The 71,372-nt window shown below is 48.1% G+C and overlaps 3 protein-coding genes and 1 pseudogene across 4 annotated transcripts in view; 1 reads left to right on the plus strand and 3 right to left on the minus strand.

Moving 5' to 3' along the window:
* The first annotated feature begins 17,399 nt into the window (after positions 1-17,399).
* LOC144102236 (sodium-coupled monocarboxylate transporter 2-like) lies at positions 17,400-43,107 on the plus strand. Its single transcript, XM_077635545.1, has 16 exons — positions 17,400-17,714; positions 21,289-21,543; positions 22,605-22,670; positions 23,305-23,356; positions 24,222-24,289; positions 27,061-27,218; positions 30,169-30,309; positions 31,599-31,728; positions 33,043-33,131; positions 34,585-34,694; positions 36,920-36,987; positions 37,080-37,166; positions 40,094-40,281; positions 40,785-40,888; positions 41,460-41,554; positions 42,991-43,107. Exons 1-16 carry the CDS (start codon positions 17,613-17,615, stop codon positions 43,105-43,107), a joined length of 1,830 nt encoding a protein of 609 aa, XP_077491671.1. The 5' UTR covers positions 17,400-17,612.
* Positions 43,108-50,614: 7,507 nt separating this feature from the next.
* LOC144102891 (U2 spliceosomal RNA) lies at positions 50,615-50,753 on the minus strand (annotated as a pseudogene).
* Positions 50,754-58,259: 7,506 nt separating this feature from the next.
* LOC144101164 (U-scoloptoxin(16)-Sm3a-like) lies at positions 58,260-64,348 on the minus strand. 2 transcript variants are annotated; one of them, XM_077634208.1, is made up of 4 exons: positions 64,187-64,348; positions 61,671-61,786; positions 59,190-59,301; positions 58,260-58,440 (listed from the first exon to the last, which is right to left on the minus strand). In XM_077634208.1, the coding sequence occupies exons 2-4, from the start codon at positions 61,765-61,767 to the stop codon at positions 58,293-58,295; spliced, it is 357 nt and encodes a 118-aa protein (XP_077490334.1). In that variant the 5' UTR covers positions 61,768-61,786; positions 64,187-64,348; the 3' UTR covers positions 58,260-58,292. The 2 variants fall into 2 exon arrangements, with proteins under 2 accessions (XP_077490334.1, XP_077490335.1); XM_077634209.1 differs by lacking the exon at positions 64,187-64,348 and adding an exon at positions 64,064-64,143.
* A 4,080-nt stretch (positions 64,349-68,428) lies between these two features.
* LOC144100157 (lactosylceramide 4-alpha-galactosyltransferase-like) overlaps positions 68,429-71,372 on the minus strand; it is a 7,031-nt gene continuing 4,087 nt past the window's right edge. The window contains exon 2 of the mRNA XM_077633182.1: positions 68,429-71,372. This exon is cut by the window's right edge and continues 738 nt beyond it. Within this exon, the coding sequence (XP_077489308.1) occupies positions 71,218-71,372 (155 nt within the window). The 3' untranslated portion in view covers positions 68,429-71,217.

Raw genomic sequence — 71,372 nt, forward strand, 5'->3', positions numbered from 1 at the left:
CCAGCCTTTCTTGTAACCCCACAAAGTACTGAAGTTGGTCGTGGCGGCAAGGTGTGTAAATTTTTAGCACGTGCATGCCGTTGTTCAATTCCACGGAAATGATGCGGCCTTAAGTGTTCCGGTCATGACGCGGCACCTTCAGTCTGATGTCGCGAAGGAAAAGTTCGGCGACACCTCCTGCAACCCGTCTTGCCAAAACTCCAGTATGAATTCGGACCGAACGACGTGTCAAAGTCAGCAGTTTGCTCCAGCCTATGAAGACATATGTCTCTTGCACGTCGATGCGCTTGCTTCGCAGCGCATACACGACTTCCGCTTGTTTAGCCGCCGTTGTGAGGCCGCGGCAATTGAGTGTGCCTAATACAAGGGAGAAAGCCATGCTGGTGGGGGGCGAGCGGAAGAAATATGGGAGGGCGAAGCTGTGTTTCCCCTTTTAGACTGCGCCTATTTGAAATCCCCTTCTGGTAGCGATGAGAGGAAACACTATGTTGATGACGAAATCGGGGTTTCTTGATAACCCGGCGGTTCTAACTCGCAAACATTCACGTTACTCGATATAAGGAGAAGGTTAACTATTTATTTACAACATAAATAGAACAAGTAAAAACAAGCAAGGAAAAACTACTTACATGACTAAACCGTTGATCAGACGAATTCAGCCCCGGTTCAACCTAGGAAAGAGTACTGATTAAACATTTGGGAAAAGAGAGGTTGCAATCAAACGGACAATCAGCACAACCAAGATGACCATTTCCCATGGCACCACGATTATTGCATTCCCAAGATTGTCATCTGTTTTCCCTTCCCACACGTGTATGCGAGACAAACTTATGCCCACGAGACGATCGCTCAAGTTGTTTACAGAAACAAAAAAAAAAGAAAAAGAGAAGACAGTCGTTAAGGGAAGAATGCGCTTCACGGTCACTAGGCTACTAACAGGCCGTACCTGTTGCATTCTGGAAGCCTGGGCAACCCCTTGACGACCCACACATGTCGACAGCTGAACATGGTTAGGCTTCTTGAAGACGGGTTATACCCATGACAGCCCAGAGGAAACAAGGACACCTGCTGCAAGAAGGAGAGGCAGGGACGGCACGGGTGCCTTTGGTGGCGACGCGCTGGTCACATTACAACCACTTCCAAGCCCACTGGTGCGGCATTCCTCGAACATGAGACTTGTTCGCGGAAAGGTCAGCGACTTGCCGGGGGGGGGGGGGAGCGGTCTGTGAGTCAGACGACTGAGGGGCAGCTCCGTCCGCGTCCTCACCGTCAGGTGAGTTGAGAGGGAATTCGAGTGTTGACTCATAACTACTGTCAGAGATAAGCTCACAGTCGCATGTCCTCCTCCCTAAGTATTGATAGGGCATTGACTTCGGCCTGACCTCACTTTCAGTTTGACATGGTTTACGTAAAAAGCGTACAGGCGCTAAAAGACGAAGACAAGCACACTTAAGACAGGACAGGCGTCTTTTAGCGCCTGTACGCTCTTTGCGTAAACCATGTCAGGCTTCAACCAACTAGCTCAAATGAAAGTCTTGCTCACTTTCAGATTCGCTTTCCCCAGAACTGGATGGCAGTGGTGGGTTGTTAAGAAACGCGCGCTTGTTTAGGGGCTCCCTTTCTCACGTGCTTTTGCGGCGAGTCAAGTACAGCCACGCGTTTTTCCAAGAAAAGTGGAAGAACCAGTACTGGCAGTTGGGTCGGGTTCGTCGGTGGCTCCAATTGTCCGACTGACGTGTATAGACGTCGGAACTTGACAAAGAAACATCTGCAGACTGCGTCCCCTCCCCCCCCCCCCCCCCCTCCCAGCGGTAACTGAAGTGACAGCAGTTCAATTTTTTTCAAGGAAAGTGAAGGAGGTGACAACCTCCAGACCAGGAAGAAAGCTTTTCTGACGAAGTGGTGTAGCAGGTTCATTTTGCCCATGAGGAATGTTGACAGACTCCATTGTACAAGAAAACAAAAGGGCCTCCGCCCACTCCTCACCCGCCTCCCCCTTCAAGAGCAACCACTATATAATCCGCCCCAGCTCGCCTGGAAGATTCACGGCAGTTTTCTCTTCAACGTGGCGCAGACCTCACCGCCAGCCTACACAGCACATGGTCCTACGTCGCTCAGGAGTGCTTCCTTGGACATCTTGACCTCGGTTACAACCAGGCTTGGGAAAAACTACACGACCGCATCTCGAAAGGAGCCCTGGAATACTTTTTACGCGTCGTACGTGAGCGACGATCTTTGCTTTTCCTTTGTTTGCTCGCTTGTTCCGTGTTGCATCGTACGTCGCCGCTTTCACGTTCTGCACACCTAAATCTGAGTCCACTCAGCACCCAGTAGAGCAACTATAATCTCGCTTCCATTTGTTTTTGTTTACGTTGCGAGTGCCTTTTAGAAGCGAGGGCCTTTTTTTCCAACCTCGTTGCGACTGGTCAGAGCGTTTGAGTAGAGCACGCCAAGCAATGAAAACTAAAAGTAGACAGTAGGTAATAGCCTTCGTCTTCAGTCCTTGCGTCCTCCAAGGTTCTACGCAAACGTGGCCTGCTTTGCTGAAGCATGCTGAGAAAACCCTGTTGTCCCGATCACGGGCTTAATCCGCCAGTAATCGCTGTACGCGCCAGACAGCTGAGAACAGAAGGGAGATACTCATTTAATCGCTTCCGCGTTGTTTATCACGGCTTTAACGGTATCTGTTCTTTGTGTGTATCGACCTGTCTGCCTGTCGCCCGCGCATACTCATCAGTTGAATAAATTGATACGAATCCAGAACGAGGTCAAGTCAAGCGCATGCAGCGTTAACTGACTAAGGGTCAGTGTGAGTTTCCTGTGTCCTCCATTGGACGTAGTTAAGATGATGATACGAACTGAACAAGACTTCTCATCGTGTGCGCAGAGTTGCCTTCCTAGGGCCTCTAAGGGTTGCAGTTCCTCTCTGCGGACCGTCGACCAGCCATTTTGGACTTTGAGGGCAGAGATTTCACAAAGATCAAGGCCAGTAACCAAGTGAGTGATGCTCAAATGTCGGGCGCGGCCGAGAGCCTCGCCTGTTCTGGTTCCGACCCCTACCGCGTGCACGAGCTTCTCGCAGTGCCTGAAGGTTGCATCATTCGTCTTCCGTCCTTCTGCAGTCGCCGACACGTGGCTACGAATATAAATAGGGATCTCTGGTTTCGGGTAACGCCCGAATCTTCCCCCCCCCCCATTCTTTCCCCTCCAAAATTGATTTCTTACATATCGGGTTCAACCCGATCTCTAGGCGAGAATAGCCCTTTTAGAGAACGCACGTTTTCCTGGAGCAAGCTGTAAACACTGTACGCATAACATATTATATATTTTTCTTCGTCCAGAAGAATTTTTTCAGCCAGCTGCTGATCTTAAAAAACAGTGCGGTTCAAACCGGGTGCGCAAAGTAAGAACATTATTTGAGATGTGAAATTCGTATTATATGAAGATAACTTCGTAAAATACGTTCTAAAAGCGAGATGCCAAAACACGGGAATTGACCAGACGTATCGTTATGCGTCATTGTATGAAGCGGTGTAGTAATTCAACGCCTATACTAAATGCTGATAGTAAAACCGAACCTGAAATGTGGAACTGTTTTCTTAATAACTGGATTTAAACCGGAATTTAACCTGAAAAACTACCGCTCAGTTTCCCCTTCCCGCCTTCCCGCGTTTATGTTCAATAACTAATAAATAAAATGGTAGTGATCGGGTTCAAATAATTGCGTGCTTATTCCACATTAGGAGGGTGTTTATGGGCGGCATAGACGGGAACAAAAAAAAGGGGGAGGGGCCGAGGTGAACCTTTTTCATCAAGCGTTCCTTTGATGACTTTTCGCCGAAATAATGGCGGCCAAATCTGTTTTCCGTAGGAATTTTTCTACTTGTCGCGTGTGACCCTTTGAGCGGATCTATGGCCTGTAAGTTGTATGGCAGCTGAGTGTATACTGCACCAGCCCGACAAAAAAATTCGGAGACATCCAGATCTCTCATGTGTTATCATGTGACGACATTATCAGCTATTGACGCCTTTTACCGGAAGTGGCGTCACTGCCATCCAGCCAATGGGCTAGTTAAAAAAAAAAGAAAATGGGTTGTTCGGGAAAGCGAACGGCGCAGTGTCTGTATCACATCTTGGTGGACACCTGAGCCGCGCCGTAAGGGAAGGGATAAAGGAGGGACTGAGAGAAGAAAGGGAGAAAGAGGTGCCATAGCGGAGAATTTTTACCTCCTGGGGATCTTTAATGGCCGATTCACACGACGGTCCGTTCGCCCGCGGCCCGCGCATCACGTGTTCATGCGCCACTAAAAACTGGGCTGCGATCCGATGACGTCAAGCGGATGCGATGGACCAAAAGAGAATTTTATGACACTTACCCAACTGCGATGCTATGCTGTCGAATGCGTCGAGAGCTTTCGAATAGACTCCGAAAGCTGACTTCCCTCCCTGATTGTGTGATATATATATATATATATATATATATATATATATATATATATATATATATATATATATATATATATATATATATATATATATATATATTATTGATCAATGTTTTTACTCTAAATCAACTGTGTTCCAATTATGCGCCAGCGCTGTCTTCTGCCCATTTCGAAAATACAAGTTAAGTATCCATAGCTTCTTGCTGTCCTTATGGCAGCATGCAGCCACATTAGTTTGTCAGGCGCTCCGTTTGCTAAACATAAACACAAAGCATCCTAGAAATCCGCTGTTTAAAGATCGACAGAACTTGTATGCTGTCACCCCTTAATGAGCTGAGCTCAAGTTGATAATTTCTTGTTGCGGCAGAAGCACCACCTTTCAGGCACCTTTTTTGGACCTTATATGTGGGGCTTTTTAATAATTGTCTCGCTTAATAAGCGCACACCTGATGCTTGAACTGGTCAAGAAAAGTTTCCCCTGCAATATAACACCAAAACAGCAACGATAGTGCGAGTGCGTGCTGAACGCAGGGGCAATTAAAATGAATGACGAAAGAAATTTCAGTACCAACGAACCGATTTTGTCACTTTGATAAAACAAAAATCGTTGCGAGGCAACTGCACTGTATAAATACACTGGGCAATGTTTCGTGGCGCCCTAGAAGCAGTAAATCGCTGACATGATTTTCAGAAGAGACACCTCACCGCGGCATGTCAGTCGGCAGAAAATTATCGCACTCCAGACCGTCTCTGGAAATTACAACGCAGCACTCAATTTGATCGCCGCCACATGTCGCCTACCCCCACCCCGCCTCTCCGTCCCACCTCTTTCCACAAATCATTTTCATTGTGAAAAGGATGAAAATCGTAATGCTTTTCCGTGTAAGCAAGTGCAAGAAATGCACTGCGGTAATAGGGCCAACCCGTTTTCAGAATCACCCATAAATCCTGTCCTGCTGTGCGATGTCAGTGCACGTTAAAGATCCCCAGGTGGTCGAAATTATTCCGGAGCCCTCCACTACGGCACCTATTCTTCCTTTCTTCTTTCACTCCCTCCTTTATCCCTGCCCTTACGGCGCGGTTCAGGTGTCCAAAGATATATGAGACAGATACTGTGCCATTTCCTTTCCCCAAAAACCAATTATTATTATTATTAAGGCACTGAGACAATAGCCCTGGTTAGCGGACGCATTTCTTACGGGCGCCGCACGGGCACAACGCGACGTCAGACAGGTATGCAGAGAAATAATGCACAGTTGTAATTTTCCTGTACATACCCTAGAAAAAAAAAGGGTAGCAATGACATCTTTGGCACCATCAGAATTTAATACGGTCGTAAAAAACAAGTGTTTCTTAGTACTCGCTTCGCACGTGCAACCGAACAAAAGAATAATTTCTCCTGAAATAACTACCTGAATAAAAATGGGACGTAAAAATTTCTGCCCCCTTTTACCACATTTCGGGTGTATATTTGGCAATGAGTAAATTTGGGTTTTCTTTAGGTTTGATTTATTTTTAGGTTTCGCAGCTTTAAACGCATGGTTGAATTATATATTTGTATATACTACGTAATCATGTAATATATATTGCGTAACGCAGTGCGCAAATAGGGCCACCCGCTCCAAAATCACCCATAAATCCTCTCCTGCACTAAGCACTGAGCCATTAGAACTGCTAAGGGAATTCATCTAGTACAGATACCAGACGGGCACATTTAGTTTTACTTCCAGCCAGTGCACTTCGCGACATGAGATATCACTTTCGAGGAACTAAGCTCAATGGGGAAGTAGAGAGCTTTTCAGAACGCAGATAAGCATGCAAAACTCCATCTCAGTAGTTCCTTGCAGTACTACCGAAGCTGCGATGAGTGCAGAGGCGACATTCAGACGCTGCAGAATACGCCAGTATTTAATAGGGTAATAGTATAATAGCATAGAATAATAGTATGCAATAGAGTATATGGGAATGCGTGCTTTAAAGCGAGCATGCGCTAAAAGCTATTACATATCGAGCCGTAACACAGACACGCGTTACGATCGCAATTTCCCGAGTTTTATCATGTGCGACTATTGCGCTCCCCATAATATCGATTCCAAAATGGCGGCTCCCTTTGGAGCGGGACCTCTCTCCTCGGACAGAATGCGTCGTTGTTACTGCAGTTTTCAAAAGCATGTTCACTGGGCGTAAATGTGCCACTGGACCTTCGCTTCGTCTCATACCGCCTGCAACTAAACATATGAGCGATAAATTCCCTTTATTTTTATTCAGAGTGACGATTCCTCCGCTTCTAGTCCCAAGTGCAGGACCGGTTTGTCGGTAAAAATGGCTTGCTTTTCTAGAAGCAGATGGCGCCAACGGGAATGCATAAACTTTGCGTCTGCGTATGCTTACACCCGAGCTACCTATACGAAAGCTACAAATGGCACAGCATCCCGCAAGATCCTTGCATTTAGCACACGTAAGCTTGCATACGCTTATTGTACGTAGACAGTGTGGATTTAGGCTCTTTTGTAAACATATCTGTGGATGCCGCGAGCAGAAGACCAGTCGAGGAGAAACACGTTTAACGACCTCTTGTGATTGGCTGAGCTAAAGAAAGTAAAACAGCGAGCTGTAAAAAGAAAAATGATAGCTTTATGCTCAAAGACAGGAAAAGGTGAATGTAGTTTAGTTTACAATGACCAAGGTGACATCAAGAAGAGGAAATTGTCATTGCCAGTGCTTGTGATGCGCAGACGACATAACTGAATATGCCTTAGGGTAGTGAAGTGGATGCCGTCAGAAGGTAACAGCAGCAGGGAATGGCACAGTGTCGGGGGCTTGTTGACGTTAAGATGTTTGCGGGTGTGTTGTGATCGCAGCTGGCACAGATCAGGGTTGATTGCAGCGCAGTAGGAGAGCGTTTTATCCTGCGGGAGGTTAGTTGAGCCGCTGACCACAATGCGTGTATAGCTCAGGGGCATGAAATTGTGATTTGGGGGCTTAGAATGCGTCCTGCATTAAGACGATATCGGAAAACAAACTACACACTTTCACCAAGTTAGAATTTAGAGGAGGGCGTAAAACTATGGAAAAACAATCAACTCTTTCTGATTCTCATTCTGATGCTTCCACCTGCCCCTAAGAATAAAAAAAAACTGTATGTGCATTGAGGACACATTGAGAGAAAGTCTGATTCGAACCCGCCATCTTTTCTTGCAGGCGACGATGGCTCCGAAAGACAGGAGTTTGCACCTATATGCGGCCTACATGAGTGGTCTGTACCCGCTGCTCTTCTCTTCCGCCAACAAAGCGTACGCCAGGCTGCAGGAGCTGAAGACCATTCTGTCCGAGCGCGGAGCCAACCTGAAAGCGCGGTGCGTTGAAGACAGCCCGCACAGCTGCGAATTGCCGCGGCAGCTGGAACAATGGAACGGAGTCTTGGGAATCATAGGCGCCCAGCTAAGAGAACGGAACAACTGTGGCGAGCTCGCTTTGGTCTTTTTCCAAAGTATCTGCCCTAGGCATACTGATTGCCGCATCCCACGCTCAGTGCTTCTGTTCCATTGGCTTCTGGTGTATCACCGGTGCGTCACCGTGCTCCGGATGGAAGCGTGGGGAGTCTTTGATTACGCAATTTACACAAATTTTTTCTACGACGCTGTGGCTAATTGCACTAGCCTTAGAAGCCTGCAGTTTTGCATGCAATTCCTGTGCGCGTCGGATTGCGAGCAGCTGTTGGATGCGGTGCAATGCATGCCCAACCTCGAGGAGATTGTCTGTAATGATTTCGACGCCGGCAACGAATACAACAACATGGCCACCCTAGCTCACGTGATCAGGACAAAAGGCAAGCTGAATCGGCTCGTGATAGAGAGGTTTAATCCTGATCGAAGTATCCCCTTTCATCCACCAAGCATGGGGTGCATTGTGGAAGCGCTGCGGAGCATCACGGCCATCACTGACCTTTCCCTCGACGTGAGCTGGATGACAGGAGACGATTGTCGTCTTTTCTCGCAGGTTATCAAAGAAAACCGCTCGCTGAAGTCGTTGTGCCTGTTCGGTTGGATCGAAAGGCTCACTTTGACCGTGGCTGAGATCGCAGGAGCGGTGGAGGACTCGGATGCGCTGGTTAGTTTGCAGTTAGTTCGTTTTGTCATGGACACCAGTGCGACTTGGGCACTGGCGAGGTCCCTGTCATGTGCCCAAAAATTGCAGCAGCTGGAGCTCGTCTCCTGCAGACTCGTCGTCACAGAGCCGAACAGTGCGCCGAGCTCAGCATTCGAAACAGAAGGCGGCTCACATAGCACGGTTCCCTGGGCAATGCAGCCCTTTGTCCACTTGCTGCGTAATGTCAAGTCGCTGCGGAGGCTCAGATTCCCTTTATATGTCTCTACAACGGAGAATGAGCGGGCGTGTTTCGATGCATTGGCGAATGAACCCTCAGTCGAAAGTGTGCGCTGGGAGTGCAAGGTTAATTCTTACCTAATCAACTCATGCAGCGCCATCAGTGAGGCAATCACTGGCGTCCAAGTAACAATCGATGACCTTTATAGAGACGACCAGCCGTTGGAGGGGATAACAGAGTGGGCGCGAGTTGCAAGCTTTGGCCTGCGGGACTGGGGACCAGTTCCAACAGTTGGCCATTTAAAGCAGCTGCACACATTCCACAGCCTGTCAACTCTGACGATAATGGTTTTTAGTTGTATTCAACTCGAGCAAGCGGAAATTCTTGCTCAGTTCCTGAGGGTTACCAAGTCACTCAGGGAGTTGACAATAAGCTTGAAAGCGAAACGCGCGGAGTCAATGGTACTGCTCGACGGACTGTCACGCAACACCAGCATCACGACTCTCATCATTGACTGTTGGTGTACCGGCAGGCGAGCAGGGCGCCATCTAGCAGATGTCGTCTGCTTGAACAAGAAGCTTCGGTCGCTTACGTACAGCGGCAGCAGCTGGAATGCACTACGAGCGTTCTCCTCTACACTTGCCAAGTCTATCCGGAACAACATCACCCTCCTTTCGATGTCGACGCGTGTGCTTGCTGCTCCACAGAGGCAAATAGACCTTATTCACGAAGTCACAGCCCGCAACAACCAGCTGCTTGTTCACGCCGCACGATTCGTCAGCGGCCGCACCTTCAGTAAAATTGGTGCAGAGGCACTCGAGATAATCGGCTCGGACCCCATGCTCATCGAAAGAGTTCAAGAAATGTCGTCAGTGAATGACAAAGAAGCTGAGGACATGATCCGAAATAGGCTTCGTGATCTGGACGACATGGACGGCTTCATGAGAGCTGCCGGTGTTGTCCGGGACAGCGTCGTCTGCAAAGAGAGCCCCGACGGCCGCCCCGTCCTTGATGCACTTCCGTGGCTCTGCTGGCACCACTTGCGCCAATATTTGCGCCTGACGGACGTTGTATAAGAGCCGTGAAGAAGAGACGCAGTTTCGTAGCAGCACCTGCGATGATTGGGGTTTCACACTTGCAACGTGCCGAGGTTCTTTCATTTTGTAAACACGTTATTATTTCTTTTTTGCCCAGCTACTCCGAGAAACGGCGTCTAAGATGGACCACACTTGACTGATCCTTTTTTTGGTCTTAAAGGTTTGGCGTTAGTGCTTGTTGTCACGATTTTTTTTCCACGACGTAATTCCTAGACCTGTCTACAATGTACAGATGACAATCTACTCTCGTGAACGTTTTCTTCTGAAGCTTCGTCATTTCAGGTCGTTATGTTTTTTTCTGGTAATAAATGCTCATTACTCGCTCTACTTTCCATTATTCCTTAATTAAGCACCACCACCAATTCGGCCGTGATCGTATAGTGGTTAGTACCTTGTGTTGTAAGCAATTAAAAAAAAAATTCAGCACCACCACCTTTGCACACACAGAAAAAGCCTGCGTTCACGGTGGCAATGTACATTTTAGTGCTGCTTTGTCAATGGGCGGAGTCACTCTGCATAGCGTGTTCGAGAAAAGAAAGCCCGCCAATAGAGCGCTATCTATTCTCGGCCCACGTTGCAGCCTGCATTGTTGCATTGTAACGTCGCTCCCTGCACTGTGATGCTAGAAGATTCGTGAGAACCGGTCGACGCCTCTGGTTGGAAAGGGGGTCCGTTGATGGGGAAAAGCCGGTTCCTTCTTGAGTTGCATCCGACTACAGCTACGTGATACGCAGTGACGCGCTTTCATAATATGCTGGAATTCTGTTGTGTTCACGCAACCCCGAGGTTTAAGAAGCCTGCAGTTGTAAAGAACAAAAATTCCATGTATGTACTTGGGTCTGCTTAGGTACGTAACAAAGCAAAAGTCCTTAAGAGGGTTCACCAGTGACAGTGTCCATAGGAAATACATGGGAACTTTCGGAAGCTGTAGCGTGTCTAAAACTGGCTCGATTTTCATGACGTCTGTGGCAGCGCTTTCTTCCTTAATGAATGAAGGAAATGTTGCAGGCAGATATTATTCTTTAGGTTCACTTTTTTACAAATCAGAGATAAATATCCAGAAAAATTGCACCTTTAGGTATGTCGGTCTTTCATGTCATCTCGTCAAAAAACTAAGCCAAATATCAGAATATTGTCCGCAACATTTCCTCCCCTTTTCTTTCTTGATTGTCAAGCTGCAATTTTCATTCATATCGAGCGTAGTATTTGCGTCTTACAGGCTCTGAAAATTGTGTATGTATTTTCTGCGGGGATTTGAAATTTGCGCCAATTTAACTAGCGCGATGTGGCTCCATCTGGCGTCAGAATATTTTGTCGCTACTACACTCTAGCACCAGCCTCCTGGTTGTCTGTGTTCGTGCGCGCAGGTTTTTACTCAGAACTTGGACGGACTTGAGCTCTTTCTTTCCTTTTTTCTTGCTTGGGCTGTATTCGGAAAGGATTTCTGCGTTTCATTTTTACTCGAGCTCTTGGTGCGGAAAGCGGAAAGTAAGTGGAATGCAAGGCCACACCCAAAATTGCCCCACACCCTTCGCCTCCCGGCAGCCACACAATAAAGGCGTTGTTAGTGCCAAAACACAGGATGCGGGCTCCCTATTCAGGACAGTGTGGGAAAACAGCATTGTTCCTTGCCCAGTGCAAGGGAGCAGTGACCCAGGTGTGGATACAAGTCAAGAATGAAGCTGCAAATATTTCTCATAGGAGGGCCTCGAGCCGATAGCGGCCGGCGCTTACATGAACCCACACGCCTGGTTGTTTGAAAACCGGTACTGGTACGCACGCCGAGCCGGGAGTCGACGGGTCGGGTCCAGTCAATTCCGCCGCAAGGGGTAGGTGACTCAACTCGACCCTCAACCGATGTGCTAGTAAACGCTGTTTGGTCGAAAAGTAGGGTTATTGAGAGGGAAGGGGATAAATGCGAACTTGCTTTCCACGTGCGCCGTCGCACCTCCGATACAGCAATGGCGTGCCTCAATCTTGGAGGCTGCTGCTGCTTGCTCGACGCTTGGTGTCGCTACAGCTGAACCGGTCTCGAATCGCTAAAATCGAGTTCGTGTAAACACGCAGTGGTTGAGTTGGATTTACCATGCTCAACCCGACCCCCAAATCGACCCGAAGCAATCGGGTTCATGTAAACAGGGATAATAGCGTAGACTGATTATCATGGCGTAGCGATTAACCTCCTTTCACTGAGGCACTTGCCAATCACCTGCGATTTCTCGCTATACTCGCGGACAACTATGTATTCCCGTGCAACAGCCCACATCAACGGGAGAAAGGACCGTCTCCTTCCTTTTCCTGCTCAGCCCCTGCTGCACTGCAACTGCATGAGAACCGGTCGAAGCCAACGTTCGGCTTTGGCTCCAAGCTAGTGAAACCAGAATGTGTCGGATCGGCATCGAAACATCGGTTCTCTAAGAAATCTTTGGTCGAGCGTCGCTCTTTTTCCCCAATTCTCCTCGCGACCAGTCATATCTCTGCCAGAATGTTCGCGTTATCAGTGCAGGTGCTGTCCACTGTACGCGGGTAAGCATGGTTGCACCTTATCTGCAGAAAGGAGCCCCTTTTTATTATCTTCTCTGCAGAAAGGAGTTTCCGAGCGCCCTACTCCAGAATAGACATCTCTGGTGCGAATAACGTGATGTCAGACGTTCATGGCCTGGCTGGCAAAATCATCCAGTTTTTCTTCTGAACCGGTTTCGCATGTATGCGCCGCACCTAGTCACACCTCCTGCACTACGCTTCCAAAGGTCGCACATGTCAATCAGAAAAACGCTCGGAAGGGGCGCTATATAAATATATAAAATATATATATAAAAGAACATAATATAGCAGAGCTCATAATGAGACTTTTTCGGAAACCATAGTAGGTGTGGAATTTTCGCTTTCAAACCCCAGACGTCATGACAATTCGGGTGCGCTGCCGTTTTTGTGTTCAGAAAGAGCACACGCGGTTGGCATTGCTGCAGTGGCCATCTTATATTAAATTGCAATTTTTGTTATTTTTAACAATAAACTACTACTAGCAACTTTGTCCAGAACAGTTGGTAGTCGCTTGTGCAGTGGCGAAATTCGCGTTCAAAGTCACCACAAATGACAACAGGACGATCTCAGTGTTTTTGCAGACCACGCATCTCACCCTTTTACCCAAGTCTGATTTGTTCCGTGATGAAATTATAAGCAGTGAAGGAGACATGAAACGAAGTATTTCAGCAGTAATTTAGTTACTGAAGTGACTATCACCCATAAATAAATTTAAATGAAGAATTCGGCGACTCCGATAGCAAGAAACGTGCTCAGTGGTCATCAAAGAGGAACCTTCAAGATAAGGCGCTTAAAACAAATACAACAACCCAGAATAATTTCGAAATAGTTGCGCCTGGCTGCATTCCTTCTAGATAGCGCTGGTCGGATCTCGCATAACGAAGTGATATTACCGCGCGCCAACGGTTTTGAACTTGAACAAACAGTTTCGCGGCATTCCTTTTGTCAAAGAAGCATCGGCCGGATGCTTGAACAAAAAGTAAGGTCAACAGCAGCAAAGACAATGGAAAATAAACACTGACAGCGTAAACAATGAGAGCGCAAAAAGCTTTTCACAGAGGCCGCGCCGTCGAATCGGCGTCCACACTCGTACACGGTCACCAAGATTGTATTCCGTGCGGCGATGGAGGAATACGCGGAATACGGAATAGCCGGCCAAAGTGCGGAAGGGGAGGTGTTCCCAGGGTGTGTCAAAAGATGACTCCCTCTCATCTGTTCTGGCTAGGCTAAACCAGCACTGCTTCCAACTACAGGCTGTATACACCGCCCTATCATTGTAAATGTATTTTCGCAGAAAAGACGCCAGGGAGCTTAGGCGGACCCAAACCGGAAAACGTGCTTTTCCTTGTGGCAGCTGAGTGGTGGGTTCCTGGAAAAGGGTCCATTCTGTGACCACCACCCCTTGAGACGGTTTATTCTTTTGTGCTTCGGTCTCCCTGCTTTGGCAGGATATACACACAAAGTTCTCGGCCCTACTTTTTGTTCGCGGAAGAACTAATACTTTCGTGTCGCGGTCGAGGAGATGTCGCGGTAGAATGCACTGTCGGTTTAACCTAGCCAGAACAGATGAGTGTGAGTCATCTTTTGGCACACCTTGGGAACACCTCCCCTTCCGCGCTTTAGCGGGCTATTCTGTATTCCGCGTATTCCTCCGTCGCCACACGCAATACAATCTTGGTGACCGTGTACGAGTGTGGACGCCTATTCGACGACGCGGCCTCTGTGAAAAGCTTTTTGCGCTCTCATTGTTTACACTGCCAGTGTTTATTTTGCATTGTCTTTGCTGATGTTGACCTTACTTTTTGTTTAAGCATCCGGCCGATGCTTCTTTTAGAAAAGGAGTGCCGCGAAGCTGTTGTACTACTTGTTTGTTCGAGTTCAAAACCGTTGGCGCGCGGGAATATCACTGTTATGCGAGATCGATCAGCGTTATCTGGAAGGATTGCAGCCAGGCGCAACTATTTCGACATTATTCTGGGTTGTTGTTTTTAGCGCCTTATCTTGAAGGTTCCTCTTCGATTATCACCGAGCACGTTTGTTGCTATCGGCGTCCCCGAATTCTTCAGTTCATTTATGGGCGATAGTCACTTCAGTAACTCAATTTCTGCTGAAATACTTAGTTTCATGTCTCCTTCCCTGCTTATAATTTCACACGGAACAAATCAGATTTAGGTAAAAGGGTGATATGTGTGGTTTGCAAAAGCACTGAGATTGTCCTGTTGCTATTCCTGGTGACTTTGAACGCGAATTTCGTCATTGCGCAAGCGACTACCAACTGTTCTGTTCAAAGTTGCTAGTAGCGGTTTATTGTTAAAAATAATAAAAATTGCAATTTAATAGAAGATTACCGCTTCAGCCACGCCAACCGCGTGTGCTCTTAGCACAAAAACGGCAGCGCACCTGAATTGCCATGACGTCAGGGGTTTGAAAGCGAAAATTCCACACCTACTATGATTTTCAAAAAAGTCTCATTATGAGCTCTACTTTTTATGTTCTTTTATATATTTTAAATATTATATACTTTTATGTATTATATATTTTATATACTTATTTATATAGCGCTCCTTCCGAGCGTTTTTCTGATTGAAATGTGCGACTTTTGGAAGCGTAGTGCAGGATGTGTGACTAGGTGTGGCGCATACCGAGGCGTATCTAATTGGGAGAATAAAGACGGTTGGGGAACGCTTGACACATGCGAAACCGGTTCAGGAGCAAAACTGGGTGATTTTGCTAGGCAGGCCATGAACGTTTGACATCATGTTATTTACACCACAGAGATGTCTATGCTGCAGTAGGGGGCTCGGAAATCCGCGAGCTCTTTTCTGCACATAAGGTGCAACCACGCTTACCCGCGTCCAGTGGGCAGGACCTGCTCTGATAACGCGAACATTCTGGCAGAGATATGCCTGGTCGGGAGGAGAATCAGGAAAAAGAGCGACACTCGACCAAAGATTCGTTAGAGAACCGATGTTTAGATGCCGATCCGACACATTCTGGTTTCACTAGCTTGGAGCCAAAGCCGAACGTTGGATTCGACCGGTTCTCATGACGTCGCAGTTCCAATGCAACAGGGGCTGAGCAGGAAAAGGAGACGGTCTTTTCTCCCCTTGATGTGGGCTGCTGCACTGGCATACATAGTTGTCCGCGAGTATAGCGTGAAATCGTAGGTAATTGGCAAGTGCGTCAGTGAAAGGGAGCTAATCGCTACGTCGACAATTAGTCCACGCCATTAGCCCTGTTTACATGAACCCGATAGCGTCGGGTCGATTCGGGGGTCGGGTTGAGCATGGTCAATCCAACTCAACCACTGCGTGTTTACATGAACTCGATTTTAGCGACTCGAGACCGGTTCAGCTGTAGCGACACCAAGCGTCGAGCAATGAGTAGCAGCCTCCAAGATTGAGTCACGCCATCGCTGTATCGGAGGTGCGACGGCGCACGTGGAAAGCAAGTTCGCATTTATCCCCTTGCCTCTCAATAACCCTACTTTTCGACCCAACAGCGTTTACAAGCACATCGGTAAAGGGTCGAGTTCAGTCACCTAACGCTTGCGGCGGAATTGACTAGACCCGACCCGTGGACTCCCGGCTCGGCGTGCGTACCAGCACCGGTTTTAAAACAACCAGGCGTGTTGGTTCATGTTAGCGCCGGCCGCTATCGGCTCGAGACCCTCCTACGAGAAATATTTGCGGCTTAATTCTTGACTTATATCGACACCGGGGTCACTGCGCCCTTGCGCTGGGCAAGGAACAATGCTGTTTTCCCACACTGTCCTGAATAGGAAGCCCCCATCCTGTGTTTTGGCACTAACAATTCCTTATTGTGTGGCTGCCGGGAGGGGAAAGGGGGGTGGGGCACCTTTAGGTGTGGCCTTGCATTCCACTTCCTTTCCGCACCAAGAGCTCGAGCAAAAAAGAAACGCAGAAATCCTTTCCGAATAGAGCCCAAGCAAGAAAAAAGGAAAGAAAGAGCTCAGGTCCGTCCAAGTTCTGAGTAAAAACCTGCGCGCACGAACACAGACAACCATGAGGCTGGTGGTAGAGTCTAGTAGCTACAAAATATTCCGACGCCAGATGGAGCCGCGCAGCGCGTTATTATTGGCGCAAATTTCAAATCCGTGCAGAAAATACCTACACAACTTTCAGAGCCTGTAAAACACAAATACTACGCTCGATATGAATAAAAATTGCGGCTTGACAATCAAGAAAGAAAAAGGAAAGAAATGTTGCGGACGAAAATCTGATATTTGGCTTAGTTTTTTCACGAGATGACACGAAAGACCGACATGTCTAAAAGTGCAATTTTTCTGGATATTTACCTCTCACTTGTAAAAAAAAATGACACTTAAAAAATAGTATCTGTCTGCAAAATTTCCTTCATTCATTAAAGAAGAAAACGCTGCCACAGACTTCATGAAAATCGAGCCATTTTTAGACGCGCTATAGCTTCCGAAAGCTCCCATGTATCTCCTATGGACACTGTCACTGGTGTCAATATTGCCTAAATTTGGAGAGAAAAAAAACGGTGGTGTAAACTTTGCGAGCTGTTTGAACCTCGAAGCTTGCAAGTCTGAACTGTAGGGGATGGGGACGTGGGGAGGATATGGGACATTCTGTCTCGGAAAAATAGTGTTTCTCCTGGTTTTTTTTCCTACAGAACATTTTTCACACTTCCTGCATACATAAGCATACAGCCCACATCAGTGGAGTCGTAGGTATTTGCGCTCAAAGGAAAAAAAAAGTGCGATACACAAAGTGGTACTAATGTCTAAAAGTAGCGCGAGTCGGCGAACAGCTGACGCTTTGAAAGGCAAGGAAAAAAAAAAGTCATTTTCGTCGCATTCCGCTCTGCTTGCTTTTAGCTCTCGGCGCTGCAGCCACCTGCGCCAATAGGGCCGTGCTTTCCCTGTGCAGGCCCCTTGGGCGCCGGCTGTGCGCCGGTGCTTTCGACACGCTTTGCGATCAAGCCGCAGGTGTTGCCGTGCAACGAACGTACGCAGAGATGAACACGTTCGGAGTTGCTCTTTTCAGTTAAAACTGGCCGCGATAAGGCTCGATCATTCGCGCACAGTGCACCTCGCGTCCCGGTGGTCCTGGCTGTGGTAGGTCGACCGCAACAACGAACACCCGTGCTTAGTGAACGTAGATTTGTGCCGATCATAAAAGCTAATCAGTGAAAAAGCCGCACAAGTTGTGCGAGATGCCCAAGAGACTGGACGCCGCCGACTGCGCCATGTTCGGCATCCTCACAGCGCTCGGGTACCTGGTGGGCCTGTACTTCTCGCTGACCCGTTGTCGACATGTGAGTGTATACCACATACGCTGCCTACGCCTCTCCCTTTCTGTGCCTGCTGGCCGCCTTTTACTGGACCCAAGTCTGTCTGTTACTGCCAGGAAGAAAGAAAGGAAAGTGCACAGGCCTGCTCACTGGCTCAAGCCGAGCCACAATCGCTACCACGTGCAGATAGTAGGAGAGTTGAAAGATAGGACAGAAAGACAGGATAGTAAAGACGCGCTAAAAACAAGGCCGATCCCGGAGGTAGTGCAATACCGGGCCAACCGGTGGCGGGAGTAAAGCATCCTTCAAACTCCGCGCCAGATTTCCAAAAAAAGTCCATATGGAACCCGTAACAGATACTCGACGGGTCCGATTACTGGACCCAAGCATTCGCCGATCAGCGCTCTCCCGTTTAATTTTTTTAGGGCTAAAAAATCGCGAAAGAAGAAAGGAAGAAAGAGGCGCCGTAGTGGAGGGCTCCGGAATAATTAATAATAATAATAATTGGTTTTTGGGGAGAGGAAATGGCGCAGTATCTGTCTCACATATCGGCCGACACCTGAACCGCGCTGTAATGGAAGGGATAAATGAGGGAGTATAAGAAGAAAGGAAGAAAGGTGCCGTAGTGGAGGGCTCCGGAGTAATTTCGACCACCTGGGGATCTTTAACATGCACTGATATCGCACAGCACATGGGATAAAGGAGGGAGTATAAGAAGAAAGGTGCCGTAGTGGAGGGCTCCGGAGTAATTTCGACCACCCGGGGATCTTTAACATGCACTGACATCGCACAGCACACGGGCGCCTTAGCGTTCTGCCTCCATAAAAGCGCAGCCACCGCGGTCGGGTTCGAACCCGGGAACTCCGGATCAGTAGCCGAGGGCTCTAGCCACTGAGCCACCGGGGCGGTTGCGGAATAATTTCGACCACCTGGGGATCTTTAACGTGCACTGACAGGCGCCCGTGTGCTGTGCGATGTCAGTGCACGTTAAAGATCCCTGCAAGTGGTCGAAATTATTGCGGAGCCCTTCAATACAGCACCTCTTTCTTCCTTTCTTCTTTCACTCCCTCCTTTATCCCTTCCCTTACGGCGCGGTTCGGGTCTCCGCCGATATATGAGACAAATACAGCGCCACTTCCTTTCCCCCAAAACCAATTATTATTATTATTATTAAGTGGCATTAAACGTCACGAAGCGACACAATGTCTATGAGCGATGCCGTAGTGGAGGTCTCCAGATGCTTAAGCGTGGTTAGGCTAAATGCGAAATACGCGCGCTAGCACACTAGTTTTCACATCGCGGTTTCGGTTGAAGACTCGGTTTTCAACGTCAAGTAGGCTTCAGATAAAGATTGGTGAAATCGTACTTAAGCTCCGCCTTAAGGGTATAACGCGATAGCGTTAAAGGGCCACAGAAAGGGGTGTTGGAGCTTGGCTTTAAAATGCTTGCGCTATGTAGAGTACAGGCCATCGAGCGTCCATGCCGCGTACGAGACCTCAAAAGCGAGCGGGAAATTCACAATAATTTTTTTTTAAAATTTCCGCTTTCGCCCCTCGCGACGACGCGCGGTGCTGGTCTTTCGCACGAAAACCTGGCAGACGACGTCACGTCTTGCAGATGACGTCAGAAGCCGGAGGTTATCGTTGGTTCATAGCGCCAAATTCTTTCAGACATCACGCGCTACCGCGGCCGTGGCCACTTCGCCGAGGGGAGGGGCCGAGTGAGTGGGGCCGGCGAAGGAGCGCCGCCGTTTTGGCGTGCGAGAGGAGAGGGAAAGGCGCGAAGACGCGGAAGTTCAAATTCTGTCAGCATATAACTAAGCTCCCACAAAACGCATTAAAATAATTCTTGCCGGGGGATAATTATGAACCGTCGTCTTTTAACATCCCAGAAATATCGCACCTTTATTGAGAGCCCCTTTCTGGGTCCCTTAATAGGTTAATGTGCACTGTATATGGAATTGGTCATTCACCACTTATCATTCATCGATCGCTGGGAGTCCTCATGCCTTTCCTGGCGCAGTTGTGCAGAATTCCGTGCTCCCTTTCCTTAATGTAATCTTTTTATATACGTCTGCACGCCCAAATAACGATCGGTCGTTGGTCAGCCTCGTGTCGTGCCTTCCCTCTGTGTGTCGCCTTCCGTTGCCTGTTCCTTTTTGTGCGGTGTATAAAAATGGGTACATCTTGAAAGTATTGGAAGCTGCATTTAAAGGGGCTCTGAAACACCTATATCATCTTTCTCAGTCACTGCAGTGTGTTGTCATGAACACCTGAGCCAAATAATACACTTCTGCAAGTAGCAGAGGACCCACAATCACGCGCGAAAGTTGGTGGACCATTTGCAGCGACTTTTTCATGCTCGCACCCTCCTCTGTCGCTCGCATCTACGTATACATGTTGAGAGATGGTCATTGGTTACTTTCTTTCAGACGTCAGGCAGCTCCCATGCCCGCGGCCAATAAGCCGCGTACCTCCGGCGGGTCAGAAAGCTCCTCCCCCGGAGGAGGGGCCGACGGAAAGGCGCGCCGACCTTCCAATGTGCAAAAAGTGACGAGAGGAGAGGGAAAGGCGCGAAGATGCTGATATTCAAATATTTTAGTACAGATAACTTTGTTTCTACAAAGCACATTAAAAAATTATTCCTGGACAATATTCGTGAGGCGGCGTGCTTTAACACCCCAGGCATACCGCAACTTTGTTACAGCCCCTTTCAGAGCCCATTTAAAAGGAGGGTTAATTCCGTAAAAGTGGTTCAGGTTAAGTAAGGGGACTAAAAAATTAAATATTTCTGGGCCTCGTGGAGCCCGCCACCGCGTTGTTTCAAGGTGGTCGCTCATGTCATCCGGCCACTTAACGATATGCACCTGAGTGTCCCTGCATAAGTTATCTACGCAGTGCGTGCTGCAGAGCCAGGTGTTATGGTCGCAACCTTTTCTTTTTCATGTTTATAGACGCCTTATAATCGTTTAAAAAAAAATAAAGGACGTCTAAGCTTAGCCGCTTAAGCTTCGGCGGAGCGCCATCGCCCGTTCGGTGCGATGCCTTGCCCGTTGGAAACGCCTATGAACGCATTATTTTTTCTTTTTTTTTCAGTTGTTTCAATTAATTATTAGATCAACTGCACACTCTAAACTTTCTTAATTACCATGATCAAGCACTGGCTTACTCATTCTGAGCATTTTGACACCTCTGAACGCCCTTTTTCATTTTTTTGATTAAATAATTGAATTAATCCCAGTGATTTCATTAACTTCTCATCGCCTATCCCACACCAATCAACCATCCATTACGTTGTCAAGCGATAACCGCTTTTATTCCTATCCCCTCCAACACTGTATGATAATGTAAAAAAATCATTATTATTATTTTTATTTCCAACAAGCTGTGCCGACGGCTTTTCGGCCGAACGAGCTATACATACGCTATCGCGTAATATCACGAATGACACTACTGCGAAGTTAATAACTTTGAGCTCGGCATCAAACTTAGTAGCGAGCTCGGAAGAGAGGCTGCCGAGTTCTGCAACTGGGATGGCCGCGGAGAGCGACGCGCGGTAGCCGCAACGTCCTCCACGCATGACTGTATCTGTCCTGCAGCGTCCGGCGGCGTCCGGCGGAGGAGCGGCCGAGGAGGCATGCCTGGCAGGCCGCAGCCTTCCGGCGTTCGCCCTGGCAGTCTCTGTTATGGCGTCCGTGGCCAACGGCCTGTCCGTGGTGGGCTTCGTGGGGCACTTTTATGCGTACGGATTCAACGTCATGTGGGTGCTGGCGGGCATTCCGGCCGCGGCTTGCGCCACCGCGGCCACCGTGGTGCCTCTGTTCCACGGCCTGCGAGTCACCTCTGTCTTCCAGGTAAGGCCAATCACCTACGCTCACTGTCTGCGCGCCCTGGCCTGAGCAGTGAACCAGAGTGGCCGCTGAAAGCTTGTTGTGTTCTTGTGTGATTGTTTTACGCTTCAATAGATGGCGCCACATTTCTCCGCATACTCTCCATACGTGAACTCAAAACTCCATGACCTCGCACAGGTTATTCAAACCAAGACCAACGAAACTAGAGACCTGCACATTTGGCAGGGTCCTATGGGACTACGTGCGCCAACTTTCGTTAACTTTTTGGCCGTTGAGGGCGCTCGGTTGACCTCTTCGTCTGTCATGATCATCATCATCGTCTGCTTTCGACAAATGGTTTCTCTCCTCTCACTGCCTCCCTGTGCGTTTGTCCCGTCTTATAATTTTGAGACCTAGTAATGAACGATGCAAATATGAAATTTCTTCAAATCCTAGAGGTGAATATTTTGTTTGCGCGCATGCCAGGCGTGAGACTCTGGCATCTTTGCTAGGATATGGATGAATGATGAATACTCACAACGTAGACAAATGACAAGACTATTTCATCCTTGAAGTAAAATAACCGCCGCCTTCTTGCTCAACAGGTTAATTGTAGCGCCAAGCCGCCCGTAGCTGGCGTTCCCTAGCGGCAAAAGGCATGAATTAGAACATGCGCGCTGGAGCAGTGCCAAATGTGCAGGTCTCTAGTTCAGTAGGTCTTGGTTCAAACACCCTGCAACGTTCACAAAATATAGCAGTGATGACGTTACTACTCAATTCTTCATTGGTCTGTAGTGTCGTGACGTCAACCCACCACCATTACATAGTGCCTCTGAAGAAAAAAAAATTAATTGCACTGAAAAGAAAAACAGTCGAGCCGGGATTCCAACCGTCGCTCCTTAGGTCGTCAGTGAAGAGTGCTGATCGATATTCCTATGAAAAATTACCGTTACTTCAGCTCAACCATGTCTTTTCTTATGCCCCAATTTTGGCATCTAATAATTCAGTACCTTTCCCTGCGTATTCAGACAGAATTAGCAGCGCTTTGACACACCTTCCCCGCCTGTATTTCCTCTGCACTGAAGTACCTGCGCATGCGGTTCGACAACAAGGTCGGCATCACAGCCTGCATCATCTACTTCGTCCTAAGTGTAAGCTATTTGGCAAAATATTTTGGTTTCTCGATAACAACCAAGACGCAGTATTTAGGGCAATATTTAGTGTTATAAAACACCAAAATAACTTATGGGGATGTAATGCACCGCAGCTGCAAGCAACTGATAGTCAAGTACCTACAAGTGATCAATTAGCGTTTCGAACGAATCTTTTGCCATCCGATACTGAAAGGCAGACGAAGAGCTCGCTGCCTTAAAGGGATACTCGGGAAAACTGCATTAACTTAGCATTCTTAGTAAAAATCGTCTGTATCGCCTTTAACATTGGAATGCGGTAGACCCTTTGTACCTCACCCTCAATCTGCCTTCATTGTCAATTTAATTTTACTTTGACTAGAGCACTAAAGGCATATTATTGTTATTTTTAGTCCAAGCCTAATGAAACTGTATCACGCAGGCCTTGCCTCTAGACATTTGATTGCATTTGAATTTCGGTAAGATATTCTGAAATGCAAAATGGCACAGTATGTTGCTCGCAAGAGGTAACATTAGAGTACATTGCTCCTCTTTACAAAAGCGTAACTGTTCAAATGAGAACGGAACACACTGCTCGCAGAAGCTCTAACGTGGCGCCCCTCTTTTAACTGACAAACCACGCACTGTGTTTCAGCAAACCCTCGGCGCAGTGGGAATCTACAGCGCCGCCGTGGCCGTGTCAACAAGTACGGATTTCCTTTCGCCTTTGTTCCTGATTTGCGGGGAAGGGGAGGATGTTCTCAAGAGTTAGCATGCAAATATGTGTTACACATGGAATCGCCATATTTTTGCAACATTTGACTCATCATTAAAGGAACAAGAAGACAGAAGGCCGATATTTACACAGCTTTTTTTTGTGGGGGGGGGGGGGGGGGGGGTTGATGTCGCAAAGCGACTCGGGCTATGAGAGACGCCGTATAGTGAAAGGCTCCGGTAACTTCGACCACGTTGAATTATTTAACGTGCACTGACATCGCACAGTACACGGGCCTCTATAATTTCGCCTGCATCGAAATTCGACCGCCGCGGCCGGGATCGAACCCGCGTCTTTCGGGTCAGCAGCCGAGTGCCATAACCACTGAGCCACCGTGGCGCCCTATCTACACAGCTGTGTCTACACAAAGATGTAAAGCCGTGTGTTCATTTAGAACGCACACGCCTACTCAGCAGGTTTTTTTTTTTCCTTGATGACTTTAAATGCATAAAACAGAAAAAAATTGCTTTCGCAAAAAAATGACAGAACTGCGAATAATTGCTACACCATAATTATAGGTCAGCTAGGAAAAGGTAATGAGCTGCAGTCCGTAGTTGCTGAGAAAACTGTTCTGAAATACACTTGAAAATACAAGCAAAGTATAGGACCTACCGGTCAAAAGAGAAATAGGCGCAGTTTTTGTGAATCCCACGAAATACATGCTTCAGCAAAAAAAAAAAAATCGTATGGTTAGACTGACGTTGTCTGGTTCGTAGGATGGCCCTGGGGTTTGTAACAGAAGATGGTTGGTGACGTGCGACCGAAGGACAGAACTATTTTTGTGTGCTGCTTTCTAGTGTTCCCTGTGCCACTGCTGTACTCGAACGTGGCCATTGGTCTGGCGGGCACCATTTACACGGCTCTGGTGAGACTACGTTTCTTTCTCGTTATATAATGATGACGATATGCAAATGAATACGCGCCCAAAAAGCTCACAGGTCGGTTACGACTGTGTAACGCAACGTTCAGCGATAGCTGTTTAGGCGTTTAGATTTGGGGATATATTCCTGGCGTACTGGTGCAGTGGTCATGTGATGCACCCCTGGAATGACAGGTAGCTGTTCCAAACAGCCGCCCGTATACGCTTATGCGACCCACGTTGACCGTAACATAAGGTCACGCGACATTAATGTCACGGGACATGAATGTCACGTCACGTGACTGTAATATTAGAGAGCTTTAGTTTCTCGTACGTACAGGATTCACGTATGCAAACGTGAGAAGTCTACGTAGCATACGCGCATGTCGTTTCAAACCCCTTTAGTTGCACGTACGCGACAGACGCCGCGCGTTGTTCCTAGCGCCATCTATTGACAGATGAAGGCACTGCTGTAGCCACTCTAAGACAAGAGGAGTCAAAGCCAAGCCAGTCGAACTGCGTCGGAGCGCTGCTTCGTTAGGCTTACAGCTGGGAAATCGCCCTTATATCTGAAAAAAAAAACTATTTGTTGCTTGAAACTTTATGCGAGGGTAAGAATGGGCAAATCGAAGGCGTATACAACAGTTTAGAACACGATATCGCGTCGAGAAATTAGCGACGAAGCTGTTACCGCTGTGAAGCGGGCGGGCCGGGCGCCGCCATGTTTGTCAACCCTACGTACGCAAGCAACACAAAGACCGCAACGTAAAAGTCCGAATCTCACGTACGTACGTGAGGCTCGCGCATACCCTTTGCATTCTGCGCATGCGCACTGGTAACCCGTAAGTGCTCTACGTACGTGAAGCCTCTACGTACGTGAAACTAAAACTCTCTATTAACGCACCCACCGGTTACGCCGACGGCGACGAGAAAGCCAGGGACGGGCGCCTAACAGCTGTCGCTGTAAAAACTGTCTAGCAGTTTGCTTGCGAAAACGACCGATGGTGGCGACTCCTGTATTCTATTCTCCAAACTTATTTAAGTCGCGGCAGCTCCGGTTTGAGTGAAAGTAGTCTTTTTGTCGCTACAATGCACTGTTTTATCGATACAGGCCAACTTCAATTTATCCTCAGTGTTTAAACAGGCCTGGAAGTTGGGATAAGGGAGGTAAATTCGTTCTTAGCAAACACTTCCTGCACCCGGCGTGAACCCGCCGTGAGCGCAAGAGAAATACCGCCCCATTCATGGTGGGTGAAGAGCGCAACAAAGGCGGGACAAAGGCAAGACGAGCGCTGACTAGCAACTGAGTTTATTGAAAAACGAAAAGTGGTATATAGTAAACGTAAACAAGAAAATATATAAAAAAACAGAAAAAACGAGAGAAGGGCGTAAACAACCTATGCCATGTGCAAGTCCAGATATTGACTTTCCTTTTCACTTAATGTCACAGAAGGATTGCTGATGCACTTTTCTCCTAGATTATGATTCCCATGATTTCGCAGGTCACCTTGTTCTTATGGTAGAACAGCACTGCTGTCTTCTCGTACAGCGGTTCGCATTTGCATTTTTTGCAGCGAAACTTTTTCCCAGATGCCGGGCCATCTTTTTCTGGTTTTCTTTTATGTTAATAATAATAATTGGTTTTTGGGGGAAAGGAAATGGAGCAGTATCTGTCTCATATATCGTTGGACACCGGAACCGCGCCGTAAGGGAAGGGATATAAGGGAAGGGATAAAGGAGGGAGTGAAAGAAGAAAGGAAGAGAGAGGTGCCGTAGTGGAGGGCTCCGGAATAATTTCGACCACCTGGGGATCTTTAACGTGCACTGACATCGCACAGCACACGGGCGCCTTAGCGTTTTGTGCTGTGCGATGTTCTTTCTTCTTTTTCGTGTTTGAACTTACAACTAGCGCAATGAGCGGCAACATGGCAAAGAGGGTCATTTACCGCACCGCTTGCAGGTACAGCACCGGCCGCATCATGTGGCGTGCTCTTGTCTGGTACCGTTTTAGCAAAGTGCAACGAAGCAACGGGCTTCCGTCTGAGTCCTGTGGTTGTACCTTACGGCACCCCTTGCAAACTGAAGGTTTCAGCAGGTGACGACAAGGGTTCTCCTTACCTTACACACTAGAGCCTTAGGCGCTCCCCTACCTAGCTCGGAAACAGAGCTCGATGCTTGACTACTTTTTGCAGAGGAACGGTTCGCGGCTCTTGGAAACAGCCGGTCATAGGACAGTGTACGTAATGCTCGGCTCGAATTGCAGAGGTAAAACTTGGAGGACAGATAATTACCATTAGAGAACCTCGCTGTGAGCTGCCATGCACGGACCACATCGACCATACAAAGAACACATGTCAAGCATGCCATGCATTACCAACCTTGGCCGGTGAAAGGATTCTTCCCGCGACAGCCATTTTTCCGTCTTCACTCTCCCCTATATACCCTAGAAGAGGAGAGGGGATTTCTCTCTCTTCCCGCTTCAACTTGCCAACCGTGGCCGGTGGCATGTCTTCTTAGATACTACTTAGATAGATAGATACTTGAGGCCTTGCCCTTTGTAACTTTCCCTTCGTGGAAAGCGCCACCTGACAGGTAGGAAATGTGTGATATCGCTGGCTTTTCGTCCCGATGATGCTCTTATGCTATGACATAAAACTGTTGTCTGATATGCACACTGCCGTACATTTTCTGAACGAACATGGAAGGACAAAATCAGCCTCACTAGTAGCCCCTTTTTTCCTACCCCGACACGCCTGCGTTCCCGTCAACCCGCGCAGGGTGGACTGCGGGGCGTCGTGTGGGCGGACTGCGTGCAGGCGTTGGTGATGCTCGCCTCCCCGCTGACCATCATCGGCAAGGTGCTGTACGACGCCAGACGCGCAAGCCCTCCGCTGAGGTCCATGGCCGACTTCAACGTCGCCGAATACGCGTTCAGGTGAGCTCCGACCTGCGCCGGTCATCTGTCCAGGAGATTAACAGGTTCGCATTCTCTGTGCCCGCCGCCTAGAAATCGGTAGCTGCGCTGCAACGCTGTCCTCTGTGCGCAGAATAAGTTATTTTTATAGTGCGTTTTGAAGCGAAAAGCTTCACTAGGCTCGAGCTTCGCGTGAGACACACTACCGATTTGCCACAGCTGCGCATGCGCGAAACCGAGTGCCGTCACCCGGAGCGCAGGTGGTCGCTGCTGCCGCAGCCGTCGTAGCCGCCGCGCGCTGCCTCCGTCGTCTGACCTTTCGCCATGGAAGGAGGAGAAGAAGACCCCCCCAGAAGTGGTAGCGTGGGAGTTGGAAATTTTAATAGCCTTGTATAACGATTCTACAAGCTTTGAATACCTAAGACAACACGTCTTGGAAAAGCTAGAAAGGAATACCCAAATTGCAACCCTATGTATGAAACCTTAAGCTAAACCACGAGCATCGCCACGAAGCTTTTCGCTTCGAGATATCCACGCTTAACACTTTAGCTAAGCTTCAGACCAACTTTTTTTTCTGCTTTAAAAACTTAACTGAAGTGAATATTCGGTGTTCGGCGTGTATGGGAACTTCCACAGCACTGTTTTTTTATTTGAGTTTGACTCGATAAGAGACATTATTATTGCTGACTCCAAATTTTCTACGACACAAAATCCAAGCGAAATATGAAACCCCACCTAGCCGGCATCCCTGCGCCTCTCCATTATGGATGAACTATAAAAGCGGAACTTTTCCCTCAATGTAGTATTGAGGACAACAAAGTATACAGCAGCTGTACCTTACCGGCACTCACCTACGGGACAGAAACGTGGAGGCCAACTCGTTCTTGAGTTGTATTCGGCTATATACGAGCGAACACCAATGGTGTTTAAGAGAGAGAGAGAGAATGAAAAGGAAACGCAGGGAGGTTAACCAGATGTGAGTCTCCGGTTTGCTACCCTACATTGGGGATGGGGGATAGGGGTTAGAAAGATGACAGAGAGGAAAACGCAAAAAAAGGAACGTGCACACACACACACACACACACACACACACACACACACACACACACACACACACACACACACACACACACACACACACACACACACACACACACACACACACACACACACACACACACACACACACACACACACACACACACACACACACACACACACACACACACACACACACACACACACACACACACACACACACACACACACACACACACACACACACACACACACACACACACACACACACACACACACACACACACACACACACACACACACACACACACACACACACACACACACACACACACACACACACACACACACACACACACACACACACACACACACACACACACACACACACACACACACACACACACACACACACACACACACACACACACACACACACACACACACACACACACACACACACACACACACACACACACACACACACACACACACACACACACACACACACACACACACACACACACACACACACACACACACACACACACACACACACACACACACACACACACACACACACACACACACACACACACACACACACACACACACACACACACACACACACACACACACACACACACACACACACACACACACACACACACACACAAGGCGTTCCAGTTAAAGTCTTTCACACAGGCCGGTAGATTGTAAGAAGCGCAAAAGCGCTCTTCTTCTGCGACGGTAGGTCCTTTCGATGTTGTAGAATTCTTTTTTCGGATAACGGTTGGTCGTCCAGTTGGTCAAGTTCGTGGCTAAGGTTCGTGGCTAATGGTGTTTAATTTCATATATGCATATATGACCCCACGTCAGAGCGTGTGGCGTCCATATCATTATACATGTCCTGTTTCTGCGATGGTGCTTTGCTTACGCTTGACGTCGACCGTCATGGGCGTGTGGCGTCATGTTTTTATATATGTTTGGAATTGCCATGTTGTGCGGTAGCCCAGGGCCTTGACTAACAGGTGTTAGCTAGATGAGAAGGGGGGGGGGGGTGATCCCTTCTCGTTTCAGGATGTCTCGTCCCTGGTACGTACAAGAAAAGTGCTCTACTTTCCTGTCTCTGCGTTGTTGCGTGAGTTAGGAGAGAGCGTGATAGATTCCAGTGTCTTGAAGTCGCTTATTTGTGGCTGAACCGGATCATGAGAGTGAAATAAGTAGAAGAATAACAATGGGGTGGAGCTCATATGGCAGGTTCTCTCAGATCATGAACGGAAGTTTACCAATATCCCTCAAGAGCAAAGTGTACAACAGCTGTATCTTGCCGTACTCGCCTACGGGGCAGAAACGCGGAGGCTAACGAAAAGGGTTCAGCGCAAGTTAAGGACAACGCAGCGAGCCATGGAAAGAAGAACGATAGGTGTAACGTTAAGAGATCGGAAGCGGGCAGAGTGGGTGAGGGAACAAACGCGGGATAATGACATCCTAGTCGAAACCAAGAGGAAGAAATGGGCTTGGGCAGGGCATTTTGCTGCGAAGGCAAGATAATCGCTGGTCATTAATTAAGGGTGACGGAGTGGATTCCAAGAGAAGGCAAGCGTAGCAGGCGGCGGCAGAAGGTTAGGTGGGCGAATGAGATTAAGAAGTTTGCAGGCATAGGGTGGATGCAGCTGGCAAATTACAGGGTTAAGTGGAGAGACATGAGAGAGGCCTCTGCCCTGCAGTGGGTGTAGCCAGGCTGATGACTAGTATTGAGGAACTCTATGCTCGTGCACAATGCTGAACGGATTCGCTACAATCGCTCAAAGTGCTTGCAGGCTAAGCAGCCTTTTACGACCCTTGCTGCGTCTGTAGGAACTCGTAAGACAGGAAAGAAAGCTGTTCGCTGCATGCCAACAGTGCTCTCATGTTTCTTCGGCGCATGCAGGACAGAGCTGGACACGTCGAGTGACGAGAACATCTGGAGCAATCTGGTGGGAGCAATTCCTTTCTGCCTGGTGCGGGTCGGGTTCGATCAGATGGCCGTGCAGCGCTTCGTGGCTGCCAGGACAGCGGGGGACGCAAAGAGGTGCGGACAGTCCTCGTTCACTCAAACTCTTTCATTGGGAAGGAGAGAACAGGAAAGGGCGGAAATGCAGCGGCGAAAAATGCGCACTGTGGCACTTGCGTGCGTTCCTCGACAGGCAGAAGACCACCCTCAACATAGCGACCAAGCCGGATACCAAGCCAACTCATGGAATTTCGTCGATGTAAAAAACAGGGACACAGGCAACATAGCAATTCCGGAAAAAATTGCCATCACGGATAAAACATTTCGGAGTAGAATAAACGCCAAGGCGCCCGTGCGATGTCAGTGCAGGTTAAAGATAATAGTAATAATAATTTTTTTTTGGGGGGGGGGAAGGAAATGGCGCAGCATCGGTCTCATATATCGTTGGACACCTGAACCGCGCCGTAAGAGAAGGGATAAGGGAGGGAGTGAAAGAAGAAAGGAAGAAAGAGGTGCCGTAGTGGAGGGCTCCGGAATAATTTTGGCCACCTGGGGATCTTTAATGTGCACTGACATCGCACAGCACACTGGCGCCTTAGCGTTTTGCCTCCATAAAGATGCAGCCGCCGCTGTCGGGTTCGAGCCCGGGAACTCCGGATCAGTAGCCGACTGCCCTAACCACTGAGCGACCGCGGCGGGTGGTTAAAGATCCCCAGGTGGTCGAAATTATTCCGGAGCACTCCACTACGGCACCTCTTTCTTCCTTCTTCATTCACTCCTTCCTCTATTCCTTCCCTTACGGCGCGGTTCGGGTGTCCGCCGGTATGTTAGACAGATACTGCGCCATTTACTTTGCCCCAAACCAATTTAGAGAACAATTTAATTAGTAGAATGGCTTCAGCTGGCTGCAGAATAGCTGCAGAATGGCTGCAGCTGGCACTTGTGGAAGTGAATTTGAATTCGAACAGAACGAAGGGAGATTCTGGGTAGTAGGATGAGAGCACACATTTAGATTTCCACGCTACCCGCCGCGGTGGCTCAGTGGTTAGCGCGCTCGGCTACTGATCCGGAGTGCCCAGGTTCGAACCCGACCGCGGCGGCTGCGTTTGATGGAGGCAAGACGCTAAGGCGCCCGTGTGCTGTGCGATGTCAGTGCACGTTAAAGATCCCCATGTGGTCGAAATTATTCCGGAGCCCTCCACTACGGCATCTCTTTCTTCGTTCACTCCCTCCCTTATCCCTTCCCTTACGGCGCGGTTCAGGTGTCCGCCGATATGTGAGACAGATACTGCGCCATTTCCTTTCCCCCAAAAACCAATTATTGTTATTACGGTGATCCACGCGTGCGCTTTGTGCGATCCTTGCAGGATCGCCGTCGTCGGCGGTGGGTTCGTGCTCTTCTTCTTCGTCATAGTGGCATGCTCGGCCGCAGCGATCGTCTACTGGTACCGAGACTGCGACCCGCTCCAGCGAGGGGCCATCCACAGCTACGACCAGGTAAGGAAAAAAATTGGCTGGCGGTATAGCGTTGCTAAGCACGAAATATTGCGCGAAAGCACAGTTTTTACCACCGCCATGTACCTGAAAGCGCGATTGACGTGTCCACTGTCCCTTGTTAGGCCAGTTATGCGCCAACGTGTTCATCGTCAGTGCCAATTTACCCAATTATGCCGGCGGCCTATGCTCCGATGCCCCGTTTCTACAGCAATGTTGTCAACGCAGCGACCTGATTATGGCGCTGTAGGGGTGCCGACTAAATCCCTTCTAATTTCGTGCAGCCATAGCAAAATGGACGGTACAATGGATCGGACCTCGAGATTTCACTAACGTTCTATTCCAATTTCCCCTAAAAGCGACCTTGTGCCTCCCTTTCAAAATAAAGGGCTTTCAGTCAGTCAGCTTCGGGGTTTAACGTTCCGAAGTGACTCAAGGGCTATGAGGTACGCCGTATATAGTGAAGGGTTCAGGATTGATTTAACCAGGTGAGTGCCGCCTGACGCCTACGGTGCTGGTGCACCAGTACTGGTGGCGTAAAAGCAGAACGCAAGAATAGTACACAGCTTCAAAAAAATTCAAAAAAGTAGAGTACGCTTACAATACCAAAGAACCTGAATACTATCAAGACTAAAAAAGCACAAAATAAATAAAATAGCTTCTTTAATTTAGTAGGCAAAGTAACGTTCGCCATAGCCCAAAAAACATTCAAGTTAACTTCATACAAAAACCTTCCAGCAGGCCATTTTTTAATGCTCTTCTGTTCTCCAATTCCGGCACTGTGCTTGAAACATTGACAAGCTGGAATCGACCCAAATAAAACAGGTTTATTTATCATCGACACAAACCCAATTTCTCAACTTCGTTACATGCCAAAGAATTATCACCCCAGCCATTAAGTTATGGGCGCGTGTGTGACCGAATTGTCATGTTGTACAGGATCATAGTACACTCATCGACACAATGTCCCTTATAACATTCGTTGATCATTTGTTGCGAAGAACCTGACACACTAACTGAACATGTTTCCGTTTTGGTCTCTCTTAGGCAGTTTGAAGCTTTCTTTTAACTCCTTCAACACCAAATTATGGATTGACCTTGGTAGCTCTTTGCGCAGTTTTCCTCTTGAAGCGTTTGCCACTGCATTGCCTCTTCATGTTACTTGTTAATACCTTGATCTGCTATGGATTACTTTTAATGTGAACGCACTACTATTACCATTACGAGAACAGTCGGCGTCGTGTGTGTACGCGCAGATGGCACAAAAAATCCCAGCGATGGCAACATGATAGTGCGCCTGCATTTGTCCTATTCCAGATCGTTCCCTACTACATGATGGAAAGCCTGTCCGATGTGACGACGTTGCGCGGACTATTCCTGGCCGGAATCCTCGGGGCGTCGACAAGGTAAGGAGCATGTACACCGTACCAATTTTAGAGCGAAAGCTCTACTCTTCAAACTACAACTCCCAAGGTCAAGTTTGATGCGCGTTTGACCTTGAGCCGGAGGAGTGGAGGCGTGGCAAATGACGTCATAACACGTAACTCACTGAGGAGAGCCGCCGCAGCTGCGCTCGCTCGGAGCCTCGCCTCTGCTGTACGACTCGACTAGCCGGTTGTGTGTATGGGGGGGGGGGGGGGGTATTACAGCTCTTGGTCGCTCAGTCTCGCCATGGATGAGGAGGCGCGCGCCGGATCGACTCCGGCACCAAACGACGCGTAAAACAGTTTTCGCTCGTATCACCAGGTTTCACAAGCGCCTGACCTCTGCTAGTTTTTTTTTTAATACGGACGCGCGAGCGTCGACTGCCCGTTGCAGTAGCGCCGAAGCGAGGCGGAGCAGGAGTCGGGAGAGCCAGCGTCGTCTGCTTGTTGGCTGTTCTGTTTCGCAAGAAGCGACCCCTGCGAAACAGGTTCTACGGCCGAGTTCTGAAAGAGTGTTTCGCGTTTTATCTGCTGCGTGTTTGTGGCTGTAGATTGGTACAAACGCCTAACCTTCCAAGCACGACACTGGGTCCTGGTTGCGTTTTCGGGCATTTGCAGGTCTCGAGAGCATTTGTTTAGACGCCGTTAACGCGCCAATACAGAGGGTTCTCTTCAATAAGCTTTAGCGTTAGTAACGAATGCAACTGGTTTCTTGGGCATGCTAGGGTGTTCGAAATGCGTGCTCCTTTGAGAATCACCCACGCTGTTTGTAGCGGATAAAAACAACTGCTCGCAGCTTCTTGCGCTGATGCGCGGATGCCGTGTGACTGGCCCGTGTACAGGTGATGCGACGGGCAACCTTCGAACTTCGACGTTCTTGGTGCCTCGCAGAAGAGGAAACAAATTGCCTAATATGTCCGCTCTGCTGCGAGCGCGCTTAAACTCGGGTAAAGCTGCAGCCATTATGCTGCCTTTCTTTTGCCAATGCCTAAGAACTGCAGTAGAGATGCACAGTCATTGTTGCCACCTGGGATACTTCAACCATCGCAACGGGCCTACAGTCACGCGGCTGGAGCTGATCACGTGGGCGACGTTGGTCACTGACTCATGACGGTCATGTAACCGGGCATTGATGGCGTGCCCTGTCACATGACCGGATGATGGTCTGAATCTACCTGGAAGGGCTCGCATAACAGCTTTCGCTGTAAAAAAAAACAACAACAAAGGAAAGGCCAGAATTGAGGTCCCTTTGTACTGGTTGGTATTAGAGGTGCATGCTATCAGTGGAGCAGCGTAGGAAAATTCCGCGTTCAGCCGCTCTGTGCCTTGCTTTTGACGATTAGATGGCAGCTCTTTTCAGTTCGTGATCATTTTTAGCAAAAAGCAGTCTTCGAAGGAGGGAAACAGAATGAGCTGTGTCCTCTCTCATCCGCAGCACGGTCTCGTCCGTGGTCAACTCCCACGCGGCCATCTTTTACGTCGACATGGTCGCGCCTTACGTCAAGATGAGCGATAAGAAGGCTGCCAACGTCGTGCGCCTTCTGGGTGAGTCCTCTGCCGTGCCTATACCAAAACGGCCCGGATAATCGGCTTAATATTGGAACTATTTTGGCAAAATACGGGCCTACAAAGGGCCAGAGTAAAACCATTCACTTCCAATATGTGGCCAATTTCCTGTGCTGTCTGAGACTTGATGGCGTGCGGAAGTGCAGCTGGGGGACAATTAACTTCATCCATACAGAAAAAAAGAGCTGAAAAATCATAGTTTTATGCTGTAACGTCAGCCAAGTGATCCCTTTAAAATAATACTCTTCCACTGTTCTTAGAGACTAATACAAAGCGATTTTGGGACCTTATTTGAGGGGACACTAATGAGAACGGTGTGTCACTGCTCACAAATTCTGAGGACCCGGTCCAGCTTTACTTCAATGTAATTAACGACGCATTCGAAGGGTAATTCACATCTCCTGCAGTCCTCGATCAGATGCCTATAATAAATCCCAGTATTGTCGGATACAACTTAGGCCTGAATCTGAGACACGCCCGCACTCAGGATCAGCCAACTAAATTCCGTATCATAAAAAGAATAGTCCGCGCTTAAAGCTTTTTTGATGCCTAAACAAGAAGCTAATCACCCTAATCAGCCTGTGGCTTGTTTGATGTAATTATACATTCAAAAGCTGATTTCGATTACTTCTGTGATTGGTCTCCTAATGTACGGCACCGAGGAGCATGTCCCGTTGCTACCAAATGCTGGTTTCTAAAGAGGTGCTGAGGACGAATACAAGTTGGCCATTATCGACAGCGTATCTCGTTCTAATGCGAAAAGACCACTCTCGCCCAAAACCGAAACTTTGCAAGATAGAAAAGCCAAGAACCGAAATACAGGAGCACACACTTTTCTTTTCCAGGTGAGTCTTGTAATTCCGAGGAGGTTATGAACGTGTGATTCATTCATAAAAAATTCTAAAATCTACGAAAAAATCCACTAGACGGTTCTCTCGTTTCAGTCGATATTCACGTTTCCCATTACGTACAGGCTGTGATCATAACGGCCGTAACAGGAACCCAGCCAGCTGTTAGCAGTGCTTCAGAGTCACCTCAGTACTATCGACATCTCGAGAAGGTACAAAAAATTCGAGATCACTGCGGCAACCCGCACTGGAGTAATGCGAAAGCATTGACGCCTCCTCGGCACTCGCCGCCTCTATTTGCTCCTGTTTTCCTATATTACCCCTATTTGCCCGCCAATTTGTGCAATTCGTCTAATCCCCAGCACTCTTCGTTCCAAACTTTCAAATTTGGCGCCGCGCGCGGCTCCGCCCACAATTTCAATCACGTGATACTACACTTCCGGCGTTTCAAATTTGGCGCCACTTTCTCGATGGTCACGGCCACTTTTTGCACATTTTGGCTCTAATTAATTAACTAGTGCTCCGATCGTCGCCAAATTTTTTTGCGCCGCATCATCACATCATCCTCCTTTGATTACAACCACTTTTCAGACGTTCTCTATTTCTAGTTCCCGACAATGATATTAATAATAATAAATGGTTTTTGGGGAAGGAAATGGCGCAGTATCTGTCTCGTATATCGTTGGACACCTGAACCGCGCCGTAAGGGTAGGAATGAAGGAGAGAGTGAAAGAAGAAAGGAAGAGAGAGGTGCCGTAGTGGAGGGCTCCGGAATAATTTCGGCCACCTGGGGATCTTTAACGTGCACTGACAACGCACAGCACACGGACGCCTTAGCGTTTTTGCCTCCACAAAAACGCAGCCGCCGTGGTCGGGTTCGAACCCAGGTACTCCGGATCAGTAGTCGAGCGCCCTAACCACAAAGCCACCGCGGCGGGTACTTTGTGCAATTCGTCTAATCCCCACCACGCTTCGTTCCAAACTTTCAAATTTGGCGCCGCGCGTTGGCTCCGCCCACAATTTCAATCACGTGATACGACACTTCCGGCGTTTCAAATTTGGCGCCACTTTCTCGATGGTCACGGCCACTTTTTGCACATTTTTGGCTGTAATTAATTAACTAGTGCTTCGATCGTCACCAAATTTTTTTGCGCCGCATTCTCACATCATCCTCCTTTGATTACAACCACTTTTCAGACGTTCCCTCTTTCTAGTTCCCCACAATGGCTGCGGACACGTTTTGATGACACGAAACCGCCAGCGTAGCCTAGTAAAGTTTTCGCCTTAATAAACTTGCTGCAGCGCATAAATGCGGCAAATACCTGCTTCCCGTACAAAGTGTACCTTCCCTTCCAGCTGCCTCCAGCGGTGCTGTGATGACCGCTTTCGCAATAGCGGTGCCAGTCTTGGGCACAGCGACCCGGGTGGGTACTGGTCAGACTACGCGGTACCACCGCTCTGCGACGGCGTTTGCGCTGCTCGCGTCTGCATCCTCTTTCGCCTGTTCTCTCCGCAGCTGTTCCTGTCGCTGTACAGTTCGGCTGCGGGTCCCTTCGCCGGGTTGCTCCTCCTTGCCATCTCGTCGCCTTGGGTCAACGCAAAGGTAGCTGCCGCATGTCCCTGTCTCATCGGTCTTGCTTCTGATTTATTTATTTTTTAAATTTATTTTACCCTCAGGGCAAAGGCATTACAGAGGGGAGTGGGTAATACATAATAACACTGAAAATACAAACAGCAGAGAACAATAAATTACCACAACATAGATAAATTAGAATAAGTGATCAACGCAATATATCATTCAATAGAAGCGGTAACTGCAGACCTAAACAATACAGGGTCAGGAATTGTGGCAACTGAAGAAGGAAGGTGGTTCCAGTCATATGACGTGTGAGGAAAAAAAGAATCCGAAAATGTTTCAGTTTTGCATGTAGAAATGCCTACCTTATGTATGTGATCTGTGCGGCGTGAAATATATGAAGGGGGAAGAAGTAACTCGTAGCGAATCGACTCATGATGAAATATTTTGGGAAAAAGGCACAGGCGAGCAATTTTGCGTCGTGATGCAAGTGAAGATAGGCCTAGGGTAGTTTTCATAGCGGTTACGCTTGATGTACGCCGAAAGTCAGAGAGGATAAACCGCGCTGATTTGTGTTGTACCATCTCCAGTACGTTGCTCAAACTCTTAACACCAGGGTCCCAGATTGATGAAGCATATTCTAGTTGTGAACGTACGAGTGTCGTATAGAGTAGAAGTTTGATGTTAGTTGGGGCTGCGTGGTACGTCTCAGATATCCGAGCATGCGATTAGCTTTGTTAGTGACGTGCTCAATGTGCGCATGCCAGCTAAGGTCAGACGTAATATGAATTCCGAGGTACTTATATCTTGTAACTGGATCAAGTAACACATCATTAAGAGTATATATACGGGCAACTCACTATTAACGCGAGAAATGCGCATTAGTTTGCACTTTTCAACATTTAAAGTTACATTCCAAGTTTTGCACCATGTTGAGATAGCTTAAGGTCCGACTGAATCATGTGCTTGTCACTATAATTTGTTCTTTCTCGAAAAAGGACGCAGTTATCGGCAAAAAGATGTACAGAAGAAGAGAGGTTACTGGGTAAGTCGTTGATAAATATAAGAAAAAGCAGGGGCCCCCAAGACGGTGCCTTGGGGCACACCAGAAAGAATAGGGTGAATGGTGGAATTAACGTTGTTAACGGCAACAAATTGCTGACGATGGGTAAGAAAAACTTCGAGCCATTTTAGAATGTTAGTGTCTAATCCTACCATGTTTCGTAAGTAGCTGTCACAGATGGAAGGAAAAGAAAAAGATACCTAAACGAGGCTGTCTCTCGCGTGAATCATCTGCTGATTACGATTATCCTTTTGATGATTACAGCAGCCCACTAAACTTTATAAGGCGCATACGAAGTCGCCGCTGGCGTAAAATGCCCAAGGCTCCGCGTTATCGCGCTGACCAGGTCACCACGCTGGCTGAGCGTGGTGATCTGGGTGGCACATGGAATAGTGGTACAAATTACGCGACACCGCCTGTGTGCGGAGCGTATGCACAGAGAGCAGTCTCGCACAATAAAGGCGTCAATAATGAGTGCGTGCCTAACCAGGATCACGCATATACCACGCTCACGTTAGACGACGGCGGATTTTCCATTAACTCAGTATTTCCGAAAACACCCCCTTACGCCTGAAAGCGGCCTGGAATAAGCCACAGTCCGATGGTCAAGTTGCCACCTGCCGCGGTGGGCAGGCTATTATGACCTCACAAGGTCACATGTCCTCTCTCGACCAATTAGGGGGCCCATCAGGGCAGGTTGTTTTGAAGTCACAAGGTCATGTGACCTTTCTCAACAAAAGAGCGAATTTAGTGACGCCGGACGTTGCCGGAGTTTTGATGTCAGAACTCAAATGCTATCGCTTCAAAAACGTTTTCACGAGATGAAAACCTTTGTTGCAGTTGACCTTTAACCTTACGGTTGAAAGAACGCTCGTCTGGGCCAATTCGATATTTCGATTCCAATCTATCTTTGCCATCCCAGCCTTTCGTCACTGGCTCATGCTAACCTATAACCCCGCATTTGCTCGTCGTCAGCCGTTGAAGCCTATAGAGACAGCGGGGACCGACTTGGGATCGCATACGCTAATGACGAAACGCGGGTCAGAACATATGGAATTGAATCGAAATAGCGCATCGGCCCAGATCGGGCTGTCACTGTTTACCAACTGTGACTCTGCGGTGAATCTATCCAGAAAACTTCTAATCTATAGCCAGCCGCCGCGGTGGCTCAGTGGTTATGACGCTCAGCTGTTGACCCGAACGACGTGGGTTCGATCCCGGCCGCGGCGGTCGAGTTTCGATGGAGGCGAAGTTCTAGAGGCCTGTGTCCTGTGCGATGTCAGTGCACGTTAAAGAACCTCAGGTGGTCGAAATTATCCGGGGCCCTTCACTACGGTGTCCCTCATAGCCTCTGTTGCTTTGGTGCGTTAAACCCCCATAAACTTTAGGGATTTGGGAGGTTTAACGTCCCAAGGCGGCTCAGGCTATGAGAGACGCCGTAGTGGAGGGCTCCAGAAATTTCGACCACCTGGGGATCTTTAACGTGGACTGACAACGAACAGTACATGGGCCTCTAGAATTTCGCCTCCATCGAAATTCGACCACCGCGGCCGGGATCGAACCCATAAAGTTTAGCTGGAAATCTCACGTTTCGGCTACCACCGGGATGCATAGTGTAAGAATGTGTGCGCACTCTTTACACGTTGTTGTGGCATTACAGTGCACGCTCTCTGCATTCACTCAACCACTCCTACGAAGTGCGCGTTCGATAGCAAGGCGCAGCAGGGCAGGCCTTTGCATACTTGTGCCCCCACAGCGCCAGTCCCACAGTTTCTCAAGCAGGAGAGGTCTTGAGAGAAGTTCCCTTCCTCTTCGCAACCAGGGGAGGATACGAAGATTATATCCGGTGTTGTTGCACACACGCGCTCTCACGCGACCCCCACCGTCGCAGGGCGCTGCTTGGGCCAGCCTGCTTGTGTGCGGACTGCAGCTCTGGCACGCCGTGGGCCGGAGCTTGGCCTCTTCCGGCCTGACCCCGACGCCGTTCCTGCCGCTCACGCTGGACCGGTGTCCTGGAGCCTACAACGGCACGGCAGAGGAACCCCCGGCAACTAGTGCCTCAGCGTTGCTGCTGCTCAGGTTTGTCTCGCACGCAGGTCTTGCATCATACTTTTTCGCCTCTTCTTACAGTTGCGGAGCTCCAGTATAGCTCTCAACAGCTCGCAACCGATTAGGGCGACCCCTCACCGCTGCGTCCCACACCTTGATGACGTCAGTGGGCAGTCTGGCCGAGCCTCACGCAGACCTTTCAGGTTTTACTCGAATACCAGCAAAGACCGCCTCTACGGATCTGTTGCACTAGTATGTGCCCATCGACATGATTTCAGGGACCCATTTAAGAGCTAGCTAGAATTGGTCGTGGTTGTTCATGGTGTCTGTTTGATGACCTCTTTTACTCGAGCATTTATTGACCTCCTGGACATACCTCTAAACCACTTTAGGAGATGCTCGACCGTCGGACCTCTTGGACAAACCATCAGTTCTGCGAATGGGTCAAACAGACTTTCCCTGCGCCAGTTTTCCTTGGGCTATGGGGGGTCATGGGCCTCCCTATTTCTTCTCAGTCACGACTGTCTTTACAGCTCCTCGCCGGTTTTCCCGTTGTACCGGCTGTCCTTCCTGTGGGTATGCTGCCTGGGTGCCCTGCTGACGCTGCTGCTCGGAACAGTCCTCAGCATAGCAACAGGCGAGTGTCTCGGTCGTCTTCACTGGAACGCAACGGGCCTCAATGGTATCAGTATGTGATCCCAGCCCCGGCTACGTAGTTGCCACGCCAACTCGTAGGCACACTCAGCAGGCGGAGTCTAGAAGCGCCACCCCATGAAATGATTTTGGCTAAAAAGCGTCTCAGGGTATAACCTAAAAGAGGACATGCAACCCAAGAGAAAATGGTAAATGATTTGCGTGCTGGTAAGTGTTGGTTTCTAAAAAGAAAAAAGATCAACAGCGTGAAATGAAGTTCCACCTGCTGCCTTGGACGTTAAAAACGAAGCGTTAATCTACTGCGCCACAGATGTGACGGAAAAGAGTGCTTTTATATGTGTTCTTGTCCACTCTAAAAAAAATAGTGATATTTGCGCTTCAGGATATTGTTCACCGGCAACCTTGGAATGGGAACGCTGTAATGATTTCCGTTTTCGCTTGGCACGCGCGCGCAGCGAATGGAAGCGTGGGGCATCCCGAGATTTAAGCAGGCTAGCTATGAAAGCACGGGGCTGCAGATAATGACGCGCCTCTACCCTCGCCACTCTTCCCAGGTGGTCTGCGGGAAGCCACACGAAATCTGCGCCTGACCTGCCCCGTTTTCCTGGACTTGTGGCGGCGCTTCCGTGTTCTCCGTCGAGTGCTCGAGGTACGGCGCTTTGGTTATGGTTGTGACAACGCGCGAAATCGGCTATAACACCAATCCATGTTGTCCATATCAGGCAAAAAAAAAAGGAACCATTAGGTTCAACTGCGCATATCAAGTGGATCCACTTTTAAACAATGGCAATGGGAAAGCCAATTCGACTCATGAATCCAACTCAGCAATCCACTTAATTTCCTTAGTTCCAATTGGGTAGGGAACTTGCTTCTGCTGTTCGACAAGAATCACGAAATGAAAGGTCCAATTACAATGTTCAGTTGGCTTCAATCAATCAATCAATCAATCAATCAATCAATCAATCAATCAATCAATCAACCAACCAACCAACCAATTGATCGATCAATATATCGATTGATCAATCAATCAATCAATTAATTAACTAATTAATTAATCTCATTTTTTCTAAAACAGAGAGGAAGACAGGGCTAAACGCTCACAAGCTTGACAGAGGTACTGTAGTACTTTTTCAACTTGGCAGTACAGCAGAGAAACGGGAAACAAAATAACGTTTCGTACAAACCGAAAGAGAAACGAGATAATAGGACCACTGGGTAAAAAGCAGCGCTACTCATTGCCGCAAAGAAAAACAATGAAAAAAATATCAGAATTTGTAAAATGCGTCCAATGTCATCATGTCAACTTGCTGGTAAAAATTGCGTAATACCATGATTTGAATTCTGAAAGGCGACAAATATCTCTTAACTTACTTAGTAAAACAGGCACAGTATAACCGATAGACTGTTTGGTGAAATATGCTCATACCCAACAATTCTGGAATAAAACATTTTTGAACGGGAAAGAGTTCATGAACGCATTTTTTTTTTATATTTTGCTAGGGGCAGAAACGTGGAGGCTAACGAAAAGGGTTCCGCTCAAGTTAAGGACAACGCAGCGAGCCATGGAAAGAAAAATTATATGTGTAACGTTAAGAGATCGGATGCGGGCAGAGTAGGCGAGGGAACAAACGCGGGTTAATGACATCCTATAGTCGAAATCAAGAGGAAGAAATGGCCTTGGGCAGGGCATGTAATGCGAAGGCTAGATATCCGCTGGTCCTAAATGGTAACAGAGTGGATTCCAAGAGAAGGCAAGCGTAGCAGGGGGCGGCAGAAGGTTAGGTAGGCGGATGAGATTAAGAAGTTCGCAGGCATAGAGTGGGCGCAGCTGGCGAAGAACAGGGTTAACTGGAGAGACATGGGAGGGGCCTTTGCCCTGGAGTGGGTGTAGTCAGGCTGATGATGAAATGTCTGTAACTGTATAAACCAGAAACTGGCAGGATTTCATACTTCCTAATTGGAGCTTCCAATTGAGATTACCTACTGCTTCTTTTATATGCCTGGGATGCGGCGCATGAGAGAGTTGCGCCGCTCGACATCGACAGAAAGCACCCTTTTGAAGGGAGCTTCTTGGTGTCTTCGCAGCCTGCCGAGAGAACACTGGACCGCGGAGCGTCGGATGACGACGAAGGCGCTCACACCGCCTTCAGCAGCAATGGTCTTCTCAGAGGAGACCCCACAACAAGCTATGAGCTCAGCTGAGCTCAGACGCGTGCCCTGGGACGGACATTTTCGGGAACATCGAAGACAGCTTGGGCGATCCCCGATTCCACAGGTCGCTAAAAGTGCTGGGTCACGGGCCTGCGCTCGACGCAGCATCGACGGCTGCGTCCGCGGGTGGATCTTCCTTCATCCGCGTAGGTCTGAGAAATGGGCAGGTGCAGCCGAACGTGTTTGCAGGTTACTTCGTATACAGTCTAACGCGATTTTTAAGGAGATCACTTCAAGCTTAAAGCCGCCGCGGTGGCTCTGTGGTTACGGCGCTCGGCTGCTGACCCGAAAGACGCGGGTTCGATCCCGGCCGCGGCGGTCGTATTTCGATGGAGGCGAAATTCTAAAGGCCGGTGTACTGTGCGATCTCAGTGCAAGTTAAAAAACCCAGGTGGCCGAAAGTTCCGGAGCCCTTCACTACTACATCCCTCATAGCATCCCTCATAGTGTTTTTAGGACGTTAAATCCCCCATAAAACTTCAAGCTTAACCTACTTATACCCCTTTCACACGGCATTCCTCAAAGGCCATTCCAGCAAGGCACCCCTTTGACCAAATGAGTGAAGGCTCAAAGGAACAGCAACGCAGCCACTCGGTGCAGCCCGAAGGTGAAACTGTTGTCTTGTTGATACTTAGCACCCGCTGCTGTGCATGAGGTGGATGAAATGAGAATTTTAAAGCGGTGCATTATTTTCACTCGTTGAGCTCAGACATTTTTTTTTGTTCTTACTGCTTCCTTAAAACAACAGCAACAGCAGCTCTCATCATTAGCAACTGGTTTTGTGCATTGTCTAGGCATCAAGGTCGCTATGTGTTGCTGCAACAATTATACTGTCTTGAAATCTGCGCATAAAATATAAGCTCCCGTGCAAAAAGCAAAACCAGGCAAACCTTCCATATTTTTAACGATGTTTCCAAATATCGTTAGTTGCTAATTTTTTCTTTGTTTCCACTTTATGACGCTGGACGGCACTGCGATCGAAGGTTCTCGAAGGCCGCGTCTTTGGGCTGCAAAGGTCTCGGAAGGGCGCCTTCGCATTCAAGGCCCTTAGCGACAAAGGCACAACATTTGTGCCGTGCAGCTTCACTCCTTACGCCTTCAAACATAAGGACCTGATTCGCAAAGGGCTTTTCGGTGCCAGCGTGATGACAGCGGTATTAAGAATTAACTGTTGTTAAAATGTTTATTTTCGCTAGAGGGGTGCGACAAATGCATTTTCTTGGCTATCCGAAGGATTCTTTTATCTTTCACCGTTATGTTTGTTGCGGCATAGGTGACCGTCTAGCCAAGAAAAAAAAGCTGTTAGTCCCTTTTAGCCGGAACGAACTTGACAGCCTTCAGATTGCGTTAGAGTGGACTCATCAAGCAGAGTAAAACAGTGTGTTAGTGATTAATAACTGCCCATGAACAAATGATGTGCGTGGTTGTTCTCCTGTTATTTTTTCCAGGAATATATCAACTGCGATTCTGTCTTTACCATTATTAAACAGATGAAAATCTGCGCCAACAATGTCGTGTTCTCAAGTCTTTATTTCCTGCCCGTACTTATGCACAGTATTTCTTTCCGCGCACAGCATTGCTCGACAGCCATATCTCCGCCCTCGATCGGGCGGAGATGCGGGCGTTGCGTGGGGACTGAGTCGAGTCCAGAAGAACTTTATTGCGGCAAGGGAATTCGGGGCGTCCTGGGCCCCATGCGTCCCCGCACGGCAGCGCCACACTCAGGCATTCATGCCTCGTCGTCGTCATCATCATCATCATGTGTGGGGCTTCTTCTATAGCGCGCCTTTGCTTCTATACGCCGTTACCACCGGTCGGGCACATGTGCGGTCACGTTATCCACATGACCATTTCTATTAGAAGGGCGTCCCGCTCAACGCTAACGCACGTTCAGTGCGGCACTCCTACTGAGTGATGCGCATATGCACAGCGCATGGCACCACTATAGCGCATCTGGCAGGCGCGACATAATGGCAACAAAACATGGCGGAGCATGTATGAATTTCTGCAGAACGGCAGGGAAGGCATGGCACACATTACATAGCAAATTTTACAGCGTCCATGCTACAGCTGTGCTGTAATTGCACATGATGATGACGATGTCCTCAGGCTAAATGGCCCACACCCACTGCGGGGGACTGGCCTGGGTCACGGAGCAAGACTATATAGGAGGTGAAACTCCCGTCAGCGCGAGCGAGCGCAGGCGACCAGATGAAGTCACAGTTGTATGCGTCGACGGGGTCGCATGCAGTGGCGGCGCCATGCGGCGCCTCGTAGAAGCAGCAGCGAAAAAAAAATGCAGCGCCCGGGCAGGCGGCGCGCGCTCAAAGCAGACGACAAGCAGACGAAACGGGTGTTTGCTTCAGTGGGCATGCCGTGACGTTGTGTTTCAGTAGTTTCTTTCCAGGCCGCCAGGCGCCGCCAGCATGATAGTGGCGCCGCGGGCTTGTGACCTTTTCTGGTCGCCGCAGACAGCGGAGTTTCCACTCCTATATAATCTTCCTCCGTGGCCAGGGTGCATTGCGGATACAAACGCACTCATGGACAAGGAGTGGAGTATTTGGATAGTTACCGGCCATCGTATTCGTTTCTCACTTTCTCTATGTCTTCACATCGTCAGTTCTTTCCGTTCTGCCAGTAATGGCAACAGCCGAAAGGATGATGTCTCCGGCAATGGGTTGCGGACGGGAATCGGACGTCGCCAGTGCGACCTATTTCGGTAGAACCCCGCTTGGCAGACTCAGACAGGCTAAAGATTTAACCTAGCCGCGCGGTTCCAGTCATTGCTATTGTCTTCTAGGCATGGCGGGAGGGGGAGCGGAAGGGGGGGGGGGGGGTAAAGCACTTGCGTAATCTGAGCCCTTTTGAAATCTGTGTTGTTCAGGTTGCCTGATGAGCGGCAAGATCATCGCTGGCTCGTTGTATGCCATAGTAGTAACGCCTAAATCGTTCACTTCATTTGTAAACACGTCGCATTCGATCTAATTTGTGGAGAGCGTGGAAAAGCCTTTTGTTGTTGTTAGCCTATCAAAATATGGCACATACCCGCACTGGGGGATCGGCCAAGAATCGGGTGACTATTCACCTGTACTCAGGTAATTAAAATGAAAAGCACGCGGGAAAGCAACACTTCTGTCCTGCGGTTGATGTGGTTAGGATGATGAAAATTATTATGATGACTTCATGATGTGTATATGGGAGAGTTAACAGTCCCCTCAAGTTATTTTCAGGCTTTCTGTAACGTAAGAAAGCCAAACCTTTCGCCCGTTATAAAAAGAAAAACCCGACAACGTAAGAAACACTCTCGGTACTGTGCAGTAATTATAATTAGGAAAATATCACCGAGTCGCATGTATCGGATAAGTAGGGGCTAGTTTTTATCCGACAAAATGCTCAGTCTGCAGCTTGGCGAGAGCGCTGGTGCATGCTCGCATGCGCAGAGAGGACGAAGTGGCGCCTATCGCGACACTGCTGAGAGATTAACACTGCCGCTGCAAGACAGTCGCAAGACCACTCTTCTCGGTTTACATAGGTGAGTGACAATTCAGTTCTGTTTTTTGTTGTTGTTGTTATACTCCCTGTGAGGACCATCCAGGTTAGTATTTTCTTTAGGCTTGAGCCCTTTTGTGTCTGGTTCATAGGTCTCTAGGGTTAGTGATGCCCTACAAAGCTTCCTGTAACGTCGAGTTTCCGAATCAAACTCAACAGCATCAGATCACGATTCCACGCATTTATTTAGTAAGCTAAACAATGCAGTGCCTGAATTATTGCCTTTTCAGGGATTTTCGCTTTATGTGGCTTTATCGTCCCAAAGCGACTCAGGCTATGAGGGACACCGAAAATTTCGACTACCTGGAGCTCTTTAACGTGCACTGACATCGCACGGTTCACGGGCCTCTAGAATTTCGCCTCCATTGAAATGTGACCTCCGCGGCTAGGATAGAACCCACGTCTTTCGGGTCAGCAGCCGAGTGCTAAAACCACTGAGCCACTCCGGCGGCCTCTTGTCAGGAATTGTAGGGCAGGCCACAGGAAGGGCTCCATATTACAACCGCTGTCGTCGGTCGCAGCTGCAGTCTAGTGTTATGAAAAGACATTGCAGAAATATTAAAGTGCGCTCGACCAAACGGGAGCCGGCATCTCTCCGAATGAGAATGGTTTGGTTTATGGGGGTTTAACGTCCCAAAGCGACCAAGGCTACGGGGGACGCCGTAGTGGAGGGCTCCGGAAATTTCGATCACCTGGGGCTCTTTAACGTGCACAGCACACAGGCCTCTAGAATTTCGCCTCCATCGAAATTCGACCGCCGCGGCCGGGATCGAACCCGAATGAGAATGAGGGACGCCGTAGTGGAGGGCTCCGGAAATTTCGATCACCTGCGGTTCTTTAACGTGCACTGACATCGCACAGTACACGGGCCTCTAGAATTTCGCCTCCATCGAAATTCGACCGCCGCGGCCGGGATCGAACCCGAATGAGAATAAGGGACGCCGTAGTGGAGGGCTCCGGAAATTTCGATCACCTGGATTTCTTTAACGTGCACAGCACACGGGCTTCTAGAATTTCGCCTCCATCAAAATTCGACCGCCGCGGCCGGAATCGAACCCGAATGAGAATGATAGAACCGATATCCTGAACGATACTATCAAATGAGAATAAAAAATCTCTCTCGAATGCTAGCCGCCAAATCGTGAGACAAAAACTACTTTGGAGAGGCCACGGGAGGGACAAATGTGGCAAGTGTTCTCAATTGGAACAGCGGCACTTGCGTTTGAACAGCAGTGGTCAGAAAAAAAAGTGTTTCGCAGCGTCCGTAGGTCGAAGACAAAGCGTGAGAGTTTTGTATCTAAACTGGCTTTAATAAATAATGATTTAATTAATAATTGTAGTCTGACCCCAGAGAGTACCACTTCGATGCTGCCGTTTTCATTGTCACGGGACTAGGGGATATCTGTGTTTCTGTCGTTTAGCCTTACTAAAAGCTCGCTTCAAAGAAAGCCCGCCTGGGTACTGGCTCTTGCAGCACACCTCAAAATTTTTGTTATTTTTGTTCTTTTAATCATGCGACAACAGAATGTAAAAATTTGATAAAAATTTTGAATAATGCAAAATTGTAAGGTATTGTTATGGAATATTGAAGGCACTGGTTCACTCTGCATATGCATCGAAAACCTGTTAAAGTTTTTCCATCGCCCGCTTCGAGCAATTAACACTGCTATAGGAAAACAATGGGGAACGCTTTTGTCTATGGCAAAAACTTTAATAGCAAAAAAAAATGCAAGCCTGCTAACGAGAGATATGCGGATATGTTGATTGTTACAGTGAAATTTTATAATACATGAAACAATTGCGATCATAAAATCTTTCTCGTCTAAAATTCTTTTTGTCAACAATTGTTGAGTAAGATGGGGGGTCATAAATCGAAATCTGAATCTAAAACAACCTGCTCCTAGAGCGATCACTTTCCTATCCTTAAACGAGCTGCGCGAAGCAGGTGTAATTTTTCCTAATTCACCCCCATTTTCCCGCCCAGCTCAAGCACAGAGCCTCAGACCCTGAGTACCATTAGAATGGCACGTCGCCAGGAGGCGCTTGGATGACCGGGATTTGCACGACTGGCCAACCTGCAGACAGCCAGGAGCCCTTTCTCGGGGCAAGAAATCGAGTACAGAGCGCCGTGCACGGCTTCAAAACATCGTACCTGCCACGTCGCGCGTCAGCTTACGCTATGAAACGAATTCCTATTGTATCTGCACTTGCAACTGCGGCTCTCGTTTGCATCAACCGGACTTCTCTCATTGTCTACCATCGACGGCGACGACCCCCGCCTGTACGAACTAAATCATCGTCGAGGACACCAAGGCGCCACCCCACGGTCTGCTATCTTCTCCGCAATCCCCGCTGCTTGGTCTCGCTTGAAGCGCATCCTGATATTCTGAGGCTGTATCCGGACATCTTTGCCCGTATTCTTACTCAAAAAGAACCACGCTGAAGGCGCTGAATCTTCAAGTTCTACGAACAGGCTTCATCGACAACCTTCGCTCGGCAATACCTAGACTGAGTCATTTAGAAAAACTCGAATGCAGATCGAAAGAATGTTATCCTGCGAAACTCCTCGCTGCCATTTCTAGGCTTTTGCGCACGACCACGTCGCTTACCGACCTGACTGCGACTACTTTGCGCACAGAAGGGCACCCCGCCGAAGAGGCGTTTTTCCAAGCCCTGGATGCCAACACAACGCTTCGGAATCTGACTCTTCGGCACGACGCGAGGTGCGGGCCGTATAAGCGCGCTTTTGAAGATTACCTAAAAAACACTGTCACCCTAACGAGTCTAAAAATTGTGGCAGCATCCGGATCGGAGTCACAGGCATGGCTAATCAGCATTCTGAGAGGATTACTCGTCAATAGATCCCTGACTTCCGTTACTCAGAAGAATTTTAAAATTGACCATGTTTGCATAAATGCCTTGACTAAGGTCATTGGGAAAAATAGAGTGCTTCGCACTCTGTACTTCGGGTCGTAAAACAGCAATCTCACCACGTCAGCGCCGGGTTGTAGGCGAGAGATGTGTCGATGCGATCATATAGAACGAGTCAGTTGAAAAGCTCAGCCGGCCACTTGACATTTGGGAGCCGGCCCTGTGGAAATACCTTTTCAGGGCACTAGCACCGTCAGAGAGCGTTAAAGATACATATCCTCTCACGTCTGGGAAACACACCATTCTTGGAAACTGTGTACAGACTCCTCGGGTAAGTGGTTCTGAAGAGAAGGTTTTCCTGGGAACCTACTTGTGCACTGGGAACATCATCCTTGAAGAATGTGACTCCTTTTCAGAGATTTGCCTCTTTGGCTGTGCACTTGGAATGTTCGAGCGCGCCCTTCGAGAACGCTTGCCATCATTCCCTCGATTGCAGACGATCAGCTTTATGGTATCCCAAGATGACGTCGACCATGATTCTGCTATTTCTAGCTATTCTTGGAGCAACGCGTACGCTACGCACACTAAATATGGCCGTACTTTACTGTGAGGGCTTCGCCAACATTTTCAACATCAGGTGGACCAGAATTCTCGAGTCACTCGAGCAAAATTCCAGCATTGTTGAACTGCAAATTTTCATCGCCGACGCGGAGGTGAAAAATCTGGAAACACTCGCGGACACCGTCAAGGGAAGTAAGAACATCAGACGACTCAACATGTCGTTGGAAGCACCTGAAAAATTAATCGGCTTTCTGCGGCGATTGTCGACGGACATTACAGCCAACTACACGCTAACTCTAGTTCGTCTACAGGACACGATAGAACCCACTGAGAACTGGTTCGCAATCATGGATACAGCTCGCCGGAACAGGACCTGTCTGTCTGTCTGTTGTTGCCAGGAAGAAATGAAAGTGCACAGGCCTGCTCACTGGCTCAAGCCGAGCCACAATCGCTACCACGTGCGGATAGTAGGAGAGTTGAAAGATGGGATAGAAAGACAGGATAGTACAGACGCGCTAAAGACAAGGCCGATCCCGGAGGTAGTGCAATACCGGGCCAACCGGTGGCGGGAGTGAAGCAACCTTCAAACTCTCCGCCACATTTCCAAAAATAAGTCCAATTGGACCCGTAACAGATACTCTACGGGATCCGGACATTCTTCTGGAGCAGGACCCTCGTCAACCGTGCTCTGCTATTTGCGAAGGCTTCTATGTTTGACAAGTAAGTAAACGTCGCAACTGTGGTACGACCTGCCCGCTACTAGTTAATGAACCTGCCGGTTAGGAGAAATGTTTCGGCTGATAACCGAAACAAGGAAATAAGTTTTGGATGTGTTAAAAGTTGCGCAATTTGATCCTTGGGGCAAGTGTTATTTCAAAGTTCTTCAAAAAATACCACATCCTTTGCACTAACACTGTGGAAGCCGTGTCTTTAAAAAGGAAGATGTTTTAACGTTGTCAGTAAAGACACTGTCTAGGTTGTGAGACAAAGTGAAGCTACTTCTCAAGTTGTTGCTTGCATGGTTGCCGTTTACATTTATAACCTTGTTCTGAGCTATCATTACTATTTTGCGGTAGTTATTCGCTTGTTCGCTTAAAACTCCCACTTCAGCACAAATGTCTGTCCGAAATCTCTCAAATTTACCCTGCACTTCTGAAAAATATTGTGCAAAAACAGGCATATATTTTTGCTATGCAAGTGCTGTTATTTTACTTACATCCTGGACAATTTACATTTACGAACCCACCATCATTGACCAAAGGGCCTGGAAACCTTGGTCGTAAACTACCTGAATTTAAAGGTTCGTAGACAGTCTGCCTTTACTGCATTGTCCCGAACAATTTGTATTTAAGAACCCAAAATCCTCGATAAAAGGGCCTGGAAACCTCTGCCTTAAACTCCCTGAATTTAAAGGTTCGTAGACAGTGTTCCTGTACTGCATTGTCCCGATCAATTTGTAATTAAGAACCCATAATCCTCAATAAACGTGCCTGGAAACCTCTGCCTTAAACTCCCTGAATTTAAAGGTTCGTAGACAGTGTGCCTGTACTGCATTGTCCCGAACAATTTGTATTTAAGAACCCATAATCCTCAATAAAAGGGCCTGGAAACCTCTGCCTTAAACTCCCTGAATTTAAAGGTTAGACAGTGTGCCTGCACTGCATTGTCCCGAACAATTTGTATTTAAGAACCCATAATCCTCAATAAAAGGGCCTGGAAACCTCTGCCTTAAACTCCCTGAATTTAATGGTTCGTAGACAGTGTGCCTGCACTGCATTGTCCCGAACAATTTGTATTTAGGAACCCATAATCCTCGATAAAAGGGCCCGGAAAACTCTGCCTTAAACTCCCTGAATTTAAAGGTTCGTAGAAAGTGTGCCTGCACTGCATTGTCTCGAACAATTTGTATTTAAGAACCCATAATCCTCGATAAAAGGGCCTGGAAACCTCTGCCTTAAACTCCCTGAATTTAAAGGTTCGTAGACAGTGTGCCTGCACTGCATTGTCTCGAACAATTTGTATTTAAGAACCCATAATCCTTAATAAAAGCGGCTGGAAACCTCTACCTCACACTCCGTAAAAGGTTCTTAACACTTTTTCTGCCTACACTGATTTATCCTGGACAATAATCCTTGATAAAAAGGTCTGGACATATCTGGCTAAAACTCTCTAAAAGATTCTTAATAATTGTTCTGCCTATACTACCTTTATAATTAGTCATGCGTCTTCGCAGGTACTGTGCCACTGCTCTGGAGACAGTTTCACAGCCTACTGCCCTTGTGCAAGAATTCGCTTAGTTAGCGAAGCAGAGGCAGAGCGGATGATCACGTCGGCACTGCGGTCCATTCAAGACATGAACAACTTTATGCGAGCTGTTGTTGTCGTCCGCTAGATTGTCGTCTGCAATCCTCGTGAAAACGGAAGAATGCAGCTGGACAAGCTGCATGCAGACTGTTGGCTGAATATCAGGCAGTACCTGCAGCTGGACGACGTCAAATATCCGAAACCCGTGTTCCTAAGTACCATGATCTTGTGATCTGTATGTTCACTTCCCTTCGTCTTTCTGAGGACACTTCTTTCATGTCATAAGCTTACTTATGCTGACCAGTACGCAAACGGAAGTGAAGCAAAAGTTAAAAAACTGAAAAATAAAGAAAAGGCTGAGTTTTAGATACGGAGTAGTATATTAATGTAACAAGAAGTTTTAGTTCATTTTATCTGGGCTCTTGTCGTAGATCCTTGGGTCGCGTACGGTACATTCACGTGGGTAAAGTCAAAACATCTCGCATAAAACATTGTGCATTTATTAGTTTGCACACAGACCAGACTTGTAAACAGTAGAGGAAGCGGTATAAAAAAAAAGTAGCCTAGAAAATTTATCCTCATTCGAGCATTTTTCGGGTCAGAACCCGTTTTACGCGCTTGAACCGGTGTGAACCGGAACATGGAATGTTCCTGTGGAGCCATGCACCAAACGCGGGAAACCGAAAAGCGGAAACCCGAACTGAACCAACTCCTATCTCAGCTGTTGTAAGCCGGTTCCGTTACCGCGTTCATTGTGCTAGCGCCAAGTGCACATAATATACCATAGAGCAATGTTGCGACGCCCAGGGAGCCCTAAGTGGAAATGTCTATCTTCTATACCTTGAGAATGTACAAGAAGCTCGGGCGAAACTGCAGTGCAAACGATTTCTTACAAATTCTTGTGAAAAAGACCGCGTTAGAAAGCACAGGAGCTTTTTTTTTTTTTAGAGTCAAGTACCGTGATGTGAGATGAAGGCGGTGGAGCACGTTGCTCGGTGAACACGCTTAACGCCGCAGCGAAGGCGATGTATGCCGTTCTTGGCGGGAGCACGCTGAATGCTGCAACGGTGCACATTCCAGATGTAGGACAACGAGATGCTTCTGGCCTATCACAGTTGTCGTGAGCAACAGAAAAAAAATGGCGGTGGTTTTTAGCCCTGGTTAAACCTGGAGTGACGCGATAGCTACAGCTGGCCGAGTTGAAATCGCTCAGTCGAATAGCAAAGTCAGTCTTCGCCGCTCCGTTTCGCTGGGCGTTCCTTCATCTTCGTCCCACTTGACACGGCGCATGCGCACAGCTGTTGCAGCTGTTGCGCGCCGCGCCTCCGGCAGCAGCAGCTGCTCCGCACCACGTGACCAACCCACATGATTAACCACGTGGCCAATGGCCGTACCCTGTGATCAACCCACGTGACCAACGGCGCCGCCATGCCGAAGGCTCGAAATGCTAGCGTAATGTATAGCTATCGCTACAAAAAGTAGGGAAAGCGAATTACCGACTTTGGCTGCAGCGGAAACGCGATGTGCCGCAGACCGTAGGCAGCGTCCCTTCTTCGAAGTTGCTGGACGAGGCTGTCGAGAATTTCCGAGCGCCGTTAATTACGGCCACAAACCACATGTCTCTCAAGAGCATATCCACCCCTGGGCTTTCGGTGGCACGACATGGTGGCTTGGTCGCAACGCCTTTCGGAACAAGTTTTTGATCCGTGACACAAACGACAGCGGGCTCGCATATCTAAACCCTCTGGACGCTGCGAGCAAAGCGGGGCATATATGCACCTTCCTCGCTGGCTCAACACCTACAGCTTATCTGCCTGTAGTGAACTAAGCCTGAAGCTGTATGCGGCGCGAATCCCAGCTCACCGCACTTCCGTCACGGACCAGAAACCCGATGGCGGTGATTCATGAAACCTCTTCTCTGTACACCGCATTTTGCTTGCTGATTATTATTCAATTCTCGCGGAAACAGCGCGAATGAACTTTAAATTTCCTTTAGCAGCCCAGACCAGGTTTCTCGGACACGTCACCCACGTCGCGAGGCCTAGCCTCGCACTCACCTCCGATGCCGACGGCCTGGCTCGGAGGTGTATTCCTCGGCAGTCGTCAGTCGGTCGTGAGGGCAACGGCTACTACGAGTCTCCGCTGGACGGTGATGACGACAGAAAACCACTGGCAACGGGCACAAATTCACGTTTAGAAGCACTGCCGCTTGTACCGCGAAAATAAGCTCCGTGGCTACAGCAGCAACGAAGAAAGAACGACTAATCTGACGGTCACATCTATGGTCGCATTTTCCAGCGGCGAGTCGGCTGCTAGCGCATGCGCGTTACTGTCGGCTGCAAGATTCTTCAGGGGCGATCCGCACTGTCGCACTTATCGGCGATAGAAACCATCCCCTGGGTGCACGGGCCGGGAACAGTGACAGTGCACTTCGCCGCGCCGCTGCTTCCATGGGAAGACGGTGCGTAGTAGCGTTTCTTGCGCCCAGACTTTTTTTTTTTGTTTTCGTTGTATGCTTCTGGTCCGCCTAGATGACCTGAGAACTGCAATATAACCGCCGATACGTTGTTGACATTCCAGCTCATGAAGCAGGCTGGCTTAAACGTTGTAGTGAATTAACACTAAGTATCAGCGATTATACCGAAATTTAATCATGTCTCACGTGACCTAATCACTTCTTACTCGTCACAGCCACCGTTATCTGACGTCAGCCATCACGTGATATGACGTCATAGCCCTCTTGCCCTTTTATTGGTCCTCTCATAAAAAATAAAAAAAAAACAAATGAAAGAGAGAGGGAGGCCGGACCAGCAATGCTTTACCGGGCTTAAAGCCACGACAAAAAGAGAAGAAAAGGAGCTAAACGCTAGAAAAACTTAATTTAAAGAGAAAAGCAGGAAAATAGAAACAACAAACTAACAAAAAAACATAAAACCCCAAAGGCGCAGAACAGACAGAAGCACAGATAACGTCACAGAGAATGTCAGCACAGATGAAGTCACAGGCACAGTTGGTCCAGACACCACAGACAATCAGAAGCACAGATTAAGTCACAGAAAATGTCAGCACAGATACACAGGCACAGTTGGTTCAAACACAGTGTCAGACCACAGAGAGATACATCATTGTCCAGCAAAGGAACACAGAGCACTTCTCTGTGCAGAGCTTATGCAGGAAAAATCATAGTGACGAAGGTACTCATCTTCAATGTGTAGGAATTGTGCTGCTGATGATAGCCACACCCCCGGCGAGCCCCCAGTTCAGAGGTGAAATCTCGAAATCATTTGACCCTAAGGTTTCGCTCTAAAACACTCTAATAACGCGCCAAGCCTGCCACATCTGGTCCGGTGCCCCACGCAGTATAGCGGCGTTAAGTCGCTTGGCGGGGAGCAACGCGTTGAAGGACCGAGACGTATTTGCAGTCTGCCGAGGAGACGCCGACGTCTGGAATCGACGACGACGAAGGAACACGTATGGCCCATGGGTGGCGACGTCCATGTCGCGAATGTACCCCCGTCAAGAGCCGATGATGACGCGCTCTCGGTCAAGATGTGCGAAGGCAGTGTCGCGAGTGCCCACCGGTCCGGAGCAGACGATGGCGAAGGCGTGCGAAAGGCCCGTAGCAGCGACGCCATCATCATGAATGATCCCGCGACAAGCGCAACTGAGGTGGCATCTCCGATCGGAGACGGACATTTTCGGGAGCTGCTTGCTTCGTGTCAAAGTTAAACTCTCTGTTAACGATTAATAACTGCATACGTGTGAGTGTTGTGTCAAGCTTCAGTCCTGCTTAACGTTATTGCTCCCATCATTAAACGGTTCCTAGTCTGCGCCTATGGTGTCCTCAATAGCGTCCTCCGTTTCTCCACATCCTTTTCCGGCGTCATCGATGGTGGTGGAGTTGAGGAAAAATAAAGCTAGCGGCTTGCCTGCCACTTCAGACACGTGTACTTGTGATGTCATCACAACCTGCCCAAGTGGCATAAGGCGATTAAATCAACGATCGGCTGCGAGAGGTTGCCTGAGAAGAACAACCAGGGTCTCGTAAGCCCCACCGGCGGCTGTGCTTGAAACAGCAGCCAACCGGAGCGGTGGCGCATCTCTTAACCGCTGCAGCGCTGCGGCGGGATTGGTGTAAGGGCTGTCAGTGATCTATGAATGCAGAGAATGACATTCCACACATATGGACATTAACTTATTAACGCTTGCACGTCATACCCCTAAGGCGGAATTTAAGTGTCCCCTCCAGATACTTACTGCACCGAGAGCAAGCCGAGAGACAGAGCTATCCTTGATCCTGCAAAGAATTATACTAGTCTCGTGGAACACATCTTATGCGCTGTTTAGCCGCCTTACCAAAAATCGCACCTCGCTTACGTATATAAAACATTCAGCGCAATTCCATGCCGCAGCGTGTCACACTTAGCAAGAATCAACCCAGATGGGAGTAGTCTTGTGGTCGAATTTCACTAAAAATTCGAATTTCGTACTACGTTGTAACGTGACAGCGTATACAGATCATTTGGACGAAAAGCCGTCGGCCCAGTAGTAGTCGGCACCGCGTGTCGGAAATATTCGGGGGCTGCGTGAAAATATCGTATCACGGTAATTTGTGGGTCTAGTGATTGATGATTGATAGGTGTGTGATAGGCGCTGACGAGTTGATGAAATAATCGTAACAATAGATTATTTAAAGGTAATAAAATTAGAAAAGGGGGTTCAAAGGTGTGAAAATGCTCAGGATGAAAATCCATTGCTTTATGATGCTAATTATGAAAATTTAGAGCGTGCAATTATTTATCAATTATTTGAAATAACAAGAAAAAAATTAAAAATGCGCTCAATGGTATCAAACTGCCCAGAATGGAAAGACTATCCCACTACGCTATCGCATCATCCCCCTTAAGGCGGAGCTTAAGTGCCTGCTCCAATTTTTTTTTAAGCGATAATCTACCCCATATCTGCTCCTGTTGCCAATCCTAAGTACTCCGTATTTTTTTTATTGGGGGGGGGGGGGGAGGGGGGGTTGCCTCAGTGCTAGTGCGGTATATCGAACTTCGACAAGGGAGGACGGTAGAGGACAAACCGACTCACATCTGTGTTGCTTCGTACTTAGAGTGTACGATACCTGTTGCTGTAGCCCGATAGCCACCTCTTTAGTCCAGTAGCCCAGCGCTTGAGCCCCGCTTTCTAAATTCAGAAATATTGCTCATGACTTGTGTATTACGAGGGATGTTGACATATTAAAAAAAAATTATGTCGCTCTTCTTTTTTTCCGAATATATTCTGTTAGATAGTATTGCATTGAAACATTTTCTCATGCAGCAGTTATCGTTTCATGAAAACGCATAGCAAACAAACCTGTGTATCTTTTGTCACCGATCTTTTCCATCCAATCCTACCTAGTGTGTTTCGCATAGCAGATGTAAATCTATATTAACTCGATTACTATAGTGTGTTGGCTGTGGTTTTCTCCATTTCCCGAGATTACTAGATATCATCAAATTGTAGCTGCTATACCGGCGCTGTGCGCCCTCTTCGCTTACGTAGCCTCCTTCGCTAAACGAGCTCTTCGAAACCCCTGAAGCTTTGGAAGGCCTCGTATTAAAAACTTTTGCATTTAAAGGCTGGTAAAATATCACCTCAGCAGGCGCTTCCTCTGTATGCCAGTGCCAGGTCGCGGTCTCGCCCCGACATTTCCCGAACGATTATATGGTTAACCCTGTGTTCCAGTTACATCTTATTTTACAGACCGTTGTAACCAGAGTTAACCGGCCGCTGCTAGTGGGCAGCTGGCCAGCTTGAGCTGTCACTCATCTCCGCATGGTGGCGCTAGCGGCAGAAACGACGCCAGCGTGCCTTTTGGGCGGCGCGCAAAGCGGCTTTATATCTCAGCACTTGGTGATGTTCGAGAGCAGCGCGGTTACGTTGAGAGGCTGCGTAGAAGAGCTTTTGCAGACAGCGTGCCGGCAGCACTTGGGGAAGGTGCCCGTTCCGTTCACCAGTGTGCAGTTTGGAGGTGCCTCGATGGGTCCACACCTGCGAAATGCAGACGAGAGCGCTACAAACATCTCCGACTTGTCCCCTTAAAATTAAAAAAAAAGGGTTTTTATGTTGCTAACCGCGCCGTAAGGGACGGGATAAAGTAGAGAGTGAAAGAAGAAAGGAAGAAAGAGGTGCCGTAGTGGAGGGCTCCGGAATATTTTCGACCACCTGGGGATCTTTAACGTGCTCTGACATCGCACAGCACACGGGCGCCTTAGCGTGTTTTTATGGAGACAAAACGCTCGCTAAAGCGCCCGTGTGCTGTGCTATGTCAGTGCACGTTAAAGATCCCCAGGTGGTCGAAATTATTCCGGAGCCCTCCACTACGGCACCTAATTCTTCCTTTCTTCTTTCACTCCCTCTCTTATCCCTTCCCTTACGGCGCGGTTCAGGTGTCCAACGATATATGAGACAGATACTGCGCCATTTCCTTTCCCAAAAAAAAACCAATTATTATTTTTATGCCTCCTTTATCCCTTCCCTTAGGCGCAGTTCAGGTGTCCAACGACATATGAGACAGATAATGCGCCATTTCCGTTCCCCCAAAACCAATCATCATCATCATCATCATCATCATCATCATCATCATCATCATCATCATTATTATTATTATTATTATTATTATTATTATTATTATTATTATTATTATTATTATTATTATTATTATTATTATTATTATTATTATTATTATTATTATTATTTTGCTCCCGCGAGGACGTGTTGAACATAAGTTCAATACGTACCCCATGATTTGGACAGACTTGGCGGCAGCGTCGCAGACGTGGGATTCGCACGGCGTCTCCAGGCTCACCGATTTTCCGTTTTCGATTTCGGTTCCGTTGAGGACGCACTTTCCTGGCCGGGGAAAAAAACAGCGCCACGACTAAAACTGATTCGGCACTTGGCAGAACACAGAGCGTGTTTATAACGCGCATCTTTCTCGAGGACAAAGATGGCGTGCAGGAGGGAAATAAATGAGGGCCACAAGGAACACAAAGGGCAACTGCATAGGTTTTAGAAATCGGCGAGCTTAAAAGGGTCGAATGTGTGAAAGTTGCTGGTAAAGCATGCCAAGTCCTTTTGGGCTAGCATTTGAAATGATGACGCAATCGCCGATTAAAATTGCGACGGCTTTCGAGCTTCTTCGTAGCGCACAACGCCAAGACCATAAACATCTGCTTTGAAAAAAAAAATCAACACCACCGAAGGTAAACCCGCCGAGTTTGCCAGCATGCAACGAGGCACGGCAGGGTGTGGCTGACGGCAGCAGCAATTTGAAATCATACCTTCCGTGGGGTAACACTGAACTCCGCAATCCTAAAATGCATTAAGGAGAAGCGCAAAATTCAGACATCGATTACGTCATTATTTTAAATGCTAGTGCAAGCACACTCGGCACGCTTTACCTAAAGCCTATATAGATTCGAATCCTAGAATAGCGCTGAACTCTCAAAATGTGGTGCAGTTGCCCTTTAACGAAAGACTCCGCTCTGGCGCAAGTCCGGTGCGCCAACGATAAGGGTGGTCATCTCTCTCGAGCAATGCCAACAACAAGCTTAAGAGAATGCCACGGAAGCAAATGCCGATGAGTGAGCTACAGTCGGATAAAATTCAAGAAAAAAGTGGCTTTTCCTCGTGAAAGGAGCCCCTTCCAGCCAATTGCGTCGGCCGATGCTCATTAGCCTGCTAGCACGACAATGCAGGGAGCCTCCAAGGGGATAGTCCCCTCCTTCCATGGTCATAAATAGTTCCCTCCCTGCATCGCGATAGAAGGCTCATGAGGATCAGCCGACGCCATTGGCTGGAAGGGGCTCCTTTCAGGGGGAAAACCCACTTTTTATTTATTTATTTATTTCATAAATACTGCCGACTGCCCTTTGGCGGTCAAGGCAGGAGTGCACAAAGGAAAAAAATTACAAAGTGGTAACAACAAAATAACAGCGACAAAGGGCGATTACAGTACGAGGACAAAATTCATTAAGACCACCGGGAAGCAAAAAAAAAAGTACAGGCAAATCATCCGACGTCAAACAGACTAAGTGAACAGAATAAAAACAAGGAAACCGAAATACACTGTGTACTAGACACGCTACTGCGATACATGAGCCGAAACAGCAGACAAGAAGGATTCTGAAGATACCAGGTTGGTGATATCGCTTGGCAGTCGGTTCCATTCGGAAATGGTGCGTGGAAAGAAGGAACAAGAATATGCTTTTGTTCGGCATCGTGGCATCAAGATAGTCCTTTCGTGTTTGTTACGGGTGGGGCGTGTTGTGTTGTATTGCATGTAGCTCTGAAAATTCAGTTTTGTTTTATTATGTATGATATTGAACAACATTTTTAGTCGGTGCTGCTTGCGACGGGATTCAAGAGTGGGAAGCCCAGATCTGTTGAGCAAATCAGACACCGAGACCTGCCGACCATAAGCGTGGTAAATAAACCGGAGTGCTTTCCTCTGGACGCCTTCAAGATTTTTTTATATCCGTCTGTAGTTCACTCGTTGGCATTTGCTTCTGTAGCATTCTCTTAAGCTTGTTGTTAGCATTGCTTGATAGATATGACCACCCTGATCGTTGGCGCACCAGGCTTGCGCCGCCTTCTAGCTCAACTATGCACGGACTGTCCGATGAAAGCTAGGGACAGTCTCTTCCTTCCATGGTCAAGGATAGTCCCCTCCCGGCATTGTCACGCCGCTCCTTATTTTGTCACACATGCAGGTTCATGACAATAGGCCGACGCCATTGGCTGGAAGGGGGTGCTTCGACGGGGAAAAACCGCTTCGTTCTTGAGTTGTATCCGACTATAGTACGTTTGCTGATTCAAATGTTGCGACCGGAGTAACACTGGGACACACGAACTGTACTTACGGCTCTATAGTATGATACAACTCAAGAACGAGGCGGCTTTATCCGGACAAAGGGCCCTCTTCCAGCCAACTGCGCCGGCCGATTCCCATGAACCTGATAGTGTGACAAAATAGTGAGTGGAAGATGAAACGGGATAGTACCCTCCCTGCATTGTCCCGCCTCTCACAGGACATTGCGCTGCTCACGCTAGCAGGTTCATGAGAATCAGGCGACGCCATTGACTGAAGAAGGTGGGGGGTCGTTTAACGAGGAAAAGTCGCTTTTGCCTTGACTTGTACCCGACTCCAGTGCCGACCCCTGCCTCGCAATCATGCGGGCCAGCCCAGCGTCCGCTCGGTTGCTAAGCGTGGAGCTCACCGTTCTTGATCTGTACGCCAACCATTCCCACGGAGGCGTCTCCGACCAGCCACAGGACGCAGGCCAGGGCCGCCTGCAGCACGGGCGCCCACTTCATGCCGGCGTCACTGCAGCACCTGTCGGAAAAAAAGACGCCTGCACACACCTGCTTTGAGGACTGCTCGCGTGCAAACCAAGCACAGCCGATGCGGATGGTCCGAGCAGAAACCAAGCACAGCGAAATGCTTAGCAGCTCGAGAAGGGACGAGCATAACAGCGCGCTGCTTTCGGACCGCCGATGCGTGTATTGGGGCGCTTCGAGCAATGAAAATGCTGTAGCCTACGTTGAAAAGACCTTTGCTTTGAAAGGCGGCGTGAGCTCACGTTGGAGAGGCGCAGCAACTGAACAAAAGAGACCTGAGAAGGGGTGCTCGCTGCAGTTACGACCTAGGGATTACATCGGTCGGTGCATACAAAGCCTCTTTGCTCTCTTTGAAAAAAGAGTTGTGGAAAGGTAGTAAGTCCAGCAGTTACTAACTCTGACTTCTTTTTACTACTTTTTGCTGAATATTTATTACCCTCTTCAAAGTAGTTAGTAAAAGTCGGCTCTTACCTTTTTGCATTCTATAGTCGCTAATTAGTGCTTAGTTTGTAACCGTTCCTTTAAAGCTTTAAGGAAAAAAGGAGTCGTCGAAGACGATCAACACAGACTGTCGTGACTAAAGTGGTTTCGCGATTAAACATTTTTGCAACTTCATGCGGTTATGTAGATTACAACTTTTTTCGGCAATCACAAATTCATAATTACGGCTCCTATCTAGCCCAATTGCTATCTAGACCAAGTGGCATTAACCGAGTGCATAAGGCGTAAGAACGATTCACCCATGCACGCGCAGTCAAAGTGTCGCTCTTGTGTGAGCTTTTCATATTCGTAGTTTTCTTGCGTTCTGCCCCTTTTTGTGTGCCTGGTATAGGGTTGCTTGATGGCATAGCCTGGCATAATTTATACACGTAATTCCCCCATTGTCAAGGCCTTAGTAACACACTCCCGGTAGCTATCACTATGTATGTCACTGATCCCACTGAACATACAGCTTATTTACTTTTTTACGCAGATTTAACAATCCACACCAACACAATGTACTAAAAAGCTAGAAACATGTGCGAAAGTATTTGCTACCGATTTTCTAAATACTAATGCTAATACTAATACTAATGTAAATACTAATGCTTTTTTTGTTTGTGACTAGAGTGCTTTTCACAAACTTTCTGAGGTAACTTGACCTAGTTCTACTTTTACTACCTCCTCTTACTAAAAAGCTAGTGGTTTATGTGAGAAGTATCTGGTTCGTCGTAACTTGGTGAATCCTCTAGCCTTTTTTTTTCTTTTCTAACAGTAACATATACTCCGTACAGTGAAACGGAACCAATAAAAATTAGGGTCGCGGTCACAGCTGTGACTGTTTTCTAGGTCGGAACAAATCGGACGGGATTTCTTCGTGTTCGAATACATTAAGACCGGCTGGCGCGGTGCTTTTGTCGCAGGAAAGCTTAAACATTCTGGGAAACACGCTTCCTGGTAAGCGACCACCGTCTGTTGTCTCTCGATGACAAAGACGCGTTCCAGATGGCACCATCACGCTATCTTTCGCTGTCCCAGTACATGGACTGTGCGACGCGGTAACCAGACGCCACATCGACGAGTTCTCGAGGCTTCGGCCCTGCTAGAATAAAGTAGGGGAAACTGTGCGCAGCGCTGATCACGCCAAGCAGGCTTCGATGACACCGGCTTGAGACGAACGGCGACGCGGGTGCAGACGTCAACGAGAAAATTCATGCTGATGATCACGTCATGGGTCTGCTAGCGAAGATGTTCGCGCATCACGAAATGCCTCGGTAACATCATCCGCTTCCCAGGCAGCCGCGATAGAGCCCGGACACCGCAATTGCGAGCTGCAGTTATGGTCGGGTTCAATGCAGATGCCTCCCAAAGCAGGCCCTCTAGCCAACGGCGTCGCCTGATTTTCATGACGTCGCCTTGAACCTGCCAGCGTGATTTTGAAGAGGCAGGCATGTTGCAAAGAGATTAACAATGAACTGGCCAGGAAATACCACTACGTCGACCATGACAGTCAGCTGACGTCAATGGTTAGAGGGCCCCCTTTGAGGGGCATTTGCCCAATGGGCATAGAATCTCCCTCGGACGTCCCACGGATGTCCTAAACGTCCACAGGACGTCCGAGGCAGTTTTAGTGCCTAATGGGTGCCGCTTGCTTATCACGTAGGGAAAGACGCTGACAAAATTACGACCAAATAACTTGCAACAAGCCGTGAACTGGAAACAAAACCTGTATAGTTTATGGACTTGCTTTGAGCGCCTCACTCCGATAAATACGTTAAAACTCCATGCATACCTGTGAACTCGTATCGACGAATCAGGATCAGCCACTGCTTCGTGCAGTGCACGCTTCGTATTCGTGGTTCGACCGATATCTCTGAAAAAGCAAGAAACCGGAGTTTTTCTCCTTTCATCTCACCTGAGAAACCCGAGTCGTGTGCAAGCGACAGCCGTCAAACTTGAGCATCGGCAAAAGCGCGGACTACAGCAACATGCAGCGGCCGTTCAACTGCTCCGACTCAATGCTCCGGCGTGCTCGACAACCTCGCTCGTAGTCGGTCCCCGACTGCGCAGTACAACCGGGAAGGGGGATGGGGGGAACCCATAGCAAGCGTCGCCGACGCATTTCCCAGAAGAAAGGCAGAAAGTCAGGGAGTTTCCACAGGCGCGCGCGAAATTAATTTGCGGAGCTTTTCTCCGGCGACGTCCGCTCGTGAATAGTGCGAGCGACCATGTTTCATCCCTCGCGTGACTCGGCCGCTGCTGCCCGGGACCAGCAGGCGACAGCGCGGTGTCGTTCTAGCACCCAGGGTTCCAGACGGCAGCTGGGCTTCTCAAAAGGCGCCGCGGAAAGCACGTTCTTCTCAGGCGGGAACCGTTCCCACGTCTACTGAACCACGCAGGAAGAATGCAGCGCTCCCAGCGCGGTGGCTGTTGCCGCTCTTGTCTCTGAGGCGGGCCTCGAGAACGCCGGAATTCGCTGTCGTGGCATTGATGCGCTTGTTGAGGAGTCCCGCTTGTGAGGCGCTCTGTCGTGGAGTGGCACGCTTACTGAGTCCGTCATTTTCAGAATCAGAATCAGATTCATGTTTATTTAACATCATGACGATGTTGGGTGCGCCGACAAAAAGCCATTGGGAAGGCTTGACGAGGCCGACGCACCCCACAAAGGCATGGCAGTGGTACACAACATGATAGCACTTCCAGAAAAAAAAATGAATAAAAAAATAAATTTGGCATTAGCTGTACATTAATTCGGACTCCATATTTAATACCATTTGGGTGTCGCTCGTGTAGAGTACCTGACATAAAGTTCAAATAGGGCATGGCTTATTTTCGTTTTTTTCGAAGACTGTTTAAAAAGCAGGACCCAGTCCGACGCTGGACAGCATGTTTCTGCGATCTATATTTGCAGAAGGACGGATTCGAACTGCACCGCGCGCGGTTCATTTGGTGTGGCGGCATCCGTAATTATTGTGCGTATGGCCTGAAAAAAATTGGCGACGCGACAAGGTTCGGCCAAGGTTTTCAAACCCGGCGTTAATTGCCCGATATCGGAGGTCATGGCTCATATGCTCGTCGCGTTCACCAACCGAGATTTCGTACTATAGCCGGATACAACTCAAATACGAAGCTGCAAGTGTCCCTCGAAGAAAGTCCATCCAGCCAATGGTGTCCACTAATTCCTATGAATTCGTAGTTACTCTCTTTGGATATGCTAGCGTGACATTAAAAGGGGGGGGGGGGGCAGAAGTCTCGAGGTAACTCAGGTAAGCTCGGGTTAGTTCGGAGGAGCGTCGCACCAGCTGTAGCCAATGGGAGGGTGGCCTTGAGGGTGACCTTGGCCACACCGCATAGCAAAAGCCCATGCCGAAATAAAATAAATACTGCCGCGACTGGGTTTCTAATATCGTCTAATATCGTAAACAGAAGGGCAAACGACCCAGCATTGAGCCAACCAGGTTAAAGTCATGCTTTCGAAAGTCTACTCGGTTTAACTACGTTAAAACCCTACCACATCTTTTAATCCTATTTTCTTGCCGATAAATGCCTCTTCTGCTACCGGGAAAATGTCACCATAGCCAGAAATAGCCAGATAATCAATTTTTATCGAGAACAGTAATTGGACCGAATTATCTTCAGTGTCCCTTTATAATCGTTGGCTGGTGGGCGAGTTTAACGGTTTGAACGAAAATTGGAACGGTTTTATTGAAAAAAAAAAAGAAGCACAGATAATATGTGCATAAATTAATTATTACAGAAGGAGGTCCCAAAGTGGAAACTGTCAGGGGGACTTCCTGTTATTAATTTCATATATGAAGTAAGATAAACATATGGCAGATAGCAACTGCATAGCGGAAAACAGTTGCAGTGGATATTAATAACCTGAGCTAACAGTATAAGCATTCTAAATTTTAGAAACACATTTTACAAACACAAAAAGAGAGCATAGTACAAGCGCTCAGGCAATAGAAGTCGTACACAATTCTAACAGGGTTCATTGGCGCGGCAATTGAAGGCAATTAAACAGTACGTCGTTTTTAAAGTTTTCATGGAATTGTGCTTCGGTGCGGAATGATTTGGTGATTGCGGGTAGCGAGTTCCAGACAGTGATTGCTGAAAATAAAGCGGACTGTTTGCCATAATTAGTTTTGACTTTCGGAAGCAAGAGATTATGTTGTTCAGCGAATCTAGTATTATTGACGTTAGACAAACAGGAAGCTGTAAAGATGGGGATAGTATTGCTATTGTGAGGGGCGCGATAAATCAATAAACCTAGTTTCAGTTGGAATGAACAAAGGAGAGGTAAGATATTGAGCCGGCGGTAAATGGGAGCACTGGATACGGTGTATGAGCTTAATGTCATGATCCTAACAGATTGCGTTTGAAGATGACATAAAGAAGAAAGTTAATGCATATTTTTTGAAATATAGGTCAAGAACGGCACGGCACATACTGCGGATAGGGGGCGACGGGTTCCCATGATAAATGCGCTAATCAGGATCCCCCGAAACAGGCTACGCTAATTCCCTGCCGTACACTGCTTTATTAAGGTACGTAACACAGACCCAACGATGAGTTGCAACTGTTTGTTCAGATGCAGGGGCAACAAACGCTGTAACCACATGTGAGCAACGTTTCTTTCAAGTTCCTTCTGTGTGCAAGACACGACCGCGAAAGAATCTGTGCTTTGTGATAATGAGCCTCTCGCTATTTCTTCTGTTTTTTTTTCCCCTGACACGCTGCGCTCCGACTTGCACACAATTCACTCAGAAGTGGTGTCGCATCCAACCGTATAGTACAGTTCCAGCCCCCGGCGTGACTTCTGCGCTTTAGTTTACGCCCGCGTAGATTTTATTTCTTCTGCTCGAGAAAATCTCGCGGGAGAAAAGAAAAGGTACAAAATACCGCCGCTGCCTTTGTCCAAGCTAAGGCACAGCCAGACTACTATTTGCCGTCAGGTACACCATTGTGTCCCTGAGCATTTGTTTCGTAAATTTACCGCCTCGTGACACCACCGCTGTAACTTTTTTTTTTCATTTCAAAGGAACAGAAATAACAGAGACATTTGTCTTTACACACGCCACGTCTTAGTAGAGTGTACTTTACATGACATTGCAAAAAACGTGTCGCGGTTGCTAGCTGCGTGTTTAAATTCTGTAATTCGGTTGAAGCGCTTGTGACAGCAGCGTTAGGAAGAGGAGGATATCTCGTCGCCCTGTTGTCCTGCAGCGCCGCTAGAGGGCTGCGCGCTGCTGAGTTGGCTCTGAGTCCTGTCACATGGTACATGTGGTTAACCACCCCTACAAGCTGGCTGTTTGTCACCTTTGAAACATTGAATGTCCCGATAGTACACACTAGAGTCATAGATTTCGACAGCTGTTTCCGCTTCAGCCGGCTGAATTGAATTGAATTCGTTTATTTTCAACTCAAAATTGAAGGCACCCCCCCCCTCCCCTCAGGCAAAAAGGCTGTTTTATGACAAGCTTGAAAAGTGCCTGGGGGCCCATACAGGGCAGCAGTGGTCAAAGAATAAATTACAGTGCATGTTCACTTCTTCGAAAACTACCCAAAGTACAATAATTAGCAAAACAAAAATATACATGAAAAGTCAAAGTAAGCGTTCTGCTTCAATTTACAACGAAGACAGGAAAACATTGCGGAATTCTTGCCTGTCAATCTGACTCTAATCACGAACATCACAGGACTACCTGCTCTAATATTCGCCTGAACCCTGGCAAAACTTACTTCGTTCATTGGCTTTTATGTGAAACCCTTCCCGGCAGCACCTGCAGCAGCAATCAAAGCAACAGAGAGCCTCTTTTGAGACGGACTCGCTTTCTAGACCACGGAAGCCCATTGATCGGGTTAGTCCTCGATCTAGTAAGTGTCGATGACACTATGACGCAAGGAAAACTGCTGTGGTATCCGGATAAGTGATAATTAAGGTCTAATATCCGCGCACTTATGCGTGCTTAAACGCAATAAGTGTACTCGCAAATGTCAGACAAAAGTGTAAATTTTTATGTTTGCTGCCTCGTAGCATATTTGTAGAGATGCTTCTGACGATCTGGCGATGACAAATTTTGCAAGTATATGCACACGTCGCGTGTAAAAATGGACAAGGCAATGTTGAAAACATTTTATTGGCAATACCAAAGTGTCAGTAACACAAGAACGCAGATTTGTAAAACTTGACTAGTATTGAGATCAGTCATTAAAATCAGCAAAGCAGAAGATTTTCATGTGAACATGCTCATACGTTGGGATCTAGCACTTGAAATGGCGTTTGCCAAGGCTATTAAATTTAATGGAACAGTAGAAAAAAAAGACCGGGCAGAAAAGAAAGGATGGAACATCTGCACAAGCGGCCCGTTCGTTTGGCCCAAGGATGGTTGATGGTTGGAGACACCCACTGCTATTCTTAATCTGCAGGCGGCCACTCAATCCTGCAGCTCTTATGCACTAGAGCAGCCCACCCTGTATATCGGCCTCCTGTGCTGACGAAAGATGAATGCATAAGTCCAGAATCTTGGCTTTACAATCGGCCTTGTGAGGGATACGGCAGTGAAGAGCTCTATTGGTTCTTTTCATCGCCAGTATCCGCACGCTTAGCCTCTACGTGTTGAAAGGCATATATATACTCGTTCGTATATCTTCTTCACTGTCACCGCTTATTCTGCTCTTGTGCATCTCTGCCACGCTTGTGAAGGCTCATCAAAGCCAAACGCGACACAGAAGTGTTGCATAGCGGCATATGAGACTGGGTGGCACAGCACTGAGTCCCTGGGATGGGCAGCGAATGTGTGTACATGCGTAGGGGCTCCAGAGCGGAAAATAGAGCACAAAGAAAATGTACAACTAGATTAGGAGGCTTAGCACACCTACGAAAACAGAGCGTCGCAGCTATGGATTAAATGAACGCCGTAGAAATCTATTACTTAAATTGTTACCATTTATCACAGTAAACCGGAATTACCGCTTTAAATTAATTACAGCACCCGCATTGCATTTATTCTCTAACAGATCTGTAATTGAACTATTACTGCCGCATATGTTTGTTAAAACATAGATTTTTCCGCGTATTTAACGACTGGAACTTGTTACCGAAAGTGACGCGGTTAGCGGCAACGGTGTACCTCAGCACTTTTCCGCACCACTTCATAAAGCAACCGTTTTATGAAACAACTGTTTCATGAAGTTTTGTGCCCACCGCCATAATGCCCTAGTGGGGCTGCAGGTACTGTAAGAATAAAGAATAATAAAGAATACAAGAGGAAATCTGGAAAAAGAATACCGACATGCTGTCATCGACCGGAGTGCACGACATAAAACTGAAACGTGGTTTGATCCGATTCGTCTAGCAAATATAAACGAGAGCAAAGTAGATTTAAGTTTTGGCATCGCATGGATAAAGACTCGAAAACACGGGGGCCCCAAGGTTCTTCGAACAATCCCGTATTGCTCACTCATCCAGAATAGCGACGTAGCGGCAGTCCCACCAATAGGCGTGTGAAAACTGCGCAGCTGCTAAGCAACGAAACGCAGCTGCGCTTCTTATAATAGCGTGCGCTCGAAAAAAAAAACTGGAGGAGGCACTTAAGCTCCGCCTTAAGAGTATGAAGCAATAGCGTAATAGCAGGTAATTCTCTACTTTACATTCATAGATACCTGGGTGCCCTCATACCCTTCCTTGTGCAGTGGTGCAGCGGCTAGCGATGCGCCACACCCCCTGCGATGGCAGGTGCTCCCAGCGGTGGGGCTTGTGTAGCCCAGGTTGTTCCTCCCGAGCGACAATTCATTAACTTAACTGCCACCTGTCACGATGGGCAGTTTGCTCACTATCCGGGTGGCAGGCTGGCGACGACGCCGCAAGGTCAGCTGACCTAGGTGGCCCACCTGCCTCCTAGATTGCTCCTCTGGGCGCCACCTGTCAGAGTCATGCCCGTGATTTTTCGCTCACAACACCGACACGAGATTTTCTGGAGGACGGGGCCTCTAACGCTATCGTGTTGAAAAATTTCCAGTTGTAGTATTGAGAGGCCTAGAAGTCACTGTTGTGGGAGGTAACGGTGCGTAAATGAAACTACGTAATTAGAGAAAATAAATTAGAAACCTTGTCTTACTGATGACAATGGCAAGTAATTATTGAAGAATGCTTTGTATCAGCGTCAACGCTTAAAATTGATTCCAAAGTTATTCTAGTAATATTCAGAAAGTAATCGAAATCTCCACTGAAAGTGGGAGATATACCTGACTTGCATTGGGAAGCTTTGAATATGAATATTGGAACCGTCTTAAGAAAAGGCTGTGGCGAAAGAACGACTATCGCGAAAGTGGATCGACGTTTTATCAGCCCCAATTATCTTCCACTGCTATCTTTCTTCGTTTATTCCGAAGAAGGGATCCTGATACGGACGCTGTTTACTTTCGAAAGCCTAGTGAAATCGCCGTCTCGCATGCAGTGCATAAATGTGTTAAGTTCAATACCTTAACCATTGTGGCCAAGGGATTCAAGCCAGCAGGCGATGAACTGCTGCAAGATACGAATCTGGCACACATAACCATGAATGGTGATTATTTTATGTTAAAGTACAAAAGGCGGCTTGGCACGCTAGATAGCACCACAGATAGTTTCCTTTCGTTGGACGGCATTAGTTGAGGTCAATGACCCAGAGCACGACGCTCCAGAGGAGCTGGCCTGGTACTCGGCGTCCCAAAGGTGCGATTCTTGAAGAAATAAATGGGTGTTTGACCTCACATCACAGGGAAATTTACACCTAACAAAAATCACTCCTCACGTCAGTGTGTCATAAATGGTTCTTGTGGTATGCGGCTGAGAATGCCTCAATTTCTTGGTGTGTTTCCGCTCATCCATTGCAACAACCAAATACCTCTGCAAGGATCCAAAAGTAAATTGACGTTATGGCAGGTAGTATTCAGCGATGATCAGAAGAACTTTCTCGACATCATTACTTCGTAGACTGTCGGGCAGTTAAACCTGGACAAGACGTCGAGGGCCGTGCCAGAGCCCGTAACCACTCTCACACCATGGCTGAGCTTATTCCACAAATGAACGCCGTAGCTCCTTGTAGTTGCCTCGA

The sequence above is a fragment of the Amblyomma americanum genome, chromosome 8 (genome assembly GCF_052857255.1).
Source record: "Amblyomma americanum isolate KBUSLIRL-KWMA chromosome 8, ASM5285725v1, whole genome shotgun sequence".
Classification (NCBI taxonomy): Eukaryota; Metazoa; Arthropoda; class Arachnida; order Ixodida; family Ixodidae; genus Amblyomma; species Amblyomma americanum.

Excerpts from the sequence above, each read along its gene's own strand:
- LOC144102236 (XM_077635545.1), top strand. The coding sequence starts at position 17,613 with ATGCCCAAGAGACTGGACGCCGCCGACTGCGCCATGTTCGGCATCCTC. Across the intron at positions 24,290-27,060 it reads GCACCATTTACACGGCTCTG|GGTGGACTGCGGGGCGTCGT; the intron begins GTGAGACTACGT and ends CAACCCGCGCAG. Across the intron at positions 36,988-37,079 it reads TCTTGGGCACAGCGACCCGG|CTGTTCCTGTCGCTGTACAG; the intron begins GTGGGTACTGGT and ends TTCTCTCCGCAG.
- LOC144101164 (XM_077634208.1), bottom strand. The coding sequence starts at position 61,767 with ATGAAGTGGGCGCCCGTGCTGCAGGCGGCCCTGGCCTGCGTCCTGTGG. Across the intron at positions 59,302-61,670 it reads TGGCGTACAGATCAAGAACG|GAAAGTGCGTCCTCAACGGA; the intron begins GTGAGCTCCACG and ends TTCCCCGGCCAG. Across the intron at positions 58,441-59,189 it reads AAGTCTGTCCAAATCATGGG|GTGTGGACCCATCGAGGCAC; the intron begins GTACGTATTGAA and ends TGCATTTCGCAG.